The sequence below is a fragment of the Dendrobates tinctorius genome, unplaced genomic scaffold, assembly GCF_039654945.1.
Source record: "Dendrobates tinctorius isolate UK_male_01 unplaced genomic scaffold, ASM3965494v1 ptg000156l, whole genome shotgun sequence".
Lineage (NCBI taxonomy): Eukaryota > Metazoa > Chordata > Amphibia > Anura > Dendrobatidae > Dendrobates > Dendrobates tinctorius.
The window spans coordinates 32,242,393-32,309,263 of NW_027361823.1; the positions used below are offsets into that span (position 1 = coordinate 32,242,393).

Below are 66,871 nucleotides of genomic sequence, written 5' to 3' on the forward strand. Positions count from 1 at the left end.
ACTGTGCGGTTTTGGTGCTTTTTTTCCCTATAGGCTTCAATGGGGAGCGTGAATAAAACCGCTTGTAAAAATGCAGTTGATTATTAAACTGCAGAATCAAAGCTTTTCTGTACTTAAAAAAGGAAATTCCGACGGCCCCCAATGTCCTTCCCGCCTCTCACCACGCTCCCGGCATCTTCCGATCCCAGTAATGCTTTGCGCGAATGACCGCAATGACGTTGCGCTCTCAAAAGTGTGACGTCATCGCAGGTCCTTCGCTCAAAGCATTACTGGGACCGGAAGATGACGGGAGCGTCGCAGAGCAGATCGGGGGCCGTTGGAAGGTGAGAATAACAATATTCTTTATTTTTTATTTTTTTTTTTGCATACTATCTTTTACTACTGATGCCGCATAGGTAGCATCAATAGTAAAAAGTTGATCACACTTGTCAAACACTATATTTGACGAGTGTGACCAACCTGTCAATCAGTTTTCCAAGCGATGCTCCAGATCGCTTGGAAAACGCTAGCATTCTGCAAGCTAATTACGCTTGCAAAATGCTAGTTTTTCGCAGGAATTCCGCATGTGGATTTCCCGCTAATTTCCCGCTGCAGGGAGTTGCGGAATTGCCGCAGAAATTTCCGTGGCAATTCCACATGTGTGCACATAGCCTGACTCTTGACTCCTAAAATTTATAATAAATTGGCTTCAGTAGTACAGTGCAAGATGTGCTGTAAATGTTTTCATAAAAATTTGGTAAAGTTAGAAAATATCCTATAAATGTCTGTTCGGTTCCTTATCTCAGGATCTCGGTTTTTAGTTGAGATGAATCTGTGCTGCACTTTATGCACACGATCAGTAGTGACCAGTGCTGTGGAGTCGTAGATGAGATGAATCTGTGCTGCACTTTATGCACATGCTCTGTAGTGACCAGTGCTGTGGAGTCATAGATGAGATGAATCTGTGCTGCACTTTATGCACATGCTCAGTAGTGACCTGTGTTGGGGAGTCAGAGTTGAGATGAATCTGTGCTGCACTATATGCACATGCTCAGTAGTGACCAGTGCTGTGGGGTCGTAGCTGAGATGAATCTGTGCTGCACTTTATGCACATGCTCAGTAGTGACCAGTGCTGTGGAGTCGTAGCTAAAATGAATCTGTGCTGCACTTTATACACATGCTCAGTAGTGACCAGTGCTGTGGGGTCGTAGCTGAGATGAATCTGTGCTGCACTTTATGCACATGCTCTGTAGTGACCAGTGCTGTGGAGTCGTCGATGAGATGAATCTGTGCTGCACTTTATGCACATGCTCTGTAGTGACCAGTGCTGTGGAGTCGTCGATGAGATGAATCTGTGCTGCACTTTATGCACATGCTCAGTAGTGACCAGTGCTGGGGAGTCGGAGTTGAGATGAATCTGTGCTGCACTATATGCACACGCTCAGTAGTGACCAGTGCTGTGGAGTCGGAGTTGAGATGAATCTGTGCTGCACTTTATGTACATGCTCAATAATGACCAGTGCTGTGGGGTCAGAGAAATTGAGGAGTCTGAGGTTTGGCTTACGAACTCCACAGCCCTGGCTTCGGTGGGATAGAACCAAATATTGATGAGTTCAATGAGGGAGACCACCAGCCAAAAATAAACTTTTTACTGATAACTTGGTGGGGATTAGATACTGTAAATAGCGGTTACACAGCTTTATAAACGTTTACTTCACAATATGGAGCATTTTCCACACACAGATCTTATTCCTTTCTGTTTACTCGCTTGTCCACTACCTTCACCGTTCTTCTATACTTCTCAGTACTATAGTCCAGTTAAAGGGAATCTGTCACCTCATTTTGGCGGTCTATGTAAATGATTTCAGACCGGTCCGATGGGCAGTGTTTTGGGTCCTTTTCTCTACCCCTCTTTGGCCGCTGTCGGCAATATTTCTGGGAATTTCCAAAGTTGTCCTCCATATTTTGGACGTGCACATTGCAAGCTTGACTCGTGCACGTGCAGTATGTTTTGCCCTACTGCGGGCAAAGCCAAAAAGCATTAGTGCATATGCATCGGTGAACTATGTCACGGAAGTATTTTGCTGTTTTCTGGGACATAGTTCACCATGCGCAAGTCAAGATTGCAATGCGCAAGCGCGTAATGTGGAGTACAACGCTTCCGTTACAGGAGACTCCAGCGTACAATACTTAAAACATTTCTAATCCCCTAAGACCAGTATATGTGCATGCATCCAGGTCTGCTCTTCTGTGCAGGGCTACTCACAAAATACACCATTTTGAGATGAGTTCTTCATACCTGTTTGCTAGACCTGGAGCTAATGCACCAAGCTGCAGACAGTCGCGAGCCACAATTCCTGGGACCGCGAGCCACATGTGGCTCTCAAGCTACAGGTTGAGGACCCCTGATCTAGACCTTAGGTCTATTCTTCACGCACATTGGGCCCTATCTGAAGTTTCGACAGAAAACTGTCTGTCTCTTCACCTTAGACCCTCCCTCTCTGGGCTAGTCTCAACTATTAACGCTAACTCTCCCTACTGTCGGGCAGAACACAACATAACACTGTTAACACATGTCACAAATACCATTACACAATACAGCAATACATTTGCACTTCAAGGGGGGACACTGGGCAGTATCCATTCCTTTACACACATATCACTTACTTTGTACAAGTAGAAGAGATCATCCAAGAAGTCTTAGTAAAGCTGGCTGCCCATTGCCTTTATTTTTGGACCATATACTGGCCTAGTGACACTAGTGCATATCATCTTTTAGAAAAGATATGAAGATTCACACAGGATGGATTTGTTGCAGAAAACAATACCCACCTATGTCACAGGGAAATCCACAACAAAAATCCAACAAATTGTACAGATTTTTGATGCAGACTGGTCACTGTAGATTGTTTGCCTCATTGAAACTCCAATTTTTCCTGTATTTTTTGCAACTGGGTTTTTTACACAGATACAGTACCCGGGGGCACTTGGGCTTTAGTGGGTTTTTATTATGGGTAAGAACATGTGATATAACCATTTTCCAAGTTTGTTGAGGCTATTTATTGGCCATTTTGCCCTATTCAGGACTATTGTGTGGGTACAGTGGGGTGTTGGTATGTGTGGCCAATATTTTTTGCCTTGTATGTTCTTTTCCTTTGTGACCTGTGGTGATACCTCCGGACATGTATTGCCATTGATGCACCTATATAGTATGCACTACGCACTTTAATATCAGATGGTACTTGTCTCTACATGCTTGGGGTTTCTCCACTTGTTCACAATTGATGCCCCCATTGCTTTCCATGCTTATATTGCTGCCTGCCTGTTCTTATAAAACTTATTGGTCTTTCTATTGGTCTTATTGAGCGTTCAGCTGCATAGAAATACATGCAGTCCCTCTCCCGAGTACCGGGTATTGATGCACGAGTTTCTACCACTGCACACGCAAGTGTGACCCCGGCCGAACAGGTTTTACTCAACTTGGTTGCATGCTCAAACCTCCTGGTGGGACTAATAAATATTGTAATGAAAACAATGTTTTTAATTAAAAAAATAAAAAAAAAACAAATAATTTAGCGTTTTAACAATTAAAAAAAAGATTTTTACAGAAAAACAAGCAAAGACACATACCTGTGTTTGGTATTGCAAGATTGGTAATGACCCATACAAAAAATGCAATAAAACCGTACAGTAGAACAGCATCTTTAGCCGCACAAAGGGCAGCGTTTTCATAAAATCACATCCACTTTGCTTGGACGTTTGGCCTATGTTCACATGAAGAATAAATGCTGCGATTTTTTTTGCTGCTTTCTTGGTGCATAAACTTTGCAGCATTTTACTGTCCACGCAAAGTGGATGTGATTTCACAAAAACTGCACCCACTGCACATTTAATGATGGTGCTGAACTGTGCGGTTTTGGTGCTTTTTTTCCCTATAGGCTTCAATGGGGAGCGTGAATAAAACCGCTTGTAAAAATGCAGTTGATTATTAAACTGCAGAATCAAAGCTTTTCTGTACTTAAAAAAAAAAAACATAAAACACATTAATAAGGCTGGTTTCACATTAGCGCATTTTATGCGCGCGCACGGCCGGGGGTAGCTCCGCCCCCGAGCCGGCTCTCTGCCCGGCGTGCCCGCCCCTTCCTTGTAGCGCCGCCTCCTAGCGGACAGCGGCGCCTGCGATCGGCGCACCCTATCTTTAGCATAGGGTGCGCCGATCGTGCGCAGGCCGTGCGCTAGTTGCGCTTTGACCTGCGCTGCGCACTTTTGACGGTGCGCCGTGCGCGCCAAAATCCGAAAAGTTTGATTTTGGCGCGCACGGCGCACCGTCAAAAGTGCGCAGCGCAGGTCAAAGCGCAACTAGCGCACGACCTGCGCACGATCGGCGCACCCTATGCTAAAGATAGGGTGCGCCGATCGCAGGCGCCGCCGTCCGCTAGGAGGCGGCGCTACAGGCAAGGGGCGGGCACGCCGGGCAGAGAGCCGGATCGGGGGCGGAGCTACCCCCGGCCGTGCGTGCGCATAAAATGCGCTAATGTGAAACCGGCCTTACACTGATTTACATCTGCGCCAAAAGCGCATCAAATAAGGGAGAAAATGCATTAAGAAATGCAGCAAAAATACAATAACCCATGAAGATTATTATTGCTTAGATTGGACTTGATTGGATAAGATTAGACCCCTGCAGAAAATAAAAGACAGTATACATGCAACGTGTGAACACGAACTTACAGACACAAAAAAATCAAGATGTCATATATTGAAGCTTATGTAAATATGAACGTTATGGCTGCTATACTATGAATGAATGAACAAAAAATTAAATCCATAGGTCCCGAATACTGCAGGACAGTCCCGGATTTGGGTCTGCCCCCTGCAGTCCTAGGCATCTACTAAATGTTCCTCCTTGCCCCTGCTGACTGAGATTCCTCCTGGAAAATTAGAAAGAAATGGTAAATAAGTGTGGCTTGTGGGTGTGGACAGATTAGTTTGTCCCTTCTTCTGTCTTGTGAAGTATGTGTAAGGGTACAATAAGGTTTTCAATTACAATTCACCCTGGATGGGCCAGAATTTATGAATCAGGCCCATTGGGTCCAATCCTTGTGTGAATCTGCATTACTGCTGGCAGCAGATCCGGGCCAGAAATCTTAGTGTCAGCCTCAAAGTTCTACTGCAGAATGTGCCTTGTTTTTAGGCTATGTTCACATGATGCGTTTTTTGGTGAGATTTTTTTTTTTAGCTGCATAATTTTTGAAAAAATGCAAGTAACCTATTTTCCTTAATGGGTGTAGAAAATCGGCAACATCAAAAACTCACAAAAAGCTCATTGTAGGAATGTGACCTCAACTCAAGAAAAAAAAACTGCACCAAACTGCTGTGTGCGCTTTGTGCTTGCAGCTAGTTGGGTGCCAACACTGAAGTTCTCTGTAGATGGCAGTGAGAGCCTTTACTATCTGCTCCAACACAAGGCCAGACAAATGCGGTACAACCGGTTTCAGGAAACTTTGCTCTCTTCCCACAATGCTCCCTGCAGTGTAAGCAGCAGATATGTCTGAGAGGAAGGTGCTGGAGCTGTTCTATGATGTGGTCTCCCCCTATTCCTGGCTGGGCTTTGAGGTGAGAGGCTTTATGTGGAGAATTGTAATTCGCTGCAGTTCTCTTTCTTATTAAACTAACATATTAGGGAATTGCTTCCAGTGCTATTCCTGTGTCCATAGCTGCATTTATGAGGGTGTAATAAGGCCCGCTGCCTGATACTTCTTTCAGTTGTCCCGTTAAACACTTTGATAGTAAGGCGTCTCCGCCACTGACGGACCCACACAGAGGAGGGCCCTGTGTATATGGGCCCTTTGCAGTCCAGGTCCTCATAACGCATAATACCACCTGCTATGGAGGTAGCAGTGGGCCCCTCGACTCTTGGGGCCCTGCTGCACCTATAGTGGGTCTGCCCCTGGTCGCAGCTGTGGAGTGTGGTATCATTTATATGCATTGTTGATTGTGTATATAGTAACATGGCGCAGGGCTGTAGCCGTGGTTGAGGTACTCGTTTCTAAGGCTATGTGCCCACGTAGTTTTTAGGTGCTGCGGATTTCTCCCTGCAGATTTTGTAAAATCCGCAGGTTAAAAGACTTGCGGTTTACCTGCGGATTGCTCTGCGGTTTTGCCCTGCGGTTTTTCATCTCCTCAATGGAGGAGATGGCAAACCGCAGGAGAATCCGCAGAAAGAATTGACATGTCAATTCTTTCTGCGGATTGAAAACCGCAGATAATCCGCGCGGAAAATTCCGCACCGTCTGCACTGCGGTTTTTGATTCCCATAGGGAATCATTGTACTGTACACCGCAGCAGAAACTGCTGCGGGTCCGCAGCGGCCAAAACCGCTGCGGAACCGCAGCAAAATCCGCAGCGTGTGCACACAGCCTTAAGGTAGGAAACTGCAGCGGAATCCACACAAATCTGCGCGGAAAAAACCTCACCATGTGCACAGCGTTTTTTTTTATTTCCATAGGAAATAAAGGTACTGTACAACGCAGCAAAACGTGCTGCGGACCCGCAGGGCCAAATCCGCTGCGGATCCGCAGCGTGTGCACATACCCTTACACCTCGACACGTTACACGAAGGTGCTGGTGGGAGTCCTGGCTGGGTGTGTGGAATTGTGCTATGGGCAGAGCTGTGAAGTCAGATTTGTGGAGTCGGTATAAAATAGACTGAGGCTGTGTGCACACGTAACTTTTTTTTTGCGTTTTTGCGGTGTTTTTTTACACGCGAAATTGCCGCAAAAAAAAAAGCATCCCGTGCAATCCTATGGAATTGCATAGCACAAAAATCCGCAGCAGGCTCATTCTTTTTGCGGAATCGCGGGGATTCTGCACCCATAGGATTACATTGAAACGCTCATTTTACGCATATAGCTATGCCCACTATACGTGAGGAGACTCTCCTCCATGCCCTGGGTACCATAATCCTGTAAAAAATACAATAAAAATAAAAAACATTGTCATTCTCACCTTCCGACGGCCCCCAATGTCCTTCCCGCCTCTCACCACGCTCCCGGCATCTTCCGATCCCAGTAATGCTTTGCGCGAATGACCGCGATGACGTTGCGCTCTCACAAGCTCGCTCAAAGCATTACTGGGACCGGAAGATGCCGGGAGCGTCGCAGAGCAGATCGGGGGCCGTTGGAAGGTGAGAATAACAATATTCTTTATTTTTTTTATTATTTTTTGCATACTATCTTTTACTACTGATGCCGCATAGGTAGCATCAATAGTAAAAAGTTGATCACACTTGTCAAACACTATATTTGACGAGTGTGACCAACCTGTCAATCAGTTTTCCAAGCGATGCTCCAGATCGCTTGGAAAACGCTAGCATTCTGCAAGCTAATTACGCTTGCAAAATGCTAGTTTTTCGCAGGAATTCCGCATGTGGATTTCCCGCTAATTTCCCGCTGCAGGGAGTTGCGGAATTGCCGCAGAAATTTCCGTGGCAATTCCACATGTGTGCACATAGCCTGACTCTTGACTCCTAAAATTTATAATAAATTGGCTTCAGTAGTACAGTGCAAGATGTGCTGTAAATGTTTTCATAAAAATTTGGTAAAGTTAGAAAATATCCTATAAATGTCTGTTCGGTTCCTTATCTCAGGATCTCGGTTTTTAGTTGAGATGAATCTGTGCTGCACTTTATGCACACGATCAGTAGTGACCAGTGCTGTGGAGTCGTAGATGAGATGAATCTGTGCTGCACTTTATGCACATGCTCTGTAGTGACCAGTGCTGTGGAGTCATAGATGAGATGAATCTGTGCTGCACTTTATGCACATGCTCAGTAGTGACCTGTGTTGGGGAGTCAGAGTTGAGATGAATCTGTGCTGCACTATATGCACATGCTCAGTAGTGACCAGTGCTGTGGGGTCGTAGCTGAGATGAATCTGTGCTGCACTTTATGCACATGCTCAGTAGTGACCAGTGCTGTGGAGTCGTAGCTAAAATGAATCTGTGCTGCACTTTATACACATGCTCAGTAGTGACCAGTGCTGTGGGGTCGTAGCTGAGATGAATCTGTGCTGCACTTTATGCACATGCTCTGTAGTGACCAGTGCTGTGGAGTCGTCGATGAGATGAATCTGTGCTGCACTTTATGCACATGCTCTGTAGTGACCAGTGCTGTGGAGTGGTCGATGAGATGAATCTGTGCTGCACTTTATGCACATGCTCAGTAGTGACCAGTGCTGGGGAGTCGGAGTTGAGATGAATCTGTGCTGCACTATATGCACACGCTCAGTAGTGACCAGTGCTGTGGAGTCGGAGTTGAGATGAATCTGTGCTGCACTTTATGTACATGCTCAATAATGACCAGTGCTGTGGGGTCAGAGAAATTGAGGAGTCTGAGGTTTGGCTTACGAACTCCACAGCCCTGGCTTCGGTGGGATAGAACCAAATGTTGATGAGTTCAATGAGGGAGACCACCAGCCAAAAATAAACTTTTTACTGATAACTTGGTGGGGATTAGATACTGTAAATAGCGGTTACACAGCTTTATAAACGTTTACTTCACAATATGGAGCATTTTCCACACACAGTTCTTATTCCTTTCTGTTTACTCGCTTGTCCACTACCTTCACCGTTCTTCTATACTTCTCAGTACTATAGTCCAGTTAAAGGGAATCTGTCACCTCATTTTGGCGGTCTATGTAAATGATTTCAGACCGGTCCGATGGGCAGTGTTTTGGGTCCTTTTCTCTACCCCTCTTTGGCCGCTGTCGGCAATATTTCTGGGAATTTCCAAAGTTGTCCTCCATATTTTGGACGTGCACATTGCAAGCTTGACTCGTGCACGTGCAGTATGTTTTGCCCTACTGCGGGCAAAGCCAAAAAGCATTAGTGCATATGCATCGGTGAACTATGTCACGGAAGTATTTTGCTGTTTTCTGGGACATAGTTCACCATGCGCAAGTCAAGATTGCAATGCGCAAGCGCGTAATGTGGAGTACAACGCTTCCGTTACAGGAGACTCCAGCGTACAATACTTAAAACATTTCTAATCCCCTAAGACCAGTATATGTGCATGCATCCAGGTCTGCTCTTCTGTGCAGGGCTACTCACAAAATACACCATTTTGAGATGAGGTCTTCATACCTGTTTGCTAGACCTGGAGCTAATGCACCAAGCTGCAGACAGTCGCGAGCCACAATTCCTGGGACCGCGAGCCACATGTGGCTCTCAAGCTACAGGTTGAGGACCCCTGATCTAGACCTTAGGTCTATTCTTCACGCACATTGGGCCCTATCTGAAGTTTCGACAGAAAACTGTCTGTCTCTTCACCTTAGACCCTCCCTCTCTGGGCTAGTCTCAACTATTAACGCTAACTCTCCCTACTGTCGGGCAGAACACAACATAACACTGTTAACACATGTCACAAATACCATTACACAATACAGCAATACATTTGCACTTCAAGGGGGGACACTGGGCAGTATCCATTCCTTTACACACATATCACTTACTTTGTACAAGTAGAAGAGATCATCCAAGAAGTCTTAGTAAAGCTGGCTGCCCATTGCCTTTATTTTTGGACCATATACTGGCCTAGTGACACTAGTGCATATCATCTTTTAGAAAAGATATGAAGATTCACACAGGATGGATTTGTTGCAGAAAACAATACCCACCTATGTCACAGGGAAATCCACAACAAAAATCCAACAAATTGTACAGATTTTTGATGCAGACTGGTCACTGTAGATTGTTTGCCTCATTGAAACTCCAATTTTTCCTGTATTTTTTGTAACTGGGTTTTTTACACAGATACAGTACCCGGGGGCACTTGGGCTTTGGTGGGTTTTTATTATGGGTAAGAACATGTGATATAACCATTTTCCAAGTTTGTTGGGGCTATTTATTGGCCATTTTGCCCTATTCAGGACTATTGTGTGGGTACAGTGGGGTGTTGGTATGTGTGGCCAATATTTTTTGCCTTGCATGTTCTTTCCCTTTGTGACCTGTGGTGATACCTCCGGACATGTATTGCCATTGATGCACCTATATAGTATGCACTACGCACTTTAATATCAGACGGTACTTGTCTCTACATGCTTGGGGTTTCTCCACTTGTTCACAATTGATGCCCCCATTGCTTTCCATGCTTATATTGCTGCCTGCCTGTTCTTATAAAACTTATTGGTCTTTGGTATTGAACTTATTTTATGTATATGTATTGTTGGTATTTAATAAAGACAATTTGTAATTTTTAGAAGTTGTCTTTGCGGATTAATATGAAGTCTTGTGTTACTTCTGTATTATTGTTAGGATAAAAAAATACCTCTCTATAGCTCATATGTATATTCAATGATTTTTGAGAGCATCCTTGTAGTAAAATGATGCATTTTGCACTTCATTGGTTCCTATATGTTTTCACAGATACAATACATACCCAGAATAGTCTGTGTGACTGTTGACATGTCTGTTTCTTTTTTTTTGGGGGGGGGTTCTAACCATTTGCCATAATAAAAACAAAAAGGATGTGCTCCTGTTTTTGTGTTTTTGATTCTAGTAAGACATTAAACTCATCCCTTTCAAATCAATGAGTCTGTGAATTAAATACATCTTCATCTGTGTGCTGTCCATTCTATAGAGTTTAAGTCCTTGTTCCCACATATCGTCAAGTTGCATTTTTTTCACATTGTTTTTTTTTTTTTTGTGCAAAAAATCTGCAGTTTTTTTTAAAGATAAAGCAATGTGGATGTGATTTTTTTGACAACTGTTTCCCGCTTTATAAATTTTGGACGTCTGCATAGCTACAAGTAAAATTGCAATTGCATCTTTAACTGCAGAATTTCAGTTTTCCTGCATTAGGCTGTGTACCCACGTAAGTGTTTTTTTCGCATTTTTTAAGTGTTTTTTACCAGCAAAAATGCTTAAAAAACACTTAGAAGAAGCATCCCATTCATTTTAATGAATTCCGCACTTTTTGTGCATATTGTTGCGTTTTTTTCCGCGAAAAAAGCGCATCGCGGAAAAAAATGCAGCATGCTCATTAATTTCGCTGAAAAATCCACATTTCTAACTATATTCTATGGGCAGGAGTCTGCTCCTGTAAAAAACGCGCAAAAAAAAGCACATTTTTCCTGGGAAGGAGTCCGTTTTTTTCTGCATACGTGGGTACATAGCCTTAGAACCGCTTTTAAAAATGCTACACAAATAAAGCAACATAAAACACAATCAATGGTATTGCATAGTTTACTACCAACAACTTTAGAAAACAAGCAGAAAAGCACATATTATTAGTTCACTTAGAAATATGGAATAATGAGCAGGAGACATCCCAAAAAATGGTCATACTACAAATTTAAAAATTCATATCGCAGCACAAAAATTTCACTGAAAGTTTCCAAAGTATATGAATAAGATTTGTTATTTTAGTATAGAAAAAAAAAAATAGATCTCGAATCTGTCTTTTTATTTTTTTATTCATAACAGATACTATTACGATATAAGAACATATGGAACATAGACATCCACTTACGCCCTGCGTTCCTTGGAGCAATAATGAATTCAACTGGTATGTAATGCTAGAAGATACCTGATAATATACCGGTAGTTCCTCCAGCCAGTGGGTCGACCAGCTCAACCAGTGCTTCAATGTGTTGTGAACCTGAATGTCCTATATGAATTGACTATTATTGTACTAGAGGACAACTTTTAAGTATTAAAAAAGTGAGTCTGGAGCTCATTTATGTGACTTCCATGTACGATCTTCACATGTAGAACCATCGCTGAAATTGGATTTTGTCATGTGAGATCAGTAATGCTCTGGTGCTAAACATAAGGCATGACGCCGTAATACGGTGTGTGCAGGAGCTCTCAGTGGGAACCTGTCACTTGTCTCTGTTTATGGAGAGCAGCGGCTGTGGCCGTGCCGTGGCACTGGTGGATAGTAGGTTGTAATGCTGATCCTACTGTCAGTCATGGCCGGGGTTACAGCCTTTGGTCTCTCTACACACAGCGATGACTGAACGCACGCCGGAGCCATCACAGTGACTGAACACTGCTGGGTTAATAAAGTTCATACCTCTCGGTTCAAAGTGCAAGCGCTGTTATGTAAGAGCAGCTCCTTTACATGGAGAATCGCTCATCTGAATGAGGAGAGCGTGTTATGATACTTTGTGATGCATAGTCTGCTGTAATGGAAAACGAAGGGTCATCTGGTGATAACAATATTGGTTAATATAAAAAAGAAACCTGATCTCATGTCAGACAAGGCATACATCTGAAATCCCCCGCAAAATGGTGATGTCAGCGCGAACGTGATCTCTGCTGTGCACTTTTTTCGGGAGTGTACGGGAGGCGAACGCCGAACACTCAGATGTAGTTTTTTTGTTACCCTCCAGAAAGTGCTCTCCCAGTTAAAATCTGCGGTGCAGCATGGAGACTTGATTTTCTTGCACTACCTCTCTCCATTCTGTAGACTACATGTCGATTTAGGCCTGCCGTGTACAGGATGGCAGGAATATGCACGGGTGAGCGGCGTGATGACATCACATCGAGACTCTGCTTGACCCAGCGAAATGACATCACTGCGTTGGTCTGTCCACATCTTGGTCCTGTCTGCCGGCAGACTCCTCAGGATCCATGGTTAGGTGAGTATAAGATTTTTCTTCAACTTTTTCTATTTTAATATTATTTGTAGGGGTAATACTGAGGGCCACCATGCAGTGTGTGTGGGAATACTAGGGGCCACCATACAGTGGGGGGGGGGATACTAGGGGTGACCATACAGTGTGTGTCATGATATGTATTTTTCCCCAATACTTTGCAATGTCTTGTGTGTACCTGTAACAATATGTTTCCTTCCCCCATTGCCTGTGTCTCTGGGACTATAATGTAATTATGTAAGTAACCTGTCTCCTTTCCACAAGACTTGTGTATCTAGACCATAATTGAATTCAGGCTTGGGTCAACACAGCTAGGGGAATCACCATTGTTCTCCTCAGCAGGGGGAGGACTCACAATGCACATCCTCCTAGACACAGCGGTGCCTTGCTGTGGGCCAAACCATTGCATAGGAGGAGTGGAACCCTCCTCCACTACACACATGGGCTGATCCAGGAGCAGAGACACTAGATCCCTGTGCAACTCAGTCAGATGTGAGTTGGATGCTGAAAGAGAAGGGCGAGGCTGTCTGAGGAAGCCTCGGCCTTAGTGTGATCGTGGCGGATTTCTGGGACTCTAAAAGGACTATGGTTTTGTGATCTGGCACAAGGATTGTCGGGAGGTGCCCCCGAATCAGTTTCCTGTGGACTTATTTTGGGACTCTGCAAATTACCTTCGTGTTGTTCCTGTGTTCTGGTCAATAAATCTGTTGGATCGTTCCCAGGCCTGTTGTCCCTCCTTGCTCTGGAGAATACTCCCGTCACAAACTGGTTGGCAGCGGTGGGATCGGAGCAGAAGGAATGGAGGAGAACGGCCCATCAACATCGGGAACCAGCACCGCAGAGTACAAGAACTGGACTGCGGTGAACCTACAAACAAAGGCCCGTGAACTGGGAGTCAGCTACAAGGGACTCTCCAAGGAGCAGCTGATTGAGGCTTTGGAAGCAGTTCACCTGCAAGATGATGCGGAGGAAGGATCCTCACAGCAAAGAGAGGAAAGACGGCAGCCGGAGGTAAATACCCAAAAAAGTCAGTGGGTTGTGTGGTACGAGGAGGAGATGGCCTTGCTGGGAGAAGAGGCTACCATAGAAGATAAGAGGGAGGTCATGCGCACAGCCAAGGAGAGGCAGCGCAGGATGGAGGAGAGGGCAATGCTGGAGAGGGAGATCGCTTTGGAGGCAGCGAGAAGCTCCAGACAGACTGTACCCACAGCATCCCCCATGAGGGAACTCCCCAGAGTGTCCCGCAAAGACTTCAAGCCGTTTAATGAGGCTTCCGGTGACATTGAGGGATTCTTCCTGGACTTTGAGCATCAGTGTCGATTAATGGAAGTCCCGGAAAGGGAGCACGTCCGACATCTTGTGGGGCTCTTAGAGGGTGGAGCTGCTGCAGCCTATAGAGCTATGGACCCTCGGTGGAACTGTGAGTATGCAGAGATTAAACGGACTGTTCTAGAACATTATGCTGTGACCCCAGACACTTACAGGACCCAGTTTCGTACTTTAGCCTGTAATGAGGAAGTGTCTTTCAAGATGTATGCCCACAGACTCAAACAAATATGTAATCGCTGGCTGGAGGCAGAGGAGGCCTTAACCTGGAACACCTGTCTCCAGGTTATCCTAAAAGAACAATTTTTTGCCCAGTGCCCCGCTGAGATCAGGGAATGGGTGCGTGAGAGGAAACCTGCTACAGTGGAAAAAGCTGCATCTCTCGCTGATGAGGCTCTCACCATCAAGCCTCGGTGGAGAGTTCTGTTGGAGGATGGAGAGAGGCCTACCAGCTCCACAACACCGGTGGCCCCCAGTTCTTCTGTCCCCATTGTTCCCCGTTCCTCTGAGCCACCACCTCGTGTTGATACCTGTGTTAATGTGCCTCCTGTTGCTTCCACTGCGTTTTCTGGAATACGACGAGGAGAGGAAGTAGCAGAGCGCAGGTGTTATGGTTGTGGGCATCCGGGGCATCTGCAGGCCTCATGTCCAGCCAGCTCATGGAGGAATCGTCCTCAAACCCCTACAGTATAAGATTTTTCTTCAACTTTTTCTATTTTAATATTATTTGTAGGGGTAATACTGAGGGCCACCATGCAGTGTGTGTGGGAATACTAGGGGCCACCATACAGTGGGGGGGGGATACTAGGGGTGACCATACAGTATGTGTGGGAGGGACAGGGGGGAATACTGGGTGGCCACCATACAGTGTGGTGGGGGATACTGGGTGCCACCATACCTTGTGGGAGTAGGGGGAAATCCTATGGGCTACCATACAGTGTGTGTGGGGGGGAATACTGGGAGCCACCATAAATTGTGGGGGTAAATACTGGAGGCCACCATACAGTGTGTGGGAGGAGTGTAATACTGGAAAACACCATTCAATGAGGGGAGAAATGCTGGTGGCCACCATACAGTGTAGTGAAGGAGGGGAATACTGGAGGCAACCATACAGTGTGGGAGGAGGAAATTCTGGGGGCCTTCATGTAGTGTGTCTGTGGTGGGGAGTACTTGGGGCCATCATACAGTGTGGGGGAGACTACTGAGGGCCATCATACAGTGTGGGGGAGACTACTAGGGCCATCATACAGTGTGGGGGAGACTACTGGGGGTCATCTTACAGTGTGGGGGAGACTACTGGGGGCCATCATACAGTGTGGGGGAGACTACTGGGGGCCATCATACAGCTTGGGGGAGACTACTGGGGGCCATCTTACAGTGTGGGGGAGACTACTGAGGGCCATCTTACAGTGTGGGGGAGACTACTGAGGGCCATCATACAGTGTGGGGGAGACTACTGAGGGCCATCATACAGTGTGGGGGAGACTACTGGGGGCCATCACACAGTGTGGGGGAGACTACTGGGGGCCATCACACAGTGTGGGGGAGACTACTGGGGGCCATCACACAGTGTGGGGGAGACTACTGGGGGCCATCACACAGTGTGGGGGAGACTACTGGGGGCCATCACACAGTGTGGGGGAGACAACTGGGGGCCATCATACAGTGTGGGGGAGACTACTGGGGGTCATCATACAGTGTGGGGAGACTACTGTGGACTATCTTACTGTGTGTGGGGAAGGGGACTACTGAGGACCATCATAGAGTGTTGGAGCTATTGAAGGACATCATACATTGTGGGGTGGGGTGGACTACTGAAGGCCATCATGCTGTGATTGGGAAGTTGTGGATCAATCATGTTGTGCATGTGGGGGCATCATGCTGTGTAGAGGGGAACTACAGTATATACTCATGTATAAGCCGACCCCCCCCCTCCCAATTTTGTAAAAAAAAAAAAAACCTGGGAAAACTTATTGACTCGCGTATAGCCGAGGGTGCACAGTGTGTGGCCCCAGATAATGCTGCACAGTGTGTGGCCCCAGATAATGCTGCACAGTGTGTGGCCCCAGATAATGCTGCACAGTGTGTGGCCCCAGATAACGCTGCGCAGTGAGTAGCCCCAGCTTTGCTGCACAGTGATTGGCCTCAGTTATCTGCAGTGTGTGGCCCCATCATATTGCTGCTGCTGCCGCAGCCTCCGTTACAAAGAAAAAACCTGTATACTCACCTCCGTCGCTGCCCCCTGCTCATCAGCGTTGCGGGCTCTGCAGTGACTGCAGGCAGAGGGCACGATCGCGCCCTCTGACCTGAATGTCGCTGCAGAGGACGCAAGACAGCAGAACGCAGGGACAGGTGACTATGCCCCCCCCCCCGGTCATACTCAGCCGGTTCTGGCGCTTGTCTCTGCAGCTCCCCTGCTTGTTCCATGTTGTCAGCGCTGCTCTCTTTCTGCTTCAGCGGTCACGTGGTACCCGCTCATTAAATATGCGCATATTTAATGAGCGGGTACCATTTGACAGCTGAAGCAGGAAGAGAGCAGTGCCGACAACATGGAGCAAGCAGGGGAGCTGCAGAGAAGGGTGAGTATGATCTGACACCCCCGCTCCCCCTCCCCCGCCGATCCCCCCGGTATATGACTCGTGTATAAGCCAAGAGGGGGACTTTCAGCCCAAAAAATGGGCTGAAAATCTCGGCTTATACACGAGTATATACGGTATATATGGAAGTATTCAGAGGACAGTTAAATGTTAAAGAAATTGTCCACTACTAGGAGAACTTCTTCTCATACTCCTCACTTGGCCCCCATAAAATAATAAAGCTTATACTCCCCTCTCATGCTGGCGCTGTTCCCACAGTGTCTGCACTCGCTCTCCCGGGGCTCCCATGCTGTTGTTGTGACACTGGCACCATATCTGCGTTGGCATCACTGTCCCCTCCTCCTGTCGAATTGAGCATGAAGAGGAAGTCCGAAGTTCGATTTGTCTGAAGATGGGGACAGACTCCAGTGCTGATTGGACGTCGGCGTCATGTGTCACAACAACTGCACGAAAGCTCCGGGACTGCGAATGCTGACACTGCTGTGATGATGAAGGCATGGGTGGTGAGTATAAGCTTAATTATTTTATGGGGGCCAGACATTTAGATGAAGAAGGAATTGTCAAAATAGTGAACAACCCCTTTAAGTTAGCAATTAAGAAGTATTTGTTATAGGGGCACTCAGGGTATTGTCTGTAAATTTGGCACACTCGGAGCATTATTACTTTTTAAGGGCCAAATGTGGGCATTGTTTTCTAGGGCACATGCATAGGGCATTAATATTTTCAAGGACACAATTTTAACATCTAGAGGGACGAAAGGAGGCATTTTTACTTTGTAAGAGGCACAGTGGTGGGCGGGCATTATTATGTGTCAAGACCACCGATGCCCCCTTGCGGCCCCTGACTCACGTTTCACATACCTGCTTTTTCAGAAGAGTTTATAGTTTGTATGGCAGCATACATTACCGGTGGATAGGTTATACACTTCATCTAATCGCATTGCCCAGCAGCATGATGCTGCCTGCATTTACGCTGCAGTGATCTCTTTTGCCCTGCCCCCTTAAGTCACACTTTGGCTCCTATTACCTCCTTTGCCTACCTTCATGTCGCCTCCACAGTTCTCTAAATTGTCAGAGTACTTTTTGTCTGTTATGGTTTTAATATGATTTCCAAATAAAATGTACCTGATTTATATTATCCTTTGGTGGATTTCAATTTGCTCTTTTGTTTCTACTGAGCCTCATATCAAGCTGACACTTGCTGTTTCGTATAGGTCACTTCTGAGTGGTCATGTCATTACCGTGATAAGCTGGATTGCTATGACATAACACCTCTATATACAGTAAACACCAGCCAAGGTGTTGGCCAAACTCTCATCCAAAACTATCTCAACTTCTGATCACATACACCGTGTGCAGAATTATTAGGCAAGTTGTATTTGAGAGGATTCTTTTTATCATTGAATAACAACTATGTTCTATCAACTCAAAAGACTCAGATATCAAAGCTTAATATTTTTGGAAGTTGGAGTGGGTTTTTTTTTAGATTTGGCTATCTTAGGAGGATATCTGTTTGTGCAGGTAACTATTACTGTGCATAATTATTAGGCAACTTAATAAAAACCAAATATATACCCATCTCACTTTATTTTCACTAGGTAAACCAATATAACAACACAAGATTTAGAAATAAACATTTCTGACATTCAACAACAAAATAAAAAAATCAGTGACCAATATAGCCACCTTTCTTTATGATGACACTCAAAAGCCTTCCATCCATAGATTCTGTCAGTTGCTTGATCTGTTTACAATCAACATTGCGTGCCGCAGCCACCACAGCCTCCCAGACACTGTTCGGAAAAGTGTACTGTTTTCTCTCCCTGTAGATCTCACATTTTATGAGGGACCACAGATTCTCTATGGGGTTCAGATCAGGTGAACAAGGGGGCCATGTCATTTTTTCTTCTTTTAGACCTTTACTGGCCAGCCACGCTGTGGAGTATATGGATGCATGTGATGGAGCATTGTCCTGCATGAAAATCATGTTTTTCTTGAACGATACCGACTTCTTCCTCTACAACTGCTTGAAGAAGGTGTCTTCCAGAAATTGGCAGTAGGTCTGGGAGTTGAGCTTCACTCCATCCTCAACCCGAAAAGGTCCCATAAGTTCATCTTTGATGATACCAGCCCATACCAGTACCCCACCTCCACCTTGCTGGCGTCTGAGTCGGAGTGGAGCACTCTGCCCTTTACTGATCCAGCCTCGGGCCCATCCATCTGGCCAATCAAGAGTCGCTCTCATTTCATCAGTCCATAAAACCTTAGAAAAATAAAGTCTTAAGATATTTCTTGGCCCAGTCTTGACGTTTTATCTTATGTTTTTTGTTGAAAGGTGGTCGTTTTTCAGCCTTCCTTACCTTGGCCATGTCCCTGAGTATGGCACACCTTGAGCTTTTTGATACTCCAGTAACGTTGCAGCTCTGAAATATGGCAAATCTGGTGGCAAATGGCATCTTGGCAGCTTTACGCTTGATTTTCCTCAATTCATGGGCAGTTATTTTGCGCCTTTTTTATCAACATGCTTCTTGTGACCCTGTTGGATATTTGCCATGAAATGCTTGATTGTTCGGTGATCACGCTTCAAAAGTTTAGCAATTTCAAGACTGCTGCATCCCTCTGCAAGACATCTCAGAATTTTTGACTTTTCAGAGTCCGTCAAATCTCTCTTCTGACCCATTTTGCCAAAGGAAAGGAAGTTGCCTAATAATTAAGCACACCTTATATAGGGTTTTGATGTCATTAGACCACACCCCTCATCATTACAGAGATGCAGATCACCTGATTTAGATAATTGGCAGTTGGCTTTCAAACCTATACAGCTTGGAGTAGGACAACATGTATAAAAAGGATGATGTGATCAAAATACTCATTTGCCTAATAATTCTGCATACAGTGTATTTTTGGTGGGAAAACTGAAAACGGATCTGGAGCTTGAGTTCAAACTGCCTTATCTTCACCTGCAGAATGCACATTATTTTGCTGATTGTCCCTGCCAATATAAGCAGGTTCAGCAGATTTTAATCTAATGTGTATAGAGACCTTAACCCAGGATCCACCATTCACAGTGGATGGTGGGATGGTCATGGCTAATATTCCCCCTCCCTGCAAAAAGACCTCAGTAAAAACTCAGAGAATGCTTAGAAAATGGTCCCATGGAAGTCAATGAGTAAGAGTCAGTCTATTGATGTCTACCATCCATATGCAGAAAATTAAATGAAAAAAATACAATATAGGTGACACTTTCCTGAAAGATCAGAAATGACTCTCATTTATCTATAGGTAACTCACCGCCTGCCATGGTTCCAAAGAGAGGCGCCTACATGACAAAGGATGTGGACCGGCTGACTGAGTTTTATCAGGTTCCTTTACAACACCCAAGTGATTTCTTTGAAGTTGTCATTAAGAAAGGTTAGTATTTGCTTTACTGGTAAGAAGTATGGGGAACAGATCATGTAATGCAAAATGAGGCAGTATCACACAGCTTTTGAATACATTTATACATCACATTTTTGCATTCTGTTAGAACTTACATTTTCTAACTAATTTTTGAACATATATATATATATATATATATATATATATATATATATATGATATGTCCCCAATCCAGGTATACTTAGCCCCCTCATCACCATCCTGGTTGTATGGCCCCCTCATCCTGGTATGCATGGCCCCTTCATCCCCATCCTGGTACGCATGGCCCCTTCATCCCCATCCTGGTATGCATGGCCCCCTCATCCTGGTATGCATGGCCCCTTCATCCCCGTCCTGGTAAGCATGGCCCCTTCATCCCCGTCCTGGTAAGCATGGCCCCTTCATCCCCGTCCTGGTAAGCATGGCCCCTTCATCCCTGTCCTGGTAAGCATGGCCCCTTCATCCCCGTCCTGGTAAGCATGGCCCCTTCATCCCCGTCCTGGTAAGCATGGCCCCTTCATCCCCGTACTGATAAGCATGGCCCCTTCATCCCCGTCCTGGTATGCATGTCCCCCCCTCATTCCCATCCTGTTATGCATGTCCCCTCTCATCCTCATCCTGGTATGCAGGTCCCTCATCGCTATTGATCGTGTGGGCATGGAAGCTGTGCGCGTGATTCCTGCCAAGAGCTCGGCTTAAGTGATAGCTGAGACCTGGCTGTTTAATGATCTAAGGCTGGGCGAGGGAGCGGGCTCCCTTTCCAACCAATTGGCCCAATCGTGACGTCATCTCGGGGGCCTGATGGTTGCCATGATAGTAGGAGATCACATGACTACCTTCTGAACTGTCAGCTATGGAGGCCTGTTAGACCGTGCCCGCAGCACGGTCTAGGAGTCTTCTGTCAGTGTAAACTGACAGGTATAATGTTTTGCAATTCTTTATACCAGCAATTACAGTAATAAAATGTAAAGTAAAGGTAAAAAAGTGAATAAAATGTAAAAAAAAAAAACGTAAAAATCCCCAAATAATGAAAAAATTTAAAACTATACCAATAATTAAGTATAATTATGTAAAAACAAAAAGTCCACATATTTACTGTCGCTGCATCCTGAACTACCTGACCTATAAAACTGTCTCACTAGTTAATCCCTTCAGTGAACACCATAAAAAAAACTATGCTTTTTCATCAAACCTCCCCCAAAAAAGGTGTTTCCACTGTTTAGGCACATCTGGGGCTCTGCAAATGGAGTACACAAACTTTTCCAGAAATATCTGTGCCACAAAAGACAAATAGCGCTACTTCCCTCCCGAGCCTTACCTTGTTGCCAGACATTACTGTACAGTCTTATGGAGTATTGCCACGTTTAAAAGAAATTGTGTAACAAATTTTGGGACCTTTTTTCACCCATTTCCCCTTGTGAAAATGAAAAATGTAGGGCTAAAAACAGTATTTTAGTCATGAAAATGTAAATATTAGTTATTCACCACCTAATGGCATACAATTCTGTGACACAATTGTGATGTCAAGTTTGTAAAATAGGATCACTTAATGAGGGATTTTGCTGTTTTGGCACCTCAGGGGCTCTGTCAATGTGACACGGCTCCCGCAAACCATTCCAACAAATTCTGCATTTCAATATAGCGCTTCTCTTCTGAGCTTTGCACTGTGCCTGAAATGTATTTTCTGACAACGTGTGAGTTATTGGTGAACTCCAGCCAAATTGCATAACAAAGTAAATACAGTAGTTAATTTTCTCCTATTTCCCTTTTGAAAAATAAAAACTTGTGGCTAAAACAGCATTTTACTGGTAAAAATGTAATTATTTTTTCTACACCACCCAATAGTATAAAATGTTGTGTCAGACCTGTGTTGTCAGTTTGCTCACTGCACACCTAGATGAATTAATTGAAGGGTGTAATTTGTAAAATGGGGTCATTTATGGGGGTGTCTGCTGTTCTAGCATCTCGGGTTCTGCTAGTGTGACATGGCGGATGTAAACCATTCAAGCAAAATCTGAACTCTAATATGGCACTCCTTCCCTTCTGAGATTTTCACTGTGCCTGAATAATAGTTTCTGACCACATATAGGATATTGGCGAACTCAGGAGAAATTGCACAACAAATTGTACAGTCCATTTTCTCCTGTTACCCCTGTGAAAATGAACAATTTGTTGCTAAAGCAACATTTTAGTTGGAACAATGTGATTTTTTTTTTTTTTCACAGTTCAACTTTAATAAATTTTGTGAAGCACCTGTGGATTCAAGGTGCTTAGCACACCTCTAGATGTATTTATTGTGTAGTTTGCAAAACTGGATCACTTGTGGGGGGTTTCCACTATTTAGGCACATCAGGGGCCCTTCAAATGTTACTTGACATCCGCTATTTATTCCACCCAATTTTGCACTGCAAAGGTCAACTGCTGCTCCTTTTCCCCCTACGGTCCATTTCCTCATATTACCATTTTGAAAATGAAAAATGTGGAGGCTAAAGCAATATTTTTGTGGGAAAAATGTATTTTTTAATTTTCATGGCTCAATGTTATAAAATTATGTGAGGCACCTATGGGTTCAAAGTGCTCACCAACCCTTTAAATAAACTTTTCAGTTTTTTCCTGTTACCCTAAAATTAAGTGCATAATTTGGGGCTAAGTGAACATTGAACATTTGTGGGAAAAATTAACCCCTTAATTTTTTGCAATTCTGACCAGTGACCCTTTATGACGAAATAACTCAGGAACACTTCAACGGATCCTAGCTATTCTGAGACTGTTTTTTTCGTGACATATTGGGCTGCATGTTAGTGGTAAATTTAGGTCAATCATTTTTGTATTTATTTGAGAAAAAAATCGGAAATTTGTCGAAAATTTTGAAAATTTCGCAATTTTCAAATTTTGAATTTTTATTCTGTTAAACCAGAGAGTTATGTGACACAAAATAGTTAATTAACATTTCCCACATGTCAGTTTGAGGGGTCTATATGGCTGAAAATACCCAAAAGTGACAACATTCTAAAAACTGCACCCGGCAAGCTGATTAAAACCACATTCAAGAAGTTTATTAACCCTTCAGGTGTTTCACAGCAGCAGAAGCAACATGGAAGGAAAAAATGAACATTTAACTTTTTAGTCACAAAAATGATCTTTTAGCAACAATTTTTTTATTTTCCCAAAGGTAAAAGGAGAAAGTGGACCCTAAATGTTGCTGTCCAATTTGTCCTGAGTACGCCGAAAACCCCATATGTGGGGGGGGAACCACTGACTGGGTGCACGACAGGACTTGGAAGGGAAGGAGCGCCATTTGACTTTTTGAATGGAAAATTAGCTCCAATCGTTAGCGGACACCATATCGAGTTTGGAGCGCTCCTGTGTGCCTAAACTTTTGAGCTCACCCACAAGTGACCCCATTTTGGAAACTAGACCCCCCCCAAGGAACTTATCTAGATGCATAGTGAGCACTTTGAACCCCCAGGTGCTTCACAAATATATCCATAAAAATGAAAAAGTACTTTTTTTTTCACAAAAAGTTTCTTTTAGCCTCAATTTTTTCATTTTCACATGGGCTACAGGATTAAAAGGATCCTAAAATTTGTTGGGCAATTTCTCCTGAGTACACCGATACCTCACACAGTACAGACCAAAAGTTTGGACATACCTTCTTATTCAAAGAGTTTTCTTTATTTTCATGACTATGAAAACTGTAGATTCACTCTGAAGGCATTAAAACTATGAATTAACACATGTGGAATTATATAATTAACAAAAAAAGTGTGAAACAACTGAAAACATGTCTTATATTCTAGGTTCTTCAAAGTAGCCACCTTTTGCTTTGATTGCACACTCTTGGCATTCTCTTGATGATCTTCAAGAGATAGTCACCGGAAATGGTTTTCACTTCACAGGTGTGCCCTGTCAGGTTTAAGAAGTGGGATTTCTTGCCTTATAAATGGGGTTGGGACCATCAGTTGTGTTATTCAGAAGTCTGATGGATACACACCTGATAGTCCTACCGAATAGACTGTTAGAATTTGTATTATGGCAAGAAAAAAAGCAGCTAAGTAAAGAATAACGAGTGGCCATCATTACTTTAAGAAATGAAGCTCAGTCAGTCCGAAAAATTGGGAAAACTTTGAAAGTGTCCCCATATGCAGTGGCAAAAACCATCAAGCGCTACAAAGAAACTAGCTCACATGAGGACCGCCCCAGGAAAGGAAGACCAAGAGTCACCTCTGCTGCGGAGGGTAAGTTCATCCGAGTCACCAGCCTCAGAAATCGCAGGTTAACAGCAGCTCAGATTAGAGACCAGGTCAATGCCACACAGAGTTCTAGCAGCAGACACATCTCTACAACAACTGTTAAGTGGAGACTTTGTGCAGCAGGCCTTCGTGGTAAAATAGCTGCTAGGAAACCACTGCTAAGGACAGGCAACAAGCAAAAGAGACTTGTTTGGGCTAAAGAACACAAGGAATGGAGATTAGACCAGTGGAAATCTGTGCTTTGGTCTGATGAGTCCAAATTTGAGATGTTTGGTTCCAACCACCGTGTCTTTGTGCGACGCAGAAAAGGTGAACGGATGGACTCTACATGCCTGGTTCCCACCGTGAAGCATGGAGGAGGAGGTGTGATGGTGTGGGGGTGCTTTGCTGGTGACACTGTTGGGGATTTATTCTTTATTGAAGGCATACTGAACCGGCATGGCTACCACAGCATCTTGCAGCGGCATGCTATTCCATCCGGTTTGTGTTTAGTTGAACCATCATTTATTTTTCAACGGGACAATGACCCCAAACATAACTCCAGGCTATGTAAGGGCTATTTGACCAAGAAGGGGAGTGATGGGGTGCTACGTCAGATGACCTGGCCTCCACAGTCACCAGACCTGAACCCAATCGAGATGGTTTGGGGTGAGCTGGACCAGAGAGTGAAGGCTAAAGGGCCAACAAGTGCTAAGCATCTCTGGGAATTCCTTCAAGACTGTTGGAAGACCATTTCCGGTGACTACCTCTTGAAGTTTATCAAGAGAATGCCAAGAGTGTGCAAAGCAGTAATCAAAGCAAAAGGTGGCTACTTTGAAGAACCTAGAATATAAAACATATTTTCAGTTGTTTCACACTTTTTTGTTAATTATATAATTCCACATGTGTTAAATCATAGTTTTGATGCCTTCAGAGTGAATCTACAATTTTCATAGTCAAGAAAATAAAGAAAAATCTTTGAATGAGAAGGTGAGTCCAAACTTTTGGTCTGTACTGTATGTGGTCATAAATCACTGTTTGGGCGCACGGCAGGGCTCGGAAGGGAAGGAGCGCCCTCTGACTTTTTGAATGGAAAATGAGCCCCAATCGTTAGCGGACACCATGTCGCGTATAGAGAGCCCCTGTGTGCCTAAACATTGGAGCTCCCCCATAAGTGACCCCATTTTGGAAACTAGACCCCCCAGTGAGCTTATCTAGATGTGTAGTGAGCACTTTAAACCCCCAAGTGCTTCACAGAAGTTTATAAAGCAGAGCCGTGAAAATAAAAAATAATTTCTTTTACCTCAAAAAATGATTTTTTTAGCCCGCAATTTTTTATTTTCACAAGGTTAACAGGAGAAATTGGACCCCAAAAGATGTTGGGCAGTTTGTCCTCAGAACGCTGGTACCCCATATGTGGGGGGAATCACTGTTTGTGCACACGTCGGGGCTCAGAAGGGAAGTAGTGACGTTTTGAAATGCAGACTTTGATGGAATGGTCTGCAGGCGTCATGTTGCATTTGCAGAGCCCCTGATGTGCCTAAACAGTAGAAACTCCCCCCACAAGTGGCACCATTTTGGAAACTAGGCCCCCCCCAGTGAGCTTATCTAGATGTGTGGTGAGCACTTTGAACCCCCAAGTGCTTCACAGACGTTTATAACGCAGAGCCGTGAAAATAAAAAATCATTTTTTTCCTCAAAAACAATATTTTAGCCCCCAATTTTTTATTTTCCCAAGGGTAACAGGAGAAATTTGACCCCCAAAGTTGTTTTCCAATTTTTCCTGAGTATGCTGATACCCCATATGTTGGGGTAGACCACTGTTTGGGCACACGTCAGGGCTCGGAAGGGAGGGAGCACCGTTTGACTTTTTGAACGCAAAATTGGCTGGAATCAATGGTGTCGCCATGTTGCATTTGGAGAGCCCCTGATGTGCGTAACTCTAACCCTAACCCCTAACCACAAGCCTAACCCTTATCCCAACCCTAATTCCAACTCTAACCCTAGTGGAAAAATAAATATATTTTCTTTATTTTATTATTTGTCCCTACCTATGGGGGTGATAAAGGGGGGGGTTATTTACTTTTTTTTTATTTTGATCATTGTGATAGACCCTATCACAGTGATCAAAATGTACCTGGAATGAATTAATCTGGAAGATGGTGGCACCCATGGGAGGGACACCGGGATGGACACCGGGACTCGGGAGGTACCGGGGGGAGGGGGTGGGATTGGACAGCAGGGGGGAGCAGAGTACAGGACGGAGGGGAGCAGAGGACAGGATGGAGGGGAGGAAAGACTGACGGCGGTGGTAGATCACCGCCAACAGTTGTGAGGGGGGCAGAACGCGATCTCCAGCCATGGCCGATGATATTGCAGCATCGGCCATGGCTGGATTGTAATATTTCACCAAGCTTCATTGGTGAAATATTACAATTGCTCTGATTCTGTTTCACTTTCAACAGCCAATCAGAGCGATCATAGCCATGGGGAGGCAAAGTCACCCCCCCTGGGGTGAAGTACAAGTCCTCCTGTACCTGTGGGTCAGGTGACCTTTCAGTGACCCTGGTCACCCGACCTGCAGGAACGCGATCTCCCCATGATGCCACATAGGCGCCACAGGTCGGATTGGCACCGACTTTTATGACTCCTACGTGGAGTCACAGGTTGGGAAGGGGTTAATATGTTCATTCTTTTCCTTGCACATAGGAATTAAAGCTATCAACTGCCTAAAGGGTTAATGAACTTCTTGAATGTGTTTTGAGGAGTGCAGTTTTTAAAATGGTGTCAGATTTGGGTATTTTCTGTCACATAGGTGTCATGATCCATGCTGGATCAGGACTGATAAAAAGCACAGGTAACCTTTTTTTTCTTAAGCTGTGCTTAAGTTTGGTTTTTGCCCCCCGGTGGCCATTAGGATTATTGCACTGTCGTGTCTTTTGTTCTAAATTTGTCCCCGGTGGTGGTGAGCGTCATTGCACTCTGGTTTCTTTAGTTAGTGCACATGATTATAATGTAAGTGTGATTGCTCTGGTATAAAAGAGTCACAGGTGTTGCAATCAATGTTGGTGATAGTGTTCATTTCAACCATCCTTGGTGGAGGAAGGAGCTGGAGAGCGTTCCTTGCAGCACTGTCTTAGCCCTGGTGTGGAAGGAGTCAGAGGGGATTTCCTTGTCGCTCTGGCAGAGCTTGGTGGCAGCTATTCAGGAGGAGAGCTGCATTCTGATGGTGGACTCTGTTGCCAGGAGCAAGTGCAACAGAGTAAAGCTTAGTGGTGTTTCCCTGTTTGTGTTTTTCCTTAGTGTGTATTAGTACAGCGGTGGGGCTAGTTTCTGCGCCACCCAGCTCCCTAGCAAGGGATAGGTGTAGGGTGTGCTAGGGCGACTGGTTCCTGATCGGCGCCCGGTGCGGAACCGGCATAGGGAACGTCAGGAGCGTTAGGGACACTGACTCAGGGGAGTGCAGGAGGTCTCCACGTCCCCTTTCCCTATCGCAGGGCCCACCGTTGTAACTGTTTCCCCTTTCTTCGTGTCTTGTTGTTGTAGTACCGGCCGGCTGGCCGTGTCACACAGGACAGTATCACATGCCGCGTCTTGTAGTTTCAGTTACCGGCCTGCGGGTCGCGTCACACAGGATGGGTCATCGTGACAATAGGCTAGTCAATGTCACTTGAAACATGATGTAGTCCCTAAAAAAATGTTTTGTACGTTTTGTTGGGAAAAAAATGACAAATTGCTGATAAACTTTAACCCTTCTAACCTCCTAACCAAACAAAGTAACAGTTCAAAAATTTATGTAACGTAGACATGTGGGAAATGTTATTTATTAATAATGTTGTACAGCATGAGTAAATGGTTTAAGGATATAAAAATTGAAAGTTTTAAAATTGCAGAAATTTCAAAATTTTCACCAAAATTCCTATGTTTTCACAAATAAACACAAAAATTTACCTAAATTTACCAGTAACATAAAGTACAACATGTCATGAAAAAACATTCTCAGAATCAGTGGGATATGTTGAAGCCTTCCAGAGTTCTTGGCACCTAAAGTGACACTGGCCAGAGTTGTAAAATTTGGCCTAGTCAGGTAGGTGAAAACCGGCTCGGGCCTGAAGGAGTTAATCACCATTTGAAATTTTCTGCTAATTAGATTTCGGTACACAGGATCTGGACTGTACACTGTGTCTTCTACTCCCTGTCTGTGATTCCCCGGCCCCTCTGACTGCCTCAGGACATTGAATGACCAACCTCTTCTGTTCGCAATTTCAGCAGTGAGCTGTTATTGATAGACACGTGGAGGGGCTGGGGAATCACAGGCAGCGAGGAGAAGATCCACTGTATACCCTTGTGCACCGAAATCTAATTAAAGAAGAATAACATATTGGACGACACCACTTCTGCATTTTACACCCACTCCTGGTTTTGGCTTGTAAATACGGAGATAAAAAACTCACTAAATGCTCATGGCCTGTGAAACTGCCTGAAAAACTTAACCATTTTACCAAACTATCTCCCTCAGTGCCTTAGATAATGAATAGAGCATGCACTAGAGGTCTAGTATTCTGAGGATCTCTTGATCGGTCAGGTTCTAGCTGTTTAACCCTCAATAATGAGTAAATTGTCACCTATGCTATGAATTTTGTAAACTTGGAATACCTATTTAAAGTCTATGTACATCTCTTATACTATATTGTGTTTTCTTAATTGTTCATTTGTTTCTTAAATACAAAATTAAGCAACTTCCTAAATAATTTATTAAAAAATTTCTATTATATTGTTGCTGTAAAGTATGTGTAACTCCTTCACCTAACTGGTGCGTCTGCTGCTTCAGACACTGACATAGTCCGCTCCATCTGCTCTACCACCTCCTTCTTTTCAGTATTGAGCTTTTACTACATTCGGCTTCTACGTTCCATTTCGTAGAATATCTGTTATTTCCTTTCTTGCACAGTTCAGCTCTTTGAAATACTGTATTTGTCTGTTTTCTAGGGAGCCTTCCAGCCATGCGGTTTCTGACAGCTGTTCAGATGTCGAATCCAGAGTTCCTCGAGGAGGTCTCCCGGCAGTTGTGGCTGCGGATCTGGTCTGAGGTTTGTATTAGATTATGGGCAAAAGTATTCTGTCCATTGGACATTGTTCACTTTACTTGTATTCACTCTTATGCTTTGTTTATGGTACTTTTTTTATTTCATATTGTTTTTCTTATGAAAGGATGAGACCAGGAATGTGTACATTAACATTTCATGGTCTTTAATCATATAACATCTACTTATTGGTTATCAGCCGTATAGTTGGGAAACTATTTTTTTTTTTGTAGAAGCAAAATATTGTTTTACACTATGTATTTCTGTTTGGTAGAAAAACAAGTTGTATTTTTTCATAATCTTTAACTGCATTGAATTTGATTAAAATAGAATCTTCTCTTTTCAATCCATGTGATTGCATTGAGTTTCCTGCACAGCATGTGTTACTATATGTCTTATTATGGTATCCTATACATTGTTTCTTGAGTCTAGTGCAACTGTGTTTCTTTCTTACAGGATAAAGACATTACAACCCCAGAGAGTATAGTGCAGGTGAGAAAAGACTTTAGTATCTAACTGCCATCTTTCATGCAGGTCCTATACCTTCAGTTGCAATAAATGGAAATTTAGATGTGTGCTCCCTACCTTTCCTTTTGGCTTAACACGAGTTCAAAGAAAAGCCAAAAAAGCAATTTAGGCCAGGATTGGATGGCAGCCTGCTATTGCATCCAGTGCTCTGGGCTGTAAAATGGACCAGATTCCTGTATGCTATAATGTTGTTTTTCTTCTAGGACCTTACCGGGTGACATGTTTTTACACCTTCAAAGCAGACATCTAGTCTCTCTTTGGGTCTGTTATGAGTTCCCTTGACTACCCCTTAGGTTTTTTTTCATAGACCATTTTTTTTCTAACTTTGTTTAGGCTGCTAAGAAAGCTGGGATGCCAGAAGACCTGGCGAAAAGATTACTGACCACAATCACCTCACCTGAAATCAAGAACAAGCTCAAGGAAACAACAGATAAAGCCTTGGAATATGGGGTAATAATGAGCAGTATATAGCTTTTTTTCCTCTTTTCTATTGCAGGCTATTCAATGTGTATCTTAAGTGTGCTCTGCTTGTATAGAGAGGCTTCTAAACATCTGCCGATCAACAAACAAGCAGCTGATCATCGGTCATTTTTAGTGTCCAAGGAAAGTGGTATTCCCGTCACCAAGGTCCTATCCTAATATCTAGTAGGTGTAACATTAATATCAGCAAAGACCTCCAAATAGGAATGTAGTACAGTTTTTCAGATTCGCTGTCTCTTTCCTCTTATGCAGGCATTGCAGGACCTTAGGTATCCATGGTTACGACCACTAATATACTCACAATTAGCTAGTTGCTATTAGTTGTAACCATGGATACCTAAGGTCCTACTACAAATTTGAGTAGGATCTTGGAGATGGGAATGACCCTTTAAAGTGCACTTCAGTCAAGCTTAAAAAGAATCTTTCACTATGAAACCTTCCCTCCAAACTGTTATAATGTGTGGATAGCTGGAGAAATGTTCAATTGCAATAAAATTATTCAACTCCCATAGGAAATTAGGATTATTAGCAAAATTTGCGAAGTTCCTGATGTTTGTAATAAACCCATTTAAATACCTCAAGACAACTACAATAAAAAGTTGGGCTCACCTAGTGAGGGGGATTTGTTATGCCAACAACTTGGAGTGGAGGCATTGATGGATGTGAGCAGGTCAACCAGATAAACTATAGAACAACGAGAACCAGTAAAGCTGGGTAGACTGGATGTCAGGTAAATAAGCAGAAATGGAAGTACAAGATGCAGCGGAGCCAAATGTGGAGGCGGCATATAAGAACTGTAAAGTTGAGTAGGCAATAAGGCACCTTGTTGCTGGGGTGCGAGTAACACACAGGAATAGCAGAAACGAGTAATTTAGCGAGTATGTTAATTTAGCACCTTTAGGTGCTTCACAACAATTAACCCCTTCCTTACCGATGACGTACTATTCCGTCATCGGTAAGGATCCCCTGCTTTGAGGTGGGCTCTGTCGGTGAGCCCACCTCAAAGCCGTGATATGTCAGCTGTTATGAACAGCTGACATGTGCCCGCAATAGGCGCAAGCGGAATCGCCACGCCTATTAACTAGTTAAATCCCGCTCCACTAATGTATACAATAATAATTCTATAATGTATCAGCAGTCCCAAAAAGATACTATATGACGATCCAGGGAGAGTGGTTTGATGACAATACAATAAATTATGAAATAATATGAGAAATACAGATATAATATACTCACTCAATAAGGAATATTAATGCAAAAGATTGACACTGTAAATAATCAGCCCTGCAGACCAAGGATCATATATTAAAAATGGCAGCTGAAAGTACAATGCATATGAGGGCATGGAACCTGTAATAGGGAAAGAATGATTATATTGTTCTGAAAGATGCCATCCAAATAGATACAGCAGAGAAGACGGAACAAGAGACCCTACCCACAGTCCCGCCAAGTCCCGTTTCTGTACCTAACTGCATGTTATGTCCAGGAATTCAGGACTATCATACTGTGGTTGAATAGATTGGAGGCTCCTTGTGGGCCATACATTGACCCCTCTTGTTTATATGTGTGTATGTTTCTCTTAGTGTTTATTTGCTATTGCTGCTCATTGATTTACTTTCTTTATTTTCTGTTGCTGTGCAGGTTTTCGGAATGCCCTCTATAGTGGCTCATATAAAAGGAAAACCGGAGTTGTTTTTTGGATCCGATCGGTTTGAGCTTCTAGCACATCTTCTGGGTCAGTATTTAGGCAAAGATTAAGGCCACAATACATCAAAGCAATTTTACCCAAAATTCTGTGACTTTTGGAGTTTACACACCAGTTCCACCCAGCTCCACCAAAATGGACTGGAGTAAGGTTTCTGGTGTGGTGCACGCCAGTCGTCAGCCACTTCGGATTTAAGAAGAGGCTGGCACTGCTTCATGAATCAGGAGCATCTGACTCCACCGCAATCCCTCATCAAGACCAGCCTTGATGAATAGGGGCCTGCATTTCTTTATTTTTTTTCTTTATATGCTGTGGTTAATTTGAGAATAGACTAAAAGATTCTGTACATTTATATGTTGTTACTTGTCACCAGAGGCTTTGGTCCAGATCCAGTGATGAGTCTGTTCCCTTCTTGAAAAACAGCTTTTTACAAAGTGTATAATGAAAGTAAACACAAAGGATATGGAAACCATCAGGGAAATGTTCTTTTTTTTAATTAAAAGCATGTAAATTTAAATTAATTATTTTAGCAATTGAGTTTGATTGAAAATGTTTGCACCATTTGATATTTACAAGCTCTTTGGTTTCCCTGCTCATTGCTGGCTGCAAAATTAGTTGGCTAAAAATCAGTTAGTGAGTTTGTTCTGATGAGACGTTTGTAATTCTATTCTCTAATTGCTGAACTCCACTAACATAATGTATGATTATAAACTACATTTAGGTCTCATTCAGATGTCTCATTTTTCCCTGTACGAAAAAGACCAGAATATGATATGATCATCCAATTTTCTCGTACGTGGATAAATTAACCCCTTTCCGACGTTGGACATAATAGTAAACCCATGTCTTAATCCCTCCCTTTGATGTGGGCTCCGGCGCTGAGCCCACATCTTTCCCGGCACATTTCAGCTGCTTTGAACAGCTGACATGTGCCTCTAACAGCGGCCGGTGGAATCGAGATCCTCCCACGGCTGTTATATGGCACTGTCAATCTCTGACAGCGGCATTTAACTCATGCTTACCGGAAGCATGCCGGAAATCCCGCCCATCGGGTGACCCTGTCACGTGATCGTGGGTCACCAATGGGTTGGCATGACAACCAGTGATCTCCAGCAGACCTCTAATAATAATAATAAATTTTATTTTTATAGCGCCGACATATTCCGCAGCACTTTACATTTCAGAGGGGATTTGTACAGACAATAGACATTAAAGCATAACAATAATCACATAGATCATAACAGATACCAAGAGGAATGAGGGCCCTGCTCGCAAGCTTACAGTCTATGAGGAAAGAGGTAGACACGAAAGGTGGGTGGTAACAGTTGCCCTGATTGTATGGACCAGCCATAATGTTAGGTGTGTGACAGTACGGACACAGAGGGCTAATGGAGGCATAAAGCATGTGGGAGAATGATGCGGGGAACCTGGTTATGGTAAAACTTTTGGCTCTGCCACACAGGGATAGATTAGGTTAATGTGTTGAGGCGGTAGGCCAGTCTGAATAAATGCGTTTTCAGGACACGCTTAAAATTGTGGGGATTGGGGACTAATCGTATTGACCTGGGAAGTGCATTCCAAAGAATTGGCGCGGCACGTGTAAAGTCTTGGAGACGGGAGTGGGAGGTTCTGACTATTGAGGATGCTAACCTCAGATCATCAGCAGAACGGAGGGCGCGGGTAGGGTGGTATACTGAAACAAGGGAGGAGATGTAGGGTGGTGCTGAGCCATGGAGGGCTTTGTGAGTGAGGGTAATAAGTTTATACTGAATTCTGGAGTGGATGGGTAGCCAGTGTAATGACTGGCACAAGGTAGAGGCATCGGTGTAACGATTGGTGAGGAATATGATCCTGGCTGCAGCATTCAAGACAGATTGGTGAGGGGAGAGTTTGGTAAGAGGGAGACCGATTAGAAGAGAGTTACAATAGTCGAGACGAGAATGAATAAGAGAAACAGTAAGAGTTTTTGTCAAAGGTAAAAAAAGGTCGAATTCTAGAAATGTTTTTGAGGTGCAGATGACAAGAGCGAGCCAGTGATCGAATGTGGGGGGCAAAGGAAAGCTCGGAATCAAGTATGACCCCAAGACAGCGGGCATGTTGCTGGGGAATAATAGTGGAACCACACACAGAAATGGCAATGTCAGGTATAGGTGCATTAGTAGAGGGAGGAAACACCAGGAGTTCAGTCTTTGACAGGTTCAGTTTCAGATATAATGAGGACATGATATTAGACACAGCGTTTAGACAATCACCGGTGTTTTCTAGAAAGGCTGGCGTGATGTCAGGAGATGAAGCATATAATTGGGTGTCATCAGCATAGAGATGGTACTGGAAACCAAATCTACTGATTGTTTGACCAATAGGGGCAGTGTACAAGGAGAAGAGGAGGGGGCCTAGAACCGATCCTTGGGGGACCCCAACAGTAAGGGGAAGATGAGAGGAGGAGGAACTGGCAAAAGATACAGTAAAGGAGAGGTCGGAGAGATAGGAGGAGAACCAGGAGAGAACGGTATCCTTGAGGCCAATGGAACGGAGCATAGTGAGGAGGAGCTGATGATCCACAGTGTCGAATGCTGCAGAGAGATCCAAGAGAATTAGCATGGAGTAGTGACCATTTGATTTAGCTGTTAGCAGATCATTAGAGACTTTAGTGAGGGCAGTTTCAGTGGAGTGTAAAGAGCGGAAACCGGATTGGAGAGGGTCGAGAAGAGTTTTCTGAGAGATAGCGGATAAGACGGGAGTGGACCAGGCGTTCCATGAGTTTAGAGATGAAGGGAAGATTAGAGACAGGTCTATAGTTAGCGGCACAGTTTTGGTCGAGGGATGGTTTTTTAAGTAGTGGATGTATGATGGCATGCTTAAATGAGGAGGGAAAAATACCAGAAGAGAGAGAGAGGTTAAATATTTTAGTTAGGTGAGGGGTGACAGCAGGGGAAAGGGACTGGAGGAGCTGTGATGGAAATGGGTCACTGGTGCAAGTAGTTGGGCGAGAAGATGCAAGGAGCCTGCTTACTTCTTCTTCTGTGACTGGTTCAAAATCAGAGCGTGAGTTAGATGCAGTGGGGGAGGGAGGACAGTGCATGGTATGAGGTGATTGGGAGATTGGGAGATAATTTCCTGTCGAATCTGGTCAATTTTTTCTTTAAAGTAATTGGCCAGATCGTCAGCTCGGAGCTCCGTGGTTGGGGCCTGCACTCTTGGATTGAGTAGAGAATGAAAAGTGTCAAAGAGACGTTTCGGGTTATTGGACAGTGAGGTGATGAGGGTGTTGAAATAGGTTTGTTTGGAGAGGTGAAGGGCAGTGTTGTATGTTCTAAGCATAAACTTATAATGGATGAAATCTTCGGGTAGATTGGATTTTCTCCACAGACGTTCGGCGCACCTGGAGCATCGCTGCAGGAAACGTGTTTGCAGGGTGTGCCAGGGCTGTCGCCGTCTGCATTGTGGTGTTCTATTTATAGGGGGTGCAAATTCATCCAGGGCAGTTTGAAGTGTTTCATTGTAATGCTTCAATGCAGAATCAGGACATGAGAGGGAGGAGATAGGGGCCAATGAAGACTGCAAGTTCTTCATAAGTTTCTGGGTGTTAATGGCCTGTATGTTTCTATAAGTCTGGACAGTGGGGGTGACCTGAGCAGCCTGGCAGTTCTTGATAGAGAATGAAAGAAGGTTGTGGTCAGAGAGCGGGAGAGGGGAGTTTGCAAAATCATCCACTGCACAAAGCCGAGAGAAGACCAAGTCGAGGGAGTTTCCGTCTTCATGCGTTGGAGAATTAGTAAGCTGCGAAAGGCCAAATGAGGAGGTTAGAGATAAAAGGTGAGTAGCAGATGGTGAGAGGGGAAGAGCAATGGGGATGTTGAAATCTCCCATGATGGGGGTAGGGATGTCACAGGAGAGAAAATGTGGAAGCCAAGTGGCAAAATGATCCAGGAACTGATGGGAGGGGCCGGGGGACGATACACCACCGCCACTCGCATGGAGAAGGGGGTGTAGAGTCTGACGGCATGGACCTCAAAAGAAGGGAAGACAAGTGAGGGTACTTGAGGGATAACCTGAAAGGTACATTTTGGTGATAGGAGCAGACCAACGCCTCCACCAGCTCTACTGTCTGATCTTGGGGTATGAGAGAAGTGAAGCCCCCCGTATGAAAGAGCAGCAGCAGCGGTAGTGTCTGACTGCTGGATCCAGGTTTCAGTAAGAGCCAGGAGGTTAAGAGAATTAGAAAGGAAAAAGTCATGAATGAAGGAGAGCTTGTTACACACTGAGCGAGAATTCCAAAGTGCACAATTAAGAGAGACAGATGGCATGCAGGGAATATTAATAAGATTAGAGGGGTTTCTGAGTGTAGCAGTCAGGAGGTTTGACTTTCTATAACATGGGGGACCAGGGTTGGGAGCAATGTCTCCTGCGACTAGGAGAAGGAGGATAGAAAGAGTGAGCAGATGGTTAAGTGATTTGTGAGAGCGTCTCTGATGTTGAATGGTGGGACTGACTGGATCTGTGCAGTTTAACAATGTGAAAAGAGCATGAGTGCTATACATAGGAGAGGAAAGAAGCGAGGGGCCGATATGGATGGAGTGTAGAGAGTTAATGCCAGGGCGGTGGATGTGTGTGAATGCAGCGGCCAGGATATAAATTACACAAATGCATATGGTATATATTTGTTGTACTCCTAATGTAGAGGGAGTTGATGTATATAAATGTCTTACCTGTCTCCTGCCCTGTCTAAGTGCCATGTTATAACTGCCAGTACTTTGATAAACTGTACTTGGATAAAGTGTGCATAAATGCCCCCTGCATAAATGCTATCCCCAAGCTATGTCTGAATATATAGATATATAGGAGGATAAGACTTAGAACTTTTTTTTTTTTTTGGCTCTCTCTCTTCTCGTTAATCAATCACACTAAATTGAGACACCAGGACCCAATAAAATGTTGTGGTCAAATAAATACATGTCCAGCACTACATGGATCATAAAGCACTTTGAAAAGTTACTTGACCTCACAACATAAGGGGACAAGCAGAGTAAGTTGAAAAAAACTATATACCATATATAAGCTTGCAGAGTTGAAAACACAGAGATAGCATTCAGGATTAACTGCTTGCTGACATTGAATGGAGACACAGGAGTGGATTCAGAGCAGAGATTGGAAAAGCTGGTTACCTGTATGAAGAGAATAGAGATGCGTGTCACATTCATCCATGTTATAACTGCCAGTACTTTGATAAACTGTACTTGGATAAAGTGTGCATAAATGCCCCCTGCATAAGACCTCTATGGTTGTCAGTCGGATTGCTATGAGCACCGCCCAGTGGTCAGCACTCATAGCAAGTGAGCATTTCAGCTGCACACAGGCGATCTGATCATCGCTTGTGTGTAGCAGAGGCAATCAAACTGTAGCATCTAAAAAGGTAGCATGCAAAAGGTAAATAAAAAAATTTTTAAAAAAAGTTCAAATCACCTCCCTTCGCCCCATTCAAAATTTTAAAAAAATCAAATATACACATATTTGGTATTGCAGGGTTCAGAATTGCCCGATCTATCAATATAAAAAAAAAACCCGATTGATAGCGAGAAAAAAAATTTCAAAGCGTCGCAATGAAGTTTTTTTTTGTTCACCGTAACATTGAAATAAAATGCAGCAACGGGCAATCAAAAGATCGTATCTGCACCAGAATGGCATCACTGAAAACATCAGCTCGGCACGCAAAAAAATAAGCCCTCACCTATCTACAGATCATGAAAAATGGAGGCTCTACAGGTCTTGGAAAAATGGCACCATTTTTTATTTTTACCAAAGTTTGAATTTTTTTTCACCACTTAAATAAAAAAGAACCTATACATGTTTGGTGTCTATGAACTCGTAATGACCTGGAGAATCATAATGGCAGGTCAATTTTAGCATTCAGTGAACATGATAAAAAAACAACTGGAATTGCATTTTTTTTTGCAATTTCACCACATTTGGAATTTTTTCCTATTTTCCAGTACATGATATGTTAAAGCCAATGTTGTCATTCCAAAGTCCAAGTCGTCCTGCAAAAAACAAGCCCTCATATGGCCATTTTGACGAAAAAATAAAAAAGTTATGATTCTGGGAAGAAGGCGAGCAAAAAATGAAAACGCAAAAATGAAAATACCTCCAGTCATGAAGGGGTTAAAAAAAAGTCTCCACCTTCTCCATTTTGACAGTCCAAAAAAAACTGACTGCAGTCCGATTTTTCTTTTTTTCATGGGCCCATTGACTTGCATTGCCAATTTTGATCCGTCCCTTGGATCACAATCGGACATGTCTCCAATATTTTCCGTAGACTTCTCGGTCCAAGGAAAAAAATCAGACATGTAAATGGCCCCCATAAACTGTCACAGGTACAAGTGCTATGTGTGAAAAACACGAATAGCACTCATACATGAAAATCAAACGTCTGAATGAGGCCTTAAAGAGAACTGAAGTTGCTGGGGATCAAAAATCAGCTGAGAGGAGCTCCATAAAAAGCAAATAAGAGTTAGGGCTCATACCCATTTGCGAGAAAAAAAAGGTCCGATTTACGGACCGAAAAAACGGACGAGTGCTATGCGAGTAACTTGGCAGCATGGGAAAATGTTCAGAAACTTTCCCACGCTACTGAGTTCATCTCTGGTCAGGCAGGGAGGCTGCGCAGGCAGCTTTTCATTCATTCTGCTGTGATTTACAGCCAGGCCGGTAGCATTTGCACCGCTCCCAGTTGTAAATTATTTAACCCCTTGGGATGGATTGCAGCGTGAGAATTGACTGTACGGCGGATAGGTATGGGATAGTTGCTTTTTTATTTTTTATTTTTTACAGGAGAACGATGGCTTTGCTTGGACTGGGCATTTAATAAAGATGGCAAACCTGTGTGTTTAATTATTTCATTAAAAGACTTTATTCTTATTGTCTGTGGTTTTTTTTAACCCTTTCATACTATTGGATTGATAATGGATAGGTGTCTTATTGACACCTCTCCGTTATTAACCAGGCTTAATGTCACCTTATAATAGCAAGGTGACATTAACCCCTTATTATACCATATGCCACCCGCTACAGGGCAATGGGAAGAGAGAGGCTAAGTGCCGGAATTGGCTGGAGGCAGATGTTTTTAGCCGGAGGTGGCCAATAACAATGGTCCCTTTCTAGGCTATTAATATCTGCCCTCAGTCACTGGCTTTCCCTCTCTGGCGTAGAAATTTGCGCAGGAGCCCAAGCAATTTTTTTCCGTGAATTCTTTAACACCTACAGCTCCAATATTTTACACACACACACTAATAACATTAGTTAGGGACATATAAAAATAAATAATATATACATTCTGCAAAGATTTTACAAAAGCCGACTATTCTACTATGTATCTCTTTTTGAAATCTAAAGATATAGATGTATATGTGTGTATATATATATATATATATATATATATACATACCTATTCTATGTGAATACATGTATTCCATCTTTTGTATTATAACATGGCAGTGTGATTTTACTGTATAGCTGCATATGAATTGCCAGCTTTTCAAAGGACACCGGTGCGTAAAAATCGGACAGCACTCGCATGGTGCGAGTGCTGTCCGATTTTTTTCTCGCACACATTGACTTGCATTGGCGAGTCTTGTCCGAAAATCGCAGCAATATGCAGCATGCTGCGATTTTTTTCCCTCAGTCCGATTTCGGCTGAGAAAAAACTCGCAAATAAGATAAGAATAACATTGGTCCGAGTGCAATCTGATTTTTTTTATCGGATTGCACTCGTCCGTATTTCTTGCAAGTGAGTATGAGCCCTTACACACTTTTTCAGTCAGAACAAGCTCAATGACTAGTACTTAGTTAACTCATTCTGCAGTCAGCAGTTACTGGTGCAACACATAGGGTATAGCAAGCAAATGTTTCAAAATGTTTAATGAAACCCAATTCCAAAAATGTATAGCCCAAAATACATACATTTCAGTAAAAAAGATATTTTTTGCAAAATCCACAGTTGAAAAACATTTTTACTAATAACAAATAGTGTGTGTGTATGTAGGTGTGTATATACAGCTCTGGCAAAAATTAAGAGACCACTTCCAAATGTTCAGTTTGTCTGATTTTTCTCTTTTTAGGTAAATTTTTGAGTAACATATAAATTGCTCTTTTATGCCATAAACTACTCACAACATGTCTTTGAATTTCCAAGCACTGAATTTTGTATTTATTTTCAGAAAATGAGACATGGTCAAAAACAAAAAACAGTGCCCACAGACCTCAAATAATGCAAAGAAAGCAAGTTCATAATCATTTAGAAACAGCAATACTAATGTTTTAACTCAGAAAGAGTTCAGAAATCAATATTTTGTGGAAGAATCATGATTTTTAATCACAGCTTTCATGCGTCTTGGCATGCTTTCCACCAGTCTTTTGGGTGACCTTATGCCACTCCTGGTACAAAAATTTAAGCATCAGTACAAAAAAATAGAAGGATCCAGCGATGTCGGGTGACTGTTAAAAACAAATATTTATTGTCAAAATGGCATTAAAATATTCTCAGGCACATAATGTCTGGCAACACTGCATGGAAACACAGATCTACGCGTTTCGACGTAAGGTCTTTATCAAGATCTGGCTGTGTGCACACTGAACAGCATAATAATATGGTGTCCAACAACATGATTGGCTGGACAATTAAGCGCTATAATATAAGCATTTTACACTTTTATCTCCTAGTCTTTTTCAGAGGAATATTGCTGGAGAAAATTCTTGAAAAAACTGGTGAAATATTAGAGAATATTTTAATGCCATTTTGACAATAAATATTTGTTTTTAACCGTCACCTGACATCGCTGGATCCTTCCATTTTTTGTACTGATGTTTCCTTAAGCTCACTTGGATCCGTGCAGGGCGTAGGCTGATGGTGAGACAAGCTGCACATAGCAGAAAGGTGAGCTGACTTCAACCTTTTTTCCCCCCAAAATTTAAGCAGTTCTTCTTTGTTTGATGGCTTGTGACTATCCATCTTCCCCTTGATTACATTCTAGAGGTTTTCAATGGGGCTCAGGTCTGGAGATTGGGCTGGCCATGACAGGGATTTGATGTGGTGGTCCTTCATCCACACATTGATTGACCTAGTTGTGAGGCATGGCGCATTTTCCTGCTGGAAAAAACAGTCCTCAGAGTTGGGGAACATTGCCTGAGCAGAAGGAATCAACCGTTTTTTCCAGGATAACCTTGTTTGCGGCTTGATTCATACGTCATTCGCAAAGAACAACCTACCCAATTCCAACCTTGCTGAAGCATCCCCAGGTCTTCACCGATCCTCCACCAAATTTCACAGTGGGTGCAAGACACTGTTGGGCAGAGCTGAAAATTAGACTCATCAGAGAAGATTACCATACTCCAGTCCTCTATGGTCCCATCCTTATGGTCTTTGGCAAACTTCAGCCTGGCTCTCCTTTGCTTCTCATTGATGAAAAGCTTTTTTCTACCTTTACATGACTTGAGCCCTGCCACTAGGAGCCTGTTACGAACTGTTCTTGCTGTGCACTTCACCCCAGCTGCCATATGCCATTCCTTTTGTAGGTCACTTGATATCATCCTGCGGTTGCTGAGTGACATTTGAATAACATAGTAACATAGTTATTAAGGTTGAAGATAGACTTTAACTTGCCCTAACATGTTGATCCAGAGAAAGGCAAAAAAAACCATGTGGCAATCAGTAAGCTTCACATTGGGGAAACAAATTCCTTCCCGACTCCACATACAGCAATCAGACTAGCTCCCTGGATCAACGCAATATTAAGGAAACTAGTGTATATACCCTGTAATATTATACTTTTCAAGAAAGACATCCAGGCCCTTCTTAAATTTTAGTAGGGTATCACTCATTACAACATCAAACATCATATGGCAGAGAGTTCCATAGTCTCACTGCTCTTACAGTAAAGAATCTGCATCTGTGATTATGCTTAAACCTCCTTTCCTTCAGACCTAGAGGATGCCCCCTTGTCCCCGTCACAGGTCTAAGAGTAAAAAGATCATTAGAAAGGTCTTTGTACTGTCCCCGCATATATTTATACATTGTAATAAGATCACCCCTAAGCCTTCGATTTTCCAAACTAAATAACCCCAAGTGTAATAACCTATCTTGGTATTGCAGACCCCCCAGTTCCCTAATAACCTTGGTCGCTCTTCTCTGCATCCGCTCCAGTTCAGCTATGTCTTTCTTATACACCGGAGACCAGAACTGTACGCAGTATTCTAAGTGTGGTCGCACTAGTGACTTATATAGAGGTAAAATTATGTTCTCCTCATGAGCATCTAAGCCTCGTTTAATGCATCCCATTATTTTATTTGCCTTTGCAGCAGCTGCCTGACACTGGCCACTAAATGTGGTTGTCGTCCACCCATGCACCCAGGTCTTTTTCAGTGACCGTTTTGCCCAGTGTTTTACAATTAAGCACATAACCATACATCTTGTTTGTTCTACCCAAGTGCATGACCTTACATTTATCCTCATTAAAGCTCATTTGCCATTTATCAGCCCAAGCTTCTAGTTTACATAAATCCTCCTGTAATATAAAATTGTCCTCCTCTGTATTGATTACCCTGCAGAGTTTACTGTCATCTGCAAATATTGAAATTCTACTCTCTATGCCCCCTACAAGGTCATTAATAAATATGTTAAAAAGAAGCGGGCCCATAACTGTCCCCTGTGGTACCCCACTGCTAACCGTGACCCAGTCCGAGTGTGCTCCATTAATAACCACCCTTTGTTTCCTATCCCTGAGCCAGCTCTTAACCCACTTACACATATTTTCCCCTGTCCCCATTGTTCTCATTTTATGTATCAACCTTTTGTGTGGCACCGTATCAAAAACTTTTGAAAAGTCCATGTAAAGTACGTCCACTGCGTTCCCTTGGTCCAGTCCGGAACGTACCTCTTCATAAAAGCTTATCAGATTAGTCTGACAGGAACGGTCCCTTGTAAACCCATGTTGATATTGGGTCATGAGGTTATTCTTCAGATACTTCAGTATAGTATATCTTAGAAAACCCTCCAGGATTTTATCCACAGTTGAGGATAAGCTCACTGGCCTATAATTTCCAAGTTCAGTTTTTGTCCCCTTTTTGAATATTGGCACCACATTTGCCATACGCCAGTCCTGTGGTACAGACCCTGTTATTATGGAATCTTTAAAGATTAAAAATAATGGTCTATCTATGACACTACTTAATTCCTGCAGTACTCGGGGGTGTATCCCATCCGGGCCCGGGGATTTGTGAATTTCAGTGATTTTTTAATGCCGCCCTACTTCCTGCTGGGTTAAGCAGGTGACATTTAATGGAGAATTTTTATCATTGATCATGTTATCCATCATGGGATTTTCTTGCGTAAATACTGTTGAAAAAAAGTCATTTAGCATATTGGCTTTTTCCTCATCCTCATCCACCATTTCACCCAGACTATTTTTAAGGGGGCCAACTGTTGTGAATGGGTCACCGAGGAGGAAAACAAAACCAAGCCAAGTCACAGAAAACCAGAGAGGTTGGTAACTACGTGAATTGCAGACCCCTGATCCTAACCACACAACTAACAGCAGCCGTGGAGCGTACCTATGATGATTCTAGACGCCTCGTCACAGCCGGAGGACTAAATAAGCCTAAAGCAAGAAAAGGGGAAATCTAAAACTTCCCCAGAGCAGACCTCAAAGGATTAGACAGCCCCCACACATGTATTGACAGTGAGACAAGATGAAAACACGAACACAGGTAGGAAAATAGGCTGAGCAAACGATGGGGCCCACACTAACTAGAAAGGACAGGAAAGGAAAGACACTGTCTGCAATCACGCCAAAAAACCCAGCAAAAATGTCCAACAGTTCTGGTAGCAAAAAATACCCTGAAGTCACTAGACTTCTCCCACTATATCAGCACTCTGGCATATTCTGAGAACAGAGCAAAAAGAGGCCAATCTAATAAGGGACAAAAAGCAAACTGGCACATACAGTGACATAAGAGTGGAAAATTCAGCACAGCCCCAGCCGGGGCTGGCTGACCACACAAAAAACTGAATAGACCAAACCAAATCAAATGTGAACATTAGCAAAGACAACTTAGCTTGAGAAGGCAGGAACTGAGCTGGAAACAGACCTCAGGAGGCAGGAAAAAATCACCAGCATGGGAATAGGGAGTCGGCTGTCTTAAATCCAGTCAGACTCCAGATGTCCAATCCTCTTCCTCATTATCAGGTGGCAGGTCTATGTTAATTAGATCAGCTTCACTACCTCCTGCCACCACCAGAGGGAACCCGGAAAGAGAACTCGCAACTCCTCTGTCAGCACAACCAGCTCCCTCACCAGAAACCAGAGGAAGACCAGAAAATGAGTTTACAACAGCCAACACTATCATTTTTTAGTTTATTACTATTTATGTAGTTAAAGAATATTTTGGGATTATTTTTACTTTCTCTGGCAATGAGTCTCTCTGTCTCAATCTTTGCTATTTTGATTTGCTTTTTACAGAATTTATTTAATCTTCTGTATTTAGTTAATGCCTCATCACTACCTACTTGCTTTAATTCCCTAAATGCTTTATTTTTGTCACTTATTGCGCCCCTTACAGCTCTATTTAACCATAGTGGTTTCCTCCTATTTCTAGCATTTTTATTCCCATACGGTATATACTGTGCACAGGTCCTATTCAGGATGCTAATAAACGTCTCCCATTTTCTTTGTGTACTTTTGTGTCTCAGGATATTGTCCTAGTTAATTGCACCAAGATCATCTCTCATCCGTTGGAAATTTGCCTTCCTGAAGTTTAGTGTCCTTGTAACCCCTCTACTACACATCTTATTAAAGGATACATGAAAACTTATTATTTTGTGATCACTATTACACATATGACCCTCAACCCTTACAGTATATTTGATATGCGGTCTGGCCTGTTGGTTAATATTAGGTCTAGCAGTGCCCCCCCCAATTTGGGTCCTGAACCAGTTGTGAAAGGTAATTGTCTCTCATAGTTGTCAGAAACCTATTACCTTTGCTGGAACTGCAGGTTTCGGCTCCCCAATGTATTTCAGGGTAGTTGAAGTACCCCATAGTAATGACTTTTCCTTGAGTCGCAGCTTCATCTATTTGATTTATGAGGATATTCTCTTGCTTCCATTATTTTTGGAGACTTATAACAAACCCCTATCAGTAATTTATTATTTTTTCCCCCTCCCCTTATCTCCACCCACAGGGACTCTACATTTTCATTAGATTCATATATATTATCATGCAGGATGGGTTTTAAGGATGATTTTACATATAAACACACGCCTCCCCCTCGCTTATTTGAACGGTCATTTCTGAACAGACTATAGTCCTGTAAATTAACCGCCCAGTCATGGCTCTCGTCCAGCCATGTCTCAGATATCCCCACCATGTCATAATTATGTTCCAACAACATTAATTCCTCCATCTGGTTGGCGAGGCTTCTGGCATAAGTATACAGGCACTTTATGTGTCTCTCTGTACCTCTATTCTTTCTTAAATTAACTGTTCTAACCCCACCCCCAGTTTCATTATTTGTGCCCAGGTCTTTATCTGCACTGTATTCCCCTCCTATAAAAGGAATACCCTCCCCCCCCGTCCCTAGTTTAAACACTCCTCCAACCTTCTAGCCATTTTCTCCCCCAGCAGTGCTGCACCCTACCTATTGAGGTGCAGCCCGTCCCTAGCGTAGAACCTGTAGCCAACTGAGAAGTCAGTTCTCCAGGAACCCAAACCCCTCCTTCCTACACCAATTCCTGAGCCACTTATTAATCTCCCTAATCTCCCATTGCCTCTCTGGCGTGGCACGTGGTACAGAAATTATTTCCAAAAATGCCACCTTGGAGGTCCTTGCTTTAAGCAGCCTAATTCCCTGAAATCATCTTTAAGGACCTTCCACCTACCTTTAATTTTGTCTTTTGTGCCAATGTGCACCATGACTGCTGGATCCTCACCAGCCCCTCCCAGTAATCTATCAACCCGATCAGCGATGTGTCGGACTCCAGTGCCAGGTAGGCAGCACACTGTTCGACGATCCCTGTCTTTGTGACAGATTGCCCTATCTGTTCCGCTAATAATTGAGTCCCCCACTACCAGCACCTGTCTGGCCTGCCCTGCTCTCCTATTTCCCCGCTTACTGGAGCAGACACTCCTCCAGCTTTCAGAGGACATGCCTTGCTGCAGCAGTGCTACTCCTGCACTGACACTACCCTCATCTGCCAACTTAGCAAACTTATTGGGGCGTGCCAGATCAGGACTAGCCTCCCTGGCGCTCTTCCCTCTACCCTGCCTTCTAACTGTCACCCAGCCAGCTGCTTCACTGTCCTGCAGCTCCAACCTAGCATCTGCCCTCATCTATCCCTTTGAGAGTCTGCTCAGTGAGCAGAAGACTCCTTTCCATATTGTCTATGGATCTCAGTGTTGCCAGCTGCATATTTAGATCCAGTATCTGGCTTCCAAATGCACAACGTGCTCACATCTAGCACAGCAGTATGCACCCTAGACCGGCTGTTCAAGGATTTCATACATATGGCAAGACGTACACTGGATGGCATTGGCAATAGTGGAGCACATTCCTAATGGGGATTGTACCAGACAGAAAAGATAAGTAAAAATAAATAAAGTATTAATCAAATATAACAGTAATTCAGTAATACCTCCCTTGCAAACTCCCTGAATCCAAAGTCACTGAATCACAAGTCACACACTTACCACAGTTCGCACTTACGCTTAGGTCACACTCAGCTCGTTCACACTCGTTCAGGCAGAAGATTTAAAAGAGATTTTTTTTCCCTTTTACCAGCAAACCACCCTGCTGCTCAATGCAGTTCCAAAAGGAGAGTCGTTTTCTCCCTCTGCCGGTCTTTAGCTTTGTTGTCCCCAATATCTGCAGCTTGACCTTGTTGTAATGGACTGCCATCTTAGCAATTTTAAGGATGGAGGCAAAATGACGCTCACTGTATCCCTCTGCTAGTAAAGCCAGAATTGAGCCCTTCTTTTCCTCACTCAAGACTTTTCTTTTCAACTCCTTTGGCATGGTTAAAAGTTATTGTTTTCATTCCTATTACTTTTGGCATATTACTAGCACTTGTTTTGCCATCCAGCTTGTCTTATTGCAAGAGGATTGTGAACACCACAGCAGGGTTTTTTATACTTTGCTTCATTAAGTAAGATTTTGTTCAGGTGATCACCTGGTCAGATGCACATTAAGTAGAATGAGGTGTACTCTGGTTGGAATTCAATTGACACTGGAATGGAATGGCTGTCAGACATGTAGAGAAGCTGATTTTTATAAAACTGTGCAGTGGTCTCTTAATTATATATATATATATATATATATATATATATATATATATATATATATATATATATATGTGTATACTGTGAAAAAAAATTTTTGGCATAGCCAGCTCACCGCTTTGAAGGAAACCAGTAATAAGTCCAGCCTGTGGTAGCAGTTCGCACGGAAAACGGATTGGAATAAATCCTTGCATGTAAAAGAAATAGTATGGTTTCTCCAGCGATCAGTCCAGTGGTGGGGTAGAATATAACTTTTATTTTTCCATTAAAAAGGTTCCGAGTGAGGCCTGGAGTAAGACACATTTAGTGTCGAAACATTGTCCACAAGGGATTGACTATTTGCAAAAATGTTACTGAAGAAGCATGGAACCTTTTTAATGGAAAAATAAAAGTTATATTTTACCCCACCATTGGACTGATCGCTGGAGAAGCAATACTATTTCTTTTATATATAATATATATATTCTGTAATATGTGTAATTTGCAAGTGTAGTTAATCCATTTAAGCTTATATGGCGCCGATTCATAAAAGCAATTTCCCCAAGCTTCTGGTGTAAATTGCTTTGAAAAGTCACAAAATTTTGTGGCAACGCTGCATTCACTACAGATTCTCCCAGCCATGCCGAACCTAGCTGGATTGACCTTGGGTCTAATGGGGGGCTGGACGCCACAACTTATCTAATTCATGATGAACTGTGACGTTCCTTACGCCAAAAATCTTACTCAAGTCATTTCTGGCATGGTGGTCGTCAAATGCTCCTGATTCATGAAAAGGCATGTACCTCTTCAGGAATCAGGAGCGTCTGACTCCACCATGCCCCCGCACACGAGCCACTTGAAAATCACCGGTCTTGATGAATCGGTGGTCTTAGGGTTTTTGAGTGTAACAAATATAAGGGTACCTCGGAATCTAATTGAGTGGGATAATACAAGACTGAGACCAAAGTTGATGCAAATAAGTATATTTAACCCCTTACTGCCATCGTTTGGGATAGTACGCCCGATGGCAGTACCCCTGCTTTGATGTGAGCTCTGGCGGTGAGCCGACCTCAAAGCCGGGACATGTCAGCTGTTTTGAACTAACTAAATGCTGCTGTCAAACTCTGACAGTGGCATTTAACAAGCGCTTCTGAACATCTGGCCGGAAATGCACTCACCGGTGACCCACGTCACGTGATTGCGGGTCACCGGTGTGTCGGCATGACAACCAGAGGTCTCCTTGAGACCTATATGGTTGTTGATGCTCAATTGCTGTGAGAGCCACCCTGCGGCGCTCATAGCAATGCAGTAATTCTGCTACATAGAGGCGATCAGAGCGAGTGGCATTAACAGGAGAAGGTCACTATATGTACCTCTTTGGGCTGAAAGTCCCACACAAGTCCAGCAACGCAACCCAAACAAACACAGACCTAGAGGAAATGGAGATGTCTGGATTCTATACAGGCCACAGCAGTTCCAGGGGCGAATAGCTCCCCACTAGAAGTCCAGACAGTAGATAAGCACAGAAAGCATCAGGGTGATACACAGAGGACTGTAGGCAGCATAGCGTGGTGAGGCAGAGCACCGCATAATGAGCAGCAGCAGCAGGGAGTCCACCAGCAGGCAGGCAGGAGCTCTGGAGCCAACAGCAACAAAATACTCAGGCAAAGAGGAACACATAACCAGGACTTAAATAATCAGGACAGACAGGAAGTTCCATAACAAGTCGAGATAGAAGACTCCTCCTTGGATCAGGGCAAACAGGCACAAAGGAAAGTCTGGAATCCTTTCATTGTGGCTCCAGTGATGACCTGTTCACCTGACATGTAACCTCAATAATAATAGTGTTAATACGGAGCACACTCTTCATGTCTTCTCTGTGATTTCTTGCAGGTGAGAAATGGCTGGGACCTGTGCCACAGACATCTAGGCTGTGACTAGTTTATCCAGAGATGAAGTAGTAAAGGAAGAGCTTCTATTTTATTCCTGGTTATTAAATGTATAATGTGCTTCTAGACTTACATGAAGTCATTGATTACCAAAGCTCCTGTATGTTATCATGATGTTGGACCATAATGGGTTAAAAATCCATAATTCACCATTTCTGCCTTAATTAATAAATTCTGTCTATATGTTTGTAGTTTATTGGCTTCTTAATGACTTCTGTAATATTGTACTTTGTGCTGCAGATTGAAAATGTTGGGTGCTCATAAAAAAGAAATGCTTTTATAACTGCTAGAAAACGGTGTTTGCGATACCGCATGTAACATTTGCTTTGTACGGCGTCTTTCCATAACAGCAAAACTAAGAACATGTCTTTGATTTGCTTCTTCAAATGAGCATTGCTTACACAAGTTATTTTCACTGCACCATTATTCCGGTGGTACGGTGCATTAACGTGCCTGTGTTAGCTGTACACTTTTATTGGGGATTTGAATGAGGAGAATCCGTAGCACAATGTGGTGCCGGCGACATAGATGAGATTTCAGCAAATAGTGTCTCAGTGTAGTTGAAAAACTTTTTCTCCACCGCAATTGTTTATATACTACGAGTAGTCCTTAGTAACTATATATGATTTACCCATACAGTGAGTACAGAAAGTATTCAGACCCCTTTAAATTTTTCACTCTGTTTCATTACAGCCTTTTGGTAAATTCAGAAAAGTAAATTTTTTCCCATTAATGTACACTCTGCACCCTATGTTGACTGAAAAAAAACATGCAGAAATTTTTGCAAATCCATTAAAGAAAAACTGAAATATCACATGGTCATAAGTGTAACGGTAGGACGGACGCAGCTTAGCTTAGAGAGCTTACGCTCCCACGCCGCCAGGCCATGACGACGTTGGAGCGTGCATCCCAGGTGAAAATTGAATGTGGACCCACTGAACCACAGAGGGGGACCTGGGCCTACCCAGACTAGGGAAGGGCAGGGACTGGGGTCTGTGGCAGCTGAGCATGTGGGCAAGGTGGTAACATGCAGGACTGGTTGACCCCACACAACTTCAGGTATGAAAGAACATATTACTAAACACACTCATACAGGAGACAAGACATGAACATGCTAGGCTCCCAATAACGCACATCAAGGAAGGGTGATATCACAGGCCAGCAGACGTCAGACGATGGCAGGAGGTCATCACAGCTTGATGCAGTCCAGGGTCATGTGGCACGGGCATATCAGGAGAACTTCTCAGTAGTGCTAGCACAGCAGGAGAACATCAGACACAGAGCTTGGATGGACGTCATCACAGGATGGACCCCAGGGAACAGGCAGGACATCGGGACACAAGCAAAACACGGACAGCAACAGCTCAGGACATCGGCTGGTCAGATCCAGGACTCACAGTCAGAGCCGTCAACAGGAAACAAGACTGGAGACTCCCCAGGAACACGGAGGAGCCCGTCCAGGCACACAAGTGGAACCGACTCTAGAACACTGGCTGGACCACCAGGACCATGGACTGAATATCAAGACACCGGCTGAACACAGGGACACAGGCAAGATACGGACAGCACAGATCCAGGAGCATCGACTTGGCAGCTCAGGACATTGGCTGGTCAGATCCAGGACTCAAAGGTAGAGCCATCACCAGGAACACGAGAAGACTGGAGAATCCCCAGAAACACGGAGGAGAAGCCCGTCCAGGAACACGAATGGGACCGACTCGAACACTGGCTGGACCATCAGGACCATGTACTGGATATCTGGACACAGGCTGGACATCTAGGACAAAGGCAGGACTTCTGGACTCCGGACAACAGACAAGGCTCCAGGCAGAGAACATCAGGTCCCAGGCAGGACATCAGAGACACTGGCAGGACATTGAGCAGTGGTCATCGGGCTCCAGTTACCATATAGCGGTCGTCAGGATCCAGACATCTGACGTGACCTAGAAAGGAACTCAAGCGGTATAGTGCAAGCCTCGCAGGCTCGGACCTGAAAGTTACTGGGTACATAGTTCAAGACACAGAAGGACTTCAAGAATATCACACAGCAGAAATCCACATTCAAGACAAGGACTTTGGTACCAACACATAGACAGGACTGGTCCAGGGACAAAGATATCTGCTTTCCTAGAACTGATAGCAGGCAGAACAGGATCACCATGGAGAATCAAACACACGGCTAGGTTCAGAAACCTAATAAGAAGCTCTGGGCCATGCCCAACAGGGAAGAGGAATTTTAAATAGGAACTGTCCTTCAGCAATAGGCTGGGGACAGAAATTCAAGCGCACACACTGCTCTTAATAAAAGCAGGAAGTTGTGGCCGCGCGTGCACCCTAAGCACCGAAAGAAACCAGTACAGCATAGCCAGCACAGGAACTGAGGCCTAGGGCACACGTGGAAAGTCATGAACCAGCTGCAGATGACCTCGCAACCTGCGGATAGCTTCCACAGCGGCAGCCTGGGACTGCACATGTGGAGGTCGGGCAACGGAGCCAAGACTCTCTACAACACGTGTATGGCTACGAAGCAAAACAGGGAACTGAGCCGCATCCATACAGGTAACAGACAACAGTATCCCAGCTAATTAGGGGGAATGGAGCAAAGGGTAATAGCACAGACATTTAGGGTGTGTGCACACTAGGGTGACCGGATCTCATATGGGGGGAAAAAATGTCAGAATCTTGTTCGTCTGGACCCCACAAAACGATTCCCCTTTCCAGATATTGAGATAGCCAAAATTTGAGCTCGATCAAACGACGTTAACCCGTGCCGCTCGTCGCTCAAAGTTTGAAAAAATCCAAATTGAGGTATTTTAAGATTTAGGTATTTTGCATAGTCTGTTAGACTATAAAGAATGTGACAACAACATTGCAGAAATAGCCCTGACCAAATTTTCGAACCATTTGTGGTATTTGAATGCAGAGTTGGTGGGATTATCATTTTTTGATCCCACCATTACAGACAATGAAAAGTTGTTAATGGCTAATAAATTGCTCAGTAGCACAGATGAACCATCAGAGCACGCTAACCTACATGAGTTGATAATTTTACATAGTTATCTAATCTATTCTAGAGCTTTTGTTAAAGTAGTTTTTGAAACGTCAGAATATAATGCTCGGCATTTGCTTACAACTTGCAGGACATATTGCTTTTGTTCTTCATCTTTTGTCAGAAGGTCGTTAAAGTCGGTTACTTCCTACCTCTTTTAATTTTTCTTTCCTAACTTTTGGATTTACAACCCTAGCGTGCTCTGATGGTTCATCTGTGCTACTGAGCAATTTATTAGCCATTAACAACTTTTCATTGTCTGTAATGGTGGGATCAAAAAACGATAATCCCACCAACTCTGCATTCAAATACCACAAATGTTTCGAAAATTTGGTCAGGGCTATTTCTGCAATGTTGTTGTCACATTCTTTATAGTCTAACAGACTATGCAAAATACCTAAATCTTAAAATACCTCAATTTGGATTTTTTCAAACTTTGAGCGACGAGCAGCACGGGTTAACGTCGTTTGATCGAGCTCAAATTTTGGCTATCTCAATATCTGGAAAGGGGAATCGTTTTGTGGGGTCCAGACGGACAAAATTCCGACATCGATTTTTTGTGGTCACCCTAGTGCACACTTTGCGGATTCTACGGCAGATTCGCAGCGGTTTTGACCCTGCAGATCCACAGCAGTTTCTGCTGCTGTGTACAGTACCATTTAAGTCAATGAAAAATGAAAACCGCTGTGCACATGCTGCAGATTTTTTCACGCGGATTTGCCACGATTTTAAATCCGCAGCATGTCACTTCTTTGTGCAGATTCCGCAGCGGTTTGGCACCTGCTCCATGATCAGGTGGCAAACCGCAGGCTAATCCGCAGGTAAAACTGCAGATCTTTTGACCTGCGGATTTCTGCAAATCCATGGTGACACATCCGCAGCAGATTCTGCAACATGTGCACACAGCCTTAGAGTAACGAGGGGGAAACTAGGCACAAACACACCGGCGTTACAATAAGTATTCAGACCCTTTGCTCAGACACTCATATTTAAGTCACATGCTGTCCATTTCCTTGTGATCCTCTTTGAGATGGTTCTGCTCCTCCATTGGAGTCCAGCTGTGTTTAATTAAACTGATAGGACTTGATTTGTAAAGGCACACACCTGTCTATATAAGACTTCACAGATCACAGTGCATGTCAGACCAAATGAGAATCATGAGGTCAAAGGAACAGGCCAAGGAGCTCAGTCAGAGACAGAATTGTGGCAAGGCACACATATGGCCAAGGTTACAAAAGAATGTCTGCAGTATTCAAGGCTCCTAAGAGCACAGTGGCCTCCATAATCCTTAAGTCTCTCGCATGAAAACCTGGCACAGCCACCGGTACTGGGATCAGAGCTTGCGGCTACATGTATTTCTATGCAACCAAAAAAAGGCTGATATTGTCAAAGCTCATCCACCATAGCAATACATATACTCAAAAGAAAAGTGGAGCCAAGAGCAATAAATCAAGCATGTAAATTTATTGTTTATCCAAAAATAAATAAAACTCAGATTTATAGTAGATCATTCATGAAGTTGAATACATAAGGGAATCAGCGACACTTAGTTTCCACCCATAGGTAAGGGAGGGTTAAAAATTGTCAGTATAGAAATAATTGCATATATCAATAAATTGGCCTTGTGTGTAGCACAAAAAAAAAAGTTAAATTCATATATGAGAAAACACAGATATTTCTCAATAATCATATAGAGTGCTACAGTACATAATTGCAAGTATATAGCAAAAAATGCAAATTTCTCTCAGTGGTCAAATAAAGTGCAATAGTGCATAATTGAGTAATCCAAGATAAGGACCTACAAAATAAACTAAAATAAGCGAAATTATGGCCTGATATCAGATGTGACTACTACCATAATAGGTCCATAAGCCTGAAAAAATAATAAAGTGATCGTAAATTCAGATCTACAAGGTAAACCTCAGACAAAGGAGCCTTAGGCCGGAGTCACACTGGCGAGGAATACGGGAGAGTGAGAGGCGCTAAAAGCACGCATTACACACCTACAAATGATTCTCTATGGGGTCCCTCGCACCAGCCGTATATTTCTCCTCCGTATCCTACGCTCCGTGCCACTCGCAGCATGCTGCGATTGTCAGCGTACTACGCCCGTAGTACGCCAATGCAAGTCTATGGGTGCGCAAAAAATGCGGATTACACACGGACCACACATGTGACTTGCGAGAAATACGCACCAGGTGTCTTTTAGCAAAGCCGGCAATTCAGTGCGCTATACAGTAAACTCACACTGACAGGTTTAATAAAGAAAGAAATAGATATATACACATAGAATACATATATATATATATATATATATATATGCATTCTATGTGTCTATATCTATTCTTTCATTTCTTTATTAAACCTGTCATAGGGCTCCATTATATGTCCATTTTGCAAGCCTGCGAGAAAATCTCACCGTACGGATGCCATACGGATTACATACGGATGCTGACAAGCGCAAAATACGCGACCACACCTTGATTACGGATGACATACGGAGCACTGTTTAGGGGTCTGTCATCCGTATTACGCATGTAAAATACGGAGCGTATTTTGCGCAGGTTAGTGTGACTCCAGCCTTAGTCCGATATCAGGTATGGCTACTGCCAATGATAATATGGCCAGAGAAATGGATATATACAATATAAATAGTAATCATGAGATAAAGCCAGAAAACAACCTTACTAAGATGTGCAGAACGGGACCCCAAAGCGTTTCGCTACTTAGCTTCTTCGGGGGGCGTGAATTTCCATGCTTGATTTATTGCTCTTTTCTCCACTTTTCTTTTGGGTATATGTATTTCTACGCCGGTCCCAGTGTCGGCGGCAGCGTCAGGTTTTCATGGGAGAGACGAGCACGAGAATCGTGCGTCTCTCACAAGTGGGTATGAGCCCTAAATTTGAGAATTGCACCATTTCTGAAATCTGTAGCATGTCAATTCAGCATTTTTGCAGCTTTTTCACCCATAGAAAGGAATGAAAAAGTGCAAAACCAGATTTTGCAGCATTTTTTTTGCTTCATTTTTGAATAAGAAAACTAACTTTATCAAACATGTGCTGTAGAAAAGTCAAACGTATTCCACACCAAAAAAAAAGAAAACCAAAAATAAATGGTGCAAAAATGCAAAAAAACACCTAGCAAAATCGGTGTTATGGATCCAGAGTTTTTATTGCCAAAAGAGGAGGTTTTGGCTTCAAAAGGTGTGTGAACATAACCTAGTAATTCTGCAGCCATCACATTTGGTTATCCTTTTTGAATATCATTTTCGTTTTGTAGATTTATTTTTTTTAATAGCCAAAGCTCTAACGTATCTATAGATTTTCTTTATAATTTTGGATTGACTAGTATTAAAAATGCATTTTCTTGCATTTCTGAAGTCTTCTAGAGAAGCCTATGGGAAAAAAAAACCCTCCATATCCAAAGCATGCTCTTATAGGAGAGAAATAACACAACTAATCCAAAAAAATCGCACAGATTTAACAAGTCGCTGAATGTATTGATTTTAATAATTTTCAATAGACAGAGTAACATCTGGCCCCATTGTTTTTAGCCTAGAAAAAAAAATTGCCAAATGTGTGTGATTTTAGCGTTTTTCTTCTTTTAGTATAGCACCATAGAATCAGTGCAACTTTAAGACTGTGTGCACATGTTGCAGATTTAGATGCGGATAAGCAGCATTATTGGCCGCATGGATTTGCATCAAATTCACAGTGTAGTGCACAGCCTATCTATGGGAAATGGAGATTTGTTGTGCACATGCTGCCGAAAAATCCACGCAGATTTGGGGTATGTGCACACATTGCGGATTCTGCTGCAGATCCATTTTAACCAATGGAAAATAAAAAAACGCTGTGCACATGCTGGGATTTTTCCGAGCAGATTTGCTGCGGTTTTGAATCCGCAGCATGTCAATTCTTTGTGCGGAATCCGCAGCGTTTTCACACTTGCTCCATTATAGAAATCCGTAGGTGTAAAAACGCAGGCGAAATCGGAACAAAATCTGCACTAAATCCACAGGTAAAACGCAGGTCATTTTACCTGCGGATTCAGCAAAATCCGCGTGGAAAAATCCGCAGCGGAATCCGCAACATGTGCACATACCCTTGCAGCGTTTATTTTTTCTGCTGCGGATGTGGGTGCGAGAAACGCTGCAGATCGGGAAAGAGGGAAGTGTGTGGGCAGAGACTGTGTGTGTGTCTGTGTGCAGGGCGGGTTCTGCGTGTCTGTGTGTGCGAGTGTGTCCCTGTGTGTGTGCGGGTCTGTGTAAGCAGCCATTGTCTGATCGGACTACTGCTCTCATCCGGCTATGAATGCTCACAGTCATAGCATTGCCGATGATGGGAAAGTAGTCCCATCAGACAATGTATGTGTTCAGTAGTAAAAAAAAACAAAAACATACAGTACATACATATACACATACATTACAGACAGTACGTACAACATAGAGTACATACTCAAATCGCCTAGTCCCTGAAGTCGTCGATCTCCTGTAATAAAAATAATAAGCCAACCTATACATTACCTTTCCACCATAGTCCAGTTAATAACGAGTGTCACACAACCATTTCCCATGTAGAACACTGACATCGGGTGATGCCAGTACTCTACAGGGGCTCCCGCAATGAACTGACAGGTGGATGTATCCCTCCACCTCCAGGAAAGAGATCACCTAAGGCCGGAGTCACACTGGCGAGGAATACGGGAGAGTGAGAGGCGCAAAAAGCACGCATTAGACACGGACCAATGATTCTCTATGGGGTCACTCGCACCAGGCGTATATTTCTCCTCAGTATCCTACGCTCCCTGCCACTCGCAGCATGCTGCGATTGTCAGCGTACTACGCCCGTAGTATGCCAATGCAAGTCTATGAGTGCGCAAAAAATACGCATTACACACGAAACACACGTGTGACCTGCGAGCAATACGCAGGTCTTTTGGCTGGTGAACAGGAAATGGGCCAATCCATCATCAGGAAGCGTAGACATGCAAATGAGCTAAAAAACCGCTCCAGACATCCAGAAAGTCAGCCTCCACGGAGTACAGCAGCAGCATGGTGTCCACATATATAAATGTAGAGATGCTCATTGTGATGGTGCAGGAGCGGCCAGAAATATGGGACCCACGCGACGCAAACTATGCGAACCGCACAAGAAAGGAGGCGTCATGGAGGCGCATCTGTCGCCAGATGTACCATGACTTTGGTGACAGACCACGTGATGAGCAGCAGAAAATTCGTAAGTGCAACCATAAAAATATCATTAACCTTAGCGCACGCTATAAAAGGAATCTAGATTCATCACCCCCCTTCCTGTGCATGTACTTTTATTAGCCTCATGAGGCCGTTACATTAGTATGTGACACGTGGCTTCACACAGCCATAATTAGGGGTTAGGCCACAAGCTCCTCATCCTCCTAGCCAATAAAATTAGTTTCAGTGTAGCTAATGAGACCCTGGGTATCGGTCCAATTACATATGCCACCATGGTTAGAACGCACACCCCAGAAGGCCCCATGCCTAGACTACTGGTAGAAAATGTGACCTCTCAAATATGTGATTTTGACATTCTTTCCTGTCACATTGCAGTGGAAGATGTGATGAAACGGTGGAGGAGCATCCGGGACCAATACCGCCGGGAACGCCAGCAGTGGTCCAGGAGTGGTGATGCTGGCCATATAAAGCGCAAATATATCTACTATGACCGGCTGAACTTCCTCGCCCCAATTCTGGCTCTGAGACCGTAAGTACATACCTCACACCACATGACACAAAAACATTACACAAATACTTTACAGGGACAAAAATATTGATGTATTTTTGCCTCTGTTCTATTTCATAACAGAACTCAATCCAACCTTACGGATCGAGGAACGGCCTCAGAGGCAGAGCCCATTATAGATCCTGTAGGGGATGAGGTGGCTGGCCCATCTTCTCCCCCTACAAGAAGGATGGCTGAAGAGAAGGCATCACCAGAACACACAATGGCTGCCCTACACAACACACCACCAGGACGGTCTGCTGCTGCAAACTCACCCATCCTGGAAGAGCCGGGTAACTTGAGCAGCAGCCCAACTGCCCAGATAAGGCCCTCCCCACAGGCTGCTCTAGCATCACGGCGAATAAGAAGGCGCCAGGTCACCATTCAAGAGAGCAGGACCAATGTGGACACAGGGGTGCTAAATTACTTGTCCAGAGTCACTACAGATGATGGTGAGGAGGCCTATGCACGTAGCCTCACCCTTTATCTCCGTGCCCTTACCCGTGAGGTCAGGCTCTGTATTATGAGATGTATTCAGATCCTGCTTGATGCAAGCACCCCCCCCAATACCCCATATGAGGTGTTTGAATTTCTGGAGAGGTGGCAGCTCTCACCAAGAAATTTAATGCGCATGAGACCATCCACACAGATGCTTGGTCAAGCAGGATCTGAAAAGCCCCTAATACGTGGGCCAACACCTCAACCCCTTCCTCCCCCTACCCATCCTTCTATTCCGCAGCCCCAAATGTCTTCCTCAAGCCAACCACACCAATATGGCCACTTGTACCCACCCAGTGTTGGAGGCTGGTCCCAACCTGGTTGGGGACGATCTGGCTATCTTGGTGGGTATGAGCCACGGGCCTACCAGAGCCAACAAGAAGCCCCTCACCATCATCATTACTCTGGCCAGTATCCCCAACAGGCCCAGGAGGCTGGACAACTACAGCATCATGAGCAACAGTATGGCCCCACACAGGGCGATGTTGCCCACAATGTCCAGCAGCACCCACAGGCTGGTCCTCCACGTTCCCCTTCCCCTACATATGAGGATTTATGAATCAAAAGTTTGGAGATGTCCAGTGACATGTAACTGGTGCTTCTAATCTAGACCAAAAAACAGGTGTTCTCCATCACCAACATTTAGAACATAATTTAACACTCACATTTTTAAACAATGTTTTCCAAACATATGAAACAATCCATCATGACAGGCAACGCTACCTCACGCCTTTCACACAGATATTACATGTGTGTATAAAAGAGAATATTTAAATGCGCTATACTGTTACATGAAAGGATGAAAATACACTAGTCACTTGCTAACGCCTAGGAAAGGCGTGCTTGCCTTTAGTTAAGTAGTCACCTTTTTTGTTAACAATCTCTAGTAAAACAATTTGATGCGACCAGCATTCACAATATCACGCTCTCTCTAGGTCTTAACAAGTGATTTTTGTATTTTCATCCTTTCCAGTACAGCATGCTTAAATATTGTCTGTTCTACAGACAGGTAATATCTATGTGAAAGATGTGAGGTAGCCTTGCCTGTCATGGTGGAATCATTCTATGATTGGAAAACATTATGAGGAAATGTGAGTGTTATCTTATTGACTTTATGTAGGTGATGGAGCTCACCCTTTGTTGCCTAATCAAGGTTAATGTAGGCATGCAGCAATGTTGTTATTGCATAATGTTTGTTGCAGTTTTTTTCTGTAATGTTAATGTTACACCAAGTTAACCCCTTCACCCCCAAGGGTGGTTTGCACGTTCATGACCGGGCCAATTTTTACAATTCTGACCACTGTACCTTTATGAGGTCATAACTCTGGAACGCTTCCATGGATCCCGGTGATTCTGACATTGTTTTCTCGTGACATATTGTACTTCATGTTAGTGGTAAAATTTCATTCAAATAACTTGCGTTTATTTGTGAGAAAAACGGAAATTTGGCGAAAATTTTGAAAATTTCGCAATTTTCCAACTTTGAATTTTTATGCCCTTAAATCACAGAGATACGGCACACAAAAAACTTGATAACTAACATTTCCCACATGTTTACTTTACATCAGCACAATTTTGGAACCCAAATTTTTTTTTGTTAGGAAGTTATAAGGGTTAAAAGTTGACCAGCGATTTCTCATTTTTACAACACCATTTTATTTTTAGGACCACATCACATTTGAAGCCACTTTGAGGGGTCTATATGATAGAAAATACCCAAAAGTGACACCATTCTAAAAACTGCACCCCTTAAAGTGCTCAAAACCACATTCAAGAAGTTTATTAACCCTTTAGGTGCGTCACAGGAATTTTTTTGAATATTTAAAAAAAAATGAACATCTAACTTTTTTTCATAAAAAAAATACTTCAGGTTCAATTTTTTTTATTTAACCAAGGGTAACAGGAGAAATTGGACTGCAAAAGTTATTGAGCAATTTGTCCTGAGTACGCAGATACCTGATATGTGGGGGGGAACCACTGTTTCGGTGCATGGCAGAGCTCAGAATGGAAGGAGCGCCGTTTGACTTTTTCAATGCAAAATTGGCTGGAATTCAGATTGGACGCCATGTCACGTTTGGAGAGTCCCTGATGTACCTAAACAGTGGAAACCCCCTACAAGTGACCCCATTTTGGAAACTAGACCCCCCAAGGAACTTATCTAGATATGTGGTGAGAACTTTGAACCCACAAGGGCTTTACAGAAGTTTATAACGTACAGCGGTACAATTAAAAAATCATATTTTTTCCACAAAAATGATCTTTTCACCCCAATTTTTATTTTCCCAAGGGTAACAGGACCCTAAAAGTTATTGTGCAATTTGTCCTGAGTACGCTGATACCCCACATGTGGGGGTAAACCACTATTTGGGCGCATAGCAGAGCTCGGAAGGGAAGCAGCGCCATTTGACGTTTTTGGCTGGAATTGAGATCGGACACCATGTCGCGTTTGGAAAACCCCTGATGTACCAAAACAGTGGAAACCCCCCACAAATGACACCATTTTGGAAACTAGACCCCCTAAGGAACTTATCTAGATGTGTGGTGAGAACTTTGAACCCCCATGGGCTTCACAGAAGTTTATAACATAAAGCCATACAATTAAAAAATCATATTTTTTCCACAAAAATGATCTTTTCACCCTCAATTCTTATTTTTCCAAGGGTAACAGGACTGTAAAAGTTATTGTGCAATTTGTCCTGAGTACGCCGATACCCCACATGTGGGGGTAAACCACTATTTGGGCGCATGGCAGAGCTCGGAAGGGAAGCAGCGCCATTTGACGTTTTTGGCTGGAATTGAGATCGGACACCATGTCGCGTTTGGAAAACTCCTGATGTACCAAAACAGTGGAAACCCCCCACAAATGACACCATTTTGGAAACTAGACCCCCTAAGGAACTTATCTAGATGTGTGGTGAGCACTTTGACCCCCCCAGTGCTTCACAGAAGTTTATAATGCCCGGGCGTGAAAATAAAAAATTTGTATTTTTTCCACAAACATGATCTTTTAGTCACCATTTTTTTATTTTCCCAAGGGTACAGGAGAAATTGGACCCCAAAAGTTGTTGTCCAATTTGTCCTGAGTATGCTGATACCCCATATGTGGGAGAAAACTACTGTATGGGCACACGTCGGGGCTCGGAAGGGAAGTAGTGACGTTTTGGAATGCAGACTTTGATGGAATGGTCTGCGGGTGTCATGTTGCCTTTGGAGAGCCCCTAATGTACCTAAACAGTGGAAACCCCCCACAAATGACACCATTTTGTAAACTAGACCCCCCAAGGAACTTATCTAGATGTGTGGTGAGCACTTTGAACCCCCCAGTGCTTCACAGAAGTTTATAACGCCCGGGCGTGAAAATAAAAAATTCGTATTTTTTCCACAAACATGATCTTTTAGTCACCATTTTTTTATTTTCCCAAGGGTACCAGGAGAAATTGGACCCCAAAAGTTGTTGTCCAATTTGTCCTGAGTATGCTGATACCCCATATGTGGGAGAAAACTACTGTATGGGCACACGTCGGGGCTCGGAAGGGAAGTAGTGACGTTTTGGAATGCAGACTTTGATGGAATGGTCTGCGGGTGTCATGTTGCCTTTGGAGAGCCCCTAATGTACCTAAACAGTGGAAACCCCCCACAAATGACCCCATTTTGAAAACTAGACCCACTAAGGAACTTATCTAGATGTGAGGTGAGCACTTTGAACCCCCAAGAGCTTCACAGAAGTTTATAATGCCAGGGCATGAAAATAAAAAAATCGTATTTTTTCCAGAAACATAATCAATTAGTCCCCAATTTTTTCATTTTCCCAAGGGTAACAGGAGAAATTGGACCCCCAAAAGTTGTTGTCCAATTTGGCCTGAGTACGCTGACACCCCATATGTGGGAGAAAACTACTGTATGGACACACGTCGGGGCTCGGAAGGGAAGCAGTGACGTTTTGGAATGCAGACTTTGATGGAATGGTCTGCGGGTGTCATGTGCGTTTGGAGAGCCCCTGATGTACCTAAACTATTGAAACTCCCCACAAGTGACCCCATTTTGGACACTAGACCCCCCACGGAACTTATCTAGATGTGTGGTGAGCACTTTGAACCCCCAAGTGCTTCACAGAAGTTTATAACACTCGGACGTGAAAATAAAAAAATCATTTTTTTCCACAAAAATGATATTTTTGCCCCCAATTTTTTATTTTCCTAAGGGTAACAGGAGAAACTGGACCCCAAAAATTGTTTTGCAATTTGTCCTGAGTAGGTTGATACCCTACATGTGGGGTAAAACACTGTTTGGGCGCATGGCAGAGCTTGGAAGGGAAGGAGCAACATTTGACTTTTTCAACTCAGAATTGGCTGGTATTGAGATCAGACGCCATGTTGCATTTGGAGAGCCCCTGATGTGCCCAAACAGTGGAAACCCCCCAATTATAACTCCAACCCTAACCCCAACACGCCCCTAACCCTAATCTGAGCCCTAACTGTAGCCCTAACCCTAGCCCTAACCCTAGCCCTAACCCTAACGGGAAAATGGAGATAAATACTTTTTTTTTAATTTTATTATTTTTCCCTAACTAAGGGGGTGATGACGGGGGTTTGATTTACTATTTATGGTGGTTTTTATATTTGGCAGCTGTCGCACGCTAAAAAAAAGTTTTTGCATCACCACATATTGAGAGCTATAATTTTTCCGTATTTTGACCCACCGAGTCATGTGAGGTCTTATTTTTTGCGGGACGAGTTGACGTTTTTATTGGTACCATTTTCGGGCATGTGACATTTTTTGATCGCTTTTTATTCCTATTTTTGGGACACAGAATGAACAAAAACCAGCGTTTCATGAATTTCTTTTGGGGGGGTGCGTTTACACCGTTCCGCGTGCGGTAAAATTGATAAAGCGGTTTTATTCTTCGGGTCAGTACGGTTACAGCGATACCTCATTTATGTCATTTTTTTATGTTTTTGTCTTTTTTATGCAATGAAAACTATTTTATATAAAAAAATAATTATTTTGCATTATTCTGCGAGCTATAACTTTTTTATTTTTTCGCTGATGATGCTGTGTGGTGGTTCGTTTTTTGCGGGACAAGATGATGTTTTCAGTGGTACCATGGATATTTATATGCGTCTTTTTGATCGCGCGTTATTACACTTTTTGTTTGGCGGTATGATAATAAATCATTATTTTTTGCTTCGTTTTTTATTTTTTAAGGGGTTCGCTAAAGGGGTTAACTAATGGGACAGTTTTATAGGGCGGGTCATTACGGACGCGGCGATACCTAATATGTGTACTTTTATTGTTTTTTTTTTTATTATTTCCAAAAAATGGATTTATTGGGGGAATATATATATTTTTTTTTCTAATTTGGCGATTTTTTTTTAAATTATTTTAACACTTTTTTTTATTTTTTTTTTTACTTTATTAAATAGTCCCAGGTGGGACATCACTGTCCTGTGACAGATCGCTGATCTGTCACATCACAGATCACTGTGACAGATCAGCGATCTGACACAGGCACTGCAGAAGGCTTCCTCATGCCTGCGCTTTGCAGGCACTGAGGAAGCCAGCTTCCTCAGGCCCCCGAAGGCCCCCGTCGCCATCTTGGATTCGGGGGCCTGGAGGAAAGGAGCACCCCGCAGCAGCGCTGCACATTGCGCTGCCGTGGGGGGCTCAGAGAAGCATGGAGGGAGCCCCCTCCCTGCCGATGCTTCCCTTTAACCCCCGGTACACCGCGATCATGTTTGATCGTGGTGTGCAAGGGGTTAACGTGTCGGGGGTGGTCCGTGACCGCCCCTGACACATTGTGCCGGGTGTCAGCTGTGATAATCAGCTGACACCCGGCCGCGATCAGCGACCCTCACCACGTGGGCGCCGCTGATCGCGCTAGACGTACTATCCCGTCCATGGGCATAGGGGCCCGGTTCCCATGGACGGGATAGTACGTCTCATGTCAGGAAGGGGTTAAAGAAGGCCCAAAGGGTCATTTTGGCCATTGCCAAATTAGTGTTTATGGCAAAATTATGTTTGCCTTTAAGCAAAACAAAAAAAAAAAAAGGCAAAACTAAAAATTTGTCTACTCTAGTTAACGTCTCTGTGTGATTTTTCACAATCCCTCACAACATACTAACAGACACCAACCAATGCACTGAAACACTCATAGAATCATAAGGGGTTGAGTAATATATATTTAGACACACTTAAAGAAACAAATTAGAACATAGACACAGCATGCTCTTGCCAAGAAGTTGCCCCCTCAGATGAGATAAAGTAATTGGTGAATATATCACGCACTTTGAGGCCAGAGAGCGGTCAACGTTGAGGGATGATAGGTGGTCTCACCCTGCGCACATTGTCCGGCCTACGCACAACACCATCAGAGGAGGAACAATCATGTATCCTGGTGAAGTTATGCAGAACAACACAGGCTTTGACAACTTCATTCACATTTTGCTCACTCAACTGAATGGCCGACTGGAGTACCCGCCATTTGGCACAAAGAATCCCAAAGGAACACTCCACCAGTCGCCTAGCACGTGATAGGCGCAAGTTAAAAATTCTGCGCCTGTGGTCAAGGTTGCGCCGGGGATATGGCCTCATGACATTGCGTGATAACTGAAAGGCCTCATCTGCCACAAGGACATAAGGGACTGATTGTTCGGGGGAGCCTGGTAGCTGGCGTGGTGGTGGTAGATCCAACTGGTTGGTGCGTAGCCGCCGACCCATTATGGAAGTATTGAAGACTCTAGAGTCTCCCGTCCTTCCATAGCCCCAATGTCAACAATTATAAACTTGTATTGAGGGTCTACCAGAGCCAACAATACAACAGAAAAGTATTGTTTATAATTGAAGAATTGGGAGCCTGAGTTCGGCGGCTTACGCACCCTGATATGTTTGCCATCCAGGGCCCCAATACAATTTGGAAACTGGCAGTCCTCCTCAAAGTCCCTTGAAATCCTTAACCAGTCTTCCATCCTGGGCTCGGGTAGGACAACCTGATGGAGTCTTGTCCAGATTTGTGCACATGTAGACCTCACTATGCCTGAAATGGTTGACTTTCCAATGAGAAACTCATGGTGGAGGGCGACATAAGACAGGCCAGTGGACAGGAAGCTGTAGAACAACAGAAATAGTCCAGGTTAGAATGGCTAAAGTAAAAAAAAATCAGTTACATGCCGACCAAACTGGTTAGGAAATGAGAGAGAACAACACACACATATTTGGTGGCACAATGACTAAGTGATATGCAGTACATATTACATGTAACATTCTGCTGTGTCAGGTGAAACATATTTTGAGTAAGTTGAGGGTATTAAACTTTGTCCAAGAAGGCCAAAAAACATAAATTAACACACACATTATGAACATAGAGAATGTGGTTGTGGAGTACATACCGTATTGTGAGTAGAAGTCGCTCCTCTGCAGATATCGCTTTGCGCATCCTTGTGTCCTGAAAGGTTATCCCAGGGTGCACTATCTCCAAGAGGCGATCAAATGTGGCAATGCTCATTCGACAGTACTGGTAAAATTTCTCCGGATGCTCCCGCAGAGACGAATAGAGGCGGTGAAAATGCCCTCTTGTGAGTCGTTGCCTCAAAAGTGGATGTACCCACATGCGTCTCCTCCTCCGCGGATCCACTATCACAGGATATGGTTGCCCAAAGCGCCGTGACAAAAGCCAGGTAAAGAGAACCTGCTCAGTTGTATTGAATCGCAGACCCTCTGCCATGCTGCACAAAGAACACCAACACACCTCGTGAAAGCAAGGTGACAAATGTACAGAATGTAGGCAGCCACCTGTTTCTGAGTGTCTAAATAGGGTGCAGGCTAATGATTTAAATTGTTTGCAGGCCTGAAAACCATTAAATGTCCATTTTGCAAGGCTGCGAGAAAATCTCGCCATACGGATTGCATACGGATGCCACACGGATTACATACGGATACACACATGCGCAAAATGCGCGACCTCACCTTGCTTACGGATGACCTACGGAGCACTGTTTAGGAGTCATTCATCCGTATTACGCATGTAAAATACGGAGCGTATTTTGCGCAGGTTAGTGTGACTCCAGCCTAACCCTAATTCTCACACAATATTGCCGTAACGTGAGAGCCTGAACTCAGGAAACCTCTTCAGTGATGCACAGCAGGAGCCATTATCTCCTATCAGTGCATCCTGGGAGGCCCTGTAGAGCAGTGACATCACCCGATGTCACTGTTCTACAGGGGAGATCGTCGTGGGACACTCGTTATTAAATGGACTACGTCGGAACAGGGCGTATTTGTGTTTTTTTGTGTTTTTTTTCAGGAGATCGAGGGC

The 66,871-nt window shown here is 43.6% G+C and overlaps 1 protein-coding gene across 1 annotated transcript; it reads left to right on the plus strand.

Moving 5' to 3' along the window:
- Positions 1-5,423: 5,423 nt before the first annotated feature.
- LOC141051370 (glutathione S-transferase kappa 1-like) lies at positions 5,424-49,445 on the plus strand. Its single transcript, XM_073548308.1, has 8 exons — positions 5,424-5,595; positions 11,461-11,542; positions 19,840-19,968; positions 29,196-29,296; positions 29,747-29,782; positions 30,152-30,268; positions 31,940-32,033; positions 49,199-49,445. The coding sequence occupies exons 1-8, from the start codon at positions 5,527-5,529 to the stop codon at positions 49,240-49,242; spliced, it is 672 nt and encodes a 223-aa protein (XP_073404409.1). The 5' UTR covers positions 5,424-5,526; the 3' UTR covers positions 49,243-49,445.
- The last annotated feature ends 17,426 nt before the right edge of the window (positions 49,446-66,871 follow it).

What these genes read in the sequence shown, in the direction of transcription:
- LOC141051370 (XM_073548308.1), top strand. Translation starts at nt 5,527, where the DNA reads ATGTCTGAGAGGAAGGTGCTGGAGCTGTTCTATGATGTGGTCTCCCCC. An exon ending in ATTCCTGGCTGGGCTTTGAG is followed by an intron (nt 5,596 to 11,460) that starts GTGAGAGGCTTT and finishes TATTCATAACAG; the next exon opens with ATACTATTACGATATAAGAA. An exon ending in AGCAATAATGAATTCAACTG is followed by an intron (nt 11,543 to 19,839) that starts GTATGTAATGCT and finishes ATTTATCTATAG; the next exon opens with GTAACTCACCGCCTGCCATG.